Below are 56,466 nucleotides of genomic sequence, written 5' to 3'. Positions count from 1 at the left end.
TTAAGATATAACTAAAAGCAAAATCATAAGGATTTAAGTCCAAAGTGAATAATATCATACCAATGTGAACATGTATGTAGGGTATCCCTCTTGGTGCACCCTAACAATTGACATTGTGTGTGGGGAAGTGTGAATCCTGATATACAAGAAGAAACGGTGACAAGGTCAATGAAGAATCGACTCCAACCTAAACAAGTATGATAGATTTGGTGGCTTCTGACGGTTAGTCCATATATGTAAGTGGAGGTTGTCCTGGTAACAAGGAGGTTAGGAACATGTCTCATTGTCGTGAATTAATGGTGGAAAAGTTGGGGACCACCATGATCTTTTATTTGATGGGAGGATTATTGAAAGTGCAATTAAAGTCCCACATCATGTGAAAAGGAGGAGAACCGTAAGTTTATAAAGTATACATATGTTTCATTAGTATGAGACCTTTTAGAAATAACCTAAAGTAAAATCATAAGGACTTAGGTCCAAAATAGATAATATTATACCAATATGGACATATGTGTAAGGGGGGCTGAAACTCGGTAAATTGGTATTAGCTTATTGTGTCTCATTGCTGCATAATGACAGAGGAATAGTAGAAAACCTAGTCTATGCTATTGTGCCAAGAATTAGTATTGACATATACATGCTTATTTGGGAGCTAGAATGTGTTAGGCTGGTAGTGTCTTGTCGGATTGTCACAAATATGTTGCTACCATGTTTCCTATCTATTTTAAAATGGTTAAGGTACCCCTTGTTCATTATATATATATATATATATATATATGTGTGTGTGATTTATTTGTCTTTCAAAAAAAACTTTCTTGGTGCATCCTAACAAGCCTCTTCCCCATCCTCATTCTCAACAATAAATAATTACTCAATATAATTATTGGCGTGACCTAACAAATCACAAATAAAAAAAAAAGACCTCCACTTCTCATACTTGAAAAAATAGTTCCTTGACTTCTTCTCTAGATTTCTTAATTTTGTTTTGATGCTTTAGTGGTTTGCGAACATCAAGAACAATGCAAATTCTCATATATGTACGCCAAAGAATGAGAATTTGCATTGTAGTAACAACCATAGTAGTAAATCCTATAGGAAGATTATGAACTTGCATCCAAGATGGTACCTTATAGAAAATGATTTGATTTTGAACCTCATCATCCATAATGATACCAAGAATGAGAATATGTTTATCAAATGATCAGGGTCTGCCCTTTAAAACCTTTGGAATCCAATTGATGATAAAATTAAAAGAAGAGAACAAAACCTTCCTTTTTTATAGTAAAGTATTTATCAAGTTTGAGTTATGTTTGAATACACTTATAAAGTATTTATAAAAATAAAATAAAATAATGAACTTTTCTTATAAATTAAAATTAACCTGTTCACTTCAACTCTTATAAAAATTACTATCTTATTTAACTTATTTAAAGGTTGGGTTGATTTTAACTAAGAGTGATAAAAAGATCTATTTATACATGATCCATTCATTCCACCCATATAAAATTTAATCCAATCCGATAAGAGTGTGTTTAAAAAAATTGTCCAAATTATATTATTTTAATAATTAATTATTGTGATAATTGATTATAATGAGAATACATTTTTGTTTGATAAGTTTGTTGAAAAACGAGCTTGTAATATTTAATTTTATTTGTATATTAAAAAAAATCAATTTTTATGTTGTAAATTAATTTTAAGAAAAAAATTTATTAGAAGGATATTTATAGATTTCAAAATTTCAAATTTTAAAAATAATTTATTTTTAAGAAAAAAATTGTTTATAAATTTTAACAGAAGTTGTCAAACATCATGCTTATTTTATGAACAGTTTTTTTTTTCAACAAAACAATTTAATGTTAGGATTTTTTTTTTCCAAATACAAACTAAGTTAGTTTTTAAAAAATTATTAGATTTTGAAAAGTTTATATAATTAAATAGATGGACGACAATCTACCCATTTAATTCAAATCCTATGGACAATATTAATAACAGTTAAAAAGTTTTAGAATATTTTTAATATTAATTTCATGACTTACGTAAAATGGTTTAAGTTATAAAATTAACGATTTTATTTTAAAATTATATAAAATGATAAAAAACAAATAATCATTTCTTTAAAGCGAATTAAATTTTTTTTTAACTTTTAATTTTTTTTGATAAATTAGATATTATTTTGAAATAATCATAAAAAAATATTCAATTTTAAAAATAATGTTATGAATGGATTAAAAGAGTGTGAAAAATATTCAATTTTAAAAATAATGTTATGAATGGATCAAAAGAGTGTATGTGTTTGTTTGGTATCTGTGTCTGTGTTTGTTTGAGCTAATTTTTTTAATAAATTTTAAGAGAATATACTTTTTTTTATTAAAAATAATGTATTAATTTATTTACAATCCATTAAAAATTATTAAAAGAAATTCAATTTATCTATTAATAAAGAATCTTATTATAAAATGATATTTTAAATGACTTAATAAAGTGATTGAATATCGATGAAAATAGAAAGAAAAAAAATCTTTATTTCCGATATTTGAATCAACTGAATGAAAAAAAAAAAAAAAACTCATTTTAATTGCTGACCTCTATGTTATCGTCTTGGTCCTCTTGGATATACTGTCATTGGGAAGATATTTTCACACATTTTATTTGAAATTTAATTTTTATGTAAGTTGGAATAAAGGATTTTACACTATGAGATTAAAATAAACACGATTTTTGACATAAATATTAGAAAATAATCCAAATAATTGTACATGTCAATTTATTGAGTAAAAGTTCGTTATATTTATAATACGAGTGCATACACTATATTTAGTACATATATCTATACCAGTTGTTGCGAGCTTCTAAAATGCAATAAAGTTTATCTTTTTCTTTTGTGTTTGAAGTTAAAAATTGTGTATTGAAATTCCCAAGTTCCCAACTTTCATCTAAAGACATTTTTTATTTATTTAATGATTTCTATTATATTTATGCACGATTATGGTCCAAGATTCTAGATCTTTTACTCGAGTGATTTGTCTAGAAAAAGACGGTCACAACGTGTATATAATTAAGTAAATTTTAAAATGTCTAAAAGTCTCATCTTAAAGAGAGTTAAATATGTTTTTAATTTCTATAAAATTAATAAGCTTTAATTTTAGTTTTATAAAAAAAATTATTTTTATAAAATTAAAATTATTATTTTTAGTCTTTATTTTTATATGATATTTTTAACTATTTTTTATTTATTAAAAATTTAAATAATTATCCTAAGTATTATTTATAATTATTATTAATATTATATTAATATTTAATATTTTAAAAGAAAATTATAATTTTTAAAATAAATATTATTTATCCATCTTAAAATGATCATTAAGGACTAAAAATAATTGATTTAGATTTTAAAAAGATAAAAAAAAAATATTTTATAAGAATCAAAATTAAAATTTAATCATTTTACAATAACAAAAATAATATTCATAAATTTTATATAAATAAAAAGAAAAAAAACTTTTAAAAAGATCAAAATCAAAATTATCAATTTTATAAAAACTAAAAATATATTTAAACCTATTATAAATTAATTTTGAAACATTTGAATTAGAACATTATTTTACACAAGCCCATGCATGGATTGCCGGGTTATATGTATATATATTATATATAGTATGAAGTGGAAGAGTAATATTCCTATAACATTTGAAAACAAAACTGATATTCTGAAACAAAATATCTGAAAAGGGCGAACATCACTTTCCTATGGTGAATATATATAAATACATATATTTTTCTATGATACAAATTTCACCAATTACATTTGCCTTATTATGCATATTTTTCATTAGGTCTTCATTTGGAGCGACATGCTGTTTCGCGGGGTCCAGCTTGCCTCGCCAACTGCACAAAAGAAGGAACATTAGTTTAACACCACATTGCCAAACACAACAATTTTACAGTACAAACATTTTTCTATACTCTAGACACCTGAAAATAAGCTTCAAGTTTCTTTCTCAGTGCAGCATGTTCTTTTTTCAATTGTTGGAAGCTCCTCATGCATCTGCATATTCAAGCAAAAACACTACCATCATTTTTAGGAAAATTTCTCATTGGCTCAGTGAAGCAACATTTTTTTTAATGTCATGTTTTTATAGAGATCAGTTGTTATATGATTAAAATAAAATATATAAGTGAGAGTAATTTTTATTTTATAAAATTAAGTCAAAATTCATATTTTAAAATGATTAAACATATTTTACAAAATATTTTTTATAAATTTTAATCTAATTCAACCTTACAAAATTAATTTATAAGATGAAATATTAAATATATTTTGTAAATATAGAAATTTCAAAATGCATTAAGGCTTCAGTTATGTTGTGGAAGGATCATTTATTACCCTTCTGCATTTCCTGCCCTGCAATATTCCCTGAACAAATTGCACTCTGCTTTCACCTTTTTGGCTCCTATGCTGCAATCCATTATAAAAGAAACAAAAGAAAGAGTTCAAATAATTAGGATTCTCTGTTGTGATAAAGCCAACACAGTATGTACCTGATGATACTTAAAATATAATTAACTCTAACTTATTAGTATAACTATGGTTAATATTTTCTGTTGGACTATCCTAATCCTATATTTACCTTGAACTGCTTCCTTTGAACTGATGCATAAGTGTGTCCAGCTTGTTGAAATCCAGATTCCTCTCTTTGCTACAAGCACAAAAATGAATTAACTCTATTTATCAATTTTTTTTCTTCAAAAAAGAAATAGGTCTAGAAAGTACAAAGAATGGTGAAGTTAGTTAACTTACAGAGCCTGCTCTATGCTTGAGATAAGCCGTGATGAATCACGGTAGTGAAGAGTCACAATTTCCTCAACAAAGTTAGGATTTGCATCATCCTGCAACTCTTCCAGTTGTATAAATTGTTCATCCAGCAATCCCTGCAGAGAAAAATATTCCAATTCACCATAAATTGAACAGTTATGGAGCTAACAGAACATTGCATAATAAATAGTATGCATTCCATTCATGTCTGCTATAACTGCACAAATGTCATCATCAGAAAGCGTGGATTCTTTAAGTTTAGCAGAATTTTCTTTCTCTCCATTATCTGTTATTAATTCCAATGCATGAATGATGCTTCCCTCATCAGTTACTGGTGCCATGAACAAAAACACAATTTTCCTGTGTGTCTTGTGATTTAAGGTAATCAGGTTATGAAGCAATGGAATATGTAATTTGCATTAACTACCAATTGACTTGACATTTCTTCCTCTGCTAATGAATGAGATTAGTGCACAAGCTAAAAAAGAGTGAAGAATGAAAAATGAAGGAAAGAAGAGGAGTAGAAATGTGTATATGAAATGACATAAATATCTCAATTAAAAAATATGCATAACAATAAATAAGGATATTTATAGTTTTTTATGCATTAATTTTTATCTTTCTCATTCTCTTTCTCAAATTAGAAGAAAGAATGTTTGAGTTAGCCCACCATTTTTTTTTCTTTTATTGTTTTCCTGGCTATCAAATGAGAGAAAAGATTTTGATAAACTTGTATTTTTTTTTCTTCCTTTCCTCATGTTTGAGACAAAGGTGTAAGGAGTAAATTGTTGTGTGCCATATCAGTAATCAGCTTATGATCTCCAACATTTGTGGTATGTTGCAAATTGTAGGAAAATAAAGTATAAAAGTGGTAGGAGGAAGGAAGAAGAACCTGATCAAAGAGGGACTGTTTCATTGCAGCAAGCTGCCTGCGGGAATGGTTAGTGTCCATGTGAATTGTGAGAAGAGAGTGGGGTGGGAATGCATGATATGAAGGTGGGGAGAGGAAGGGTTTTATAGGAGAGAAAAGATGTCAGGTGTCTAGGATCTAAGAAGTGAGAAGCACAAGACAAAAAGCTTCAACTTTTCCTTTTCATCATTCAAGGGTGGGCCTATTCGAATGTTGCATTGCATTTGCATTTCCATGCATTCTCTTTCGGACATTTCAGTGTCATATGGAAAGCTGCACTTCGATCATAAGCACTAATGGGGAGAGTATCTTCTTGAATGGTATTTGCACATTTTAATATATCATATCACCACTTCTATATTTTCTTCTCATGGATATACACAAATTGATGGATTACGTACTTGCGCTTTTTTTAAATTATAGCTTCAAAATATCCTACTTTATCATGCTTTATACTTATTTTCTAGTTATCTAAAAACCATAAAATTTATTTTTCTAGTTAAACTTAAAAAAGGTTCACAGTAAAACCATAGTTTTAAAAATCGGACCGGTCATCGAACCGGTTAAGGTACTGGGTCAGTGGGTCAAAGGTTGAACCGGTGGGTCACTAGTTGAACCGCATGACTCGATTTTTATTTATTTTTATTAAAAAGTATTCATATTAAATATATTTTATACTTATAAATTTTAATAAATTCATATCTTATTTTTAATTTTAATTTTTCTATCTTATTTAAAATTATTTTTATTTTTATTTTGTAAAAAAATACATAAAAAATTACATGTTAAACGGTATATTAATACAAATTAAAAATATAAATAATATGTACATATATAATATGCTTGCAATTAATATCAGAAAATAATATATGTAATATTTACATAGATATTGCATTATTAAATATATAATTTAAAATTAATAATATACTATAAAAGTTATTTAAGTTGTATATATTGCAAACAAATATATTAGAACAAGTAGTCATTGTTATATTTAATAAGACTCATTGCTTTTTCATTAAGAGATTCAATTTTCATTATTATTTTTTTGATTTATGGTCCCTTAAAAAATTAAAAAAAAAACAAAAGTGGTTGAACCGGTTTGACCCACCGGTTCACCGGTTGAACCGGAAAATTGACCGGTTCAATCCGGTTTGAAACGGGTCGACTGCATAACCGATCTAACTTCAGATTCGGACCGGCTGAACCACCGGTTCCCGGTCCAACCGGTCCGACCGACCGGGTCGGTCCGGGTTTTAAAACACCGAGTAAAACTGTCCTAATACTTAGTTTTCTTCATATAAGAAACTCCCCTAAAATCTTCTTTTTTTTTTTTCATTTACAAAATCTGGAATTTAAAACAATAAACATCAATAATTAAACCTTTATCAGTTTGAATTGCGAAAAGTTATTTATTTATTTTTTTAAATGGAATCCAAGCTCAAGTGAGGAGGTTATGTGAAATACTAATTATTTAGTGAGTTATTACCTAATAAAAACTTTAGGACCATCCAGCTCACGTTGTTTAAACTTGAGGTGAGGTATTGAGTTTGGGTTCTAATATAATTGTATTAAATATTTATATTTATATGGATTTATTTAGATAAATTTTTGTAAAAAATATTTTTGAAAGAGAAAAATAAAAATAAAAAATGAGATAAATTAAAAATAGTTTATGAATAAATTAATTTGTAAAAATTTTTTCATATAATTTTTCTAAAATTTTTAATTTATGTAAAAGTTTATTTATTTTTTCTTAAAAAATTTATCTAAACAAGTTTGATTGCTCCACTTGAATAAATATCATCTATGATAAAATACATGTCTTTTTATTCCCCCAAAAAAGACAGCTTTAGGATGAAATTCAATTTTTTATAATCATAAGATAAAAGTCTTAATTATTATTTTCGTAAAACTAAAAAAATCAAATAATCTACTAAAATATTTCAAATACGAGAGTAATGATACTTATTTTAACAATTTGTTTACTAACATCGGGTCTAGATAAATTCATTTGTGGATCATTTATTATTGAGTGATCACCAAATAATAAATTTGATGTGATTAATTAATTTTTTATATATATAAATTACATGTATTTTTATTAGAGAAATAATTTTATTCAAATCAAATTAAATAATATTATTACATATAATAAATTTTAAAAATACTTAACTATATTCTAATTTAGATTCGACTAATTCATGTTTTACGACAAAACAATAAACTTTTTTTTTTCTTCATACGAGTAAAACGACAGAATAATCTGATACTCTATCAAAGTATTTAAAATTCAAGTACTTAATTTTACAATCTTGTACAGACTTTAAGATATATTCATTTAGAAAAAAAAAACTGCAGTAAGACTAGGAATTTTTTTATAATGACCGGATGAGAATTGATAAGTGATAAAAAAAACATATATATATATATATATATATATATATATATATATATATATATATTTTTAAAGATAAGAAAGATTACAAAGATGATCGTAATGAGGAAAAAAAAAAAAAATATATATATATATATATATATATATATATGAGTTAATTACTTATACACTATCAATGTAAAACTTTTTTATACTGACAATCAATCATATCTTTTAATAGTGTCATATCATCTGTTTATTTAATAAAATAAAAATAAAATAAAACATATACACTGTCAATGTAAAACTTTTTTATACAGACAATCAATCATATATTTTAATAGTATCATATCATCTGTTTATTTAAGAAAATAAAAATAAAATAAAATAATTTAAAAAATATAATTGGTTATCAGTACATGAATGATTATATATATATATATATATCGTAAAGACTTTGTAATACATTTGTTTGTGCAAGATCATTTTTTTAAATTATAAATTTAGTTTTTATGTTAACATTAATATGAAAATAAATTTTACTGTATCTTACTCAATTTGAACAAAATTATTTCCAGTAAAAAATATGTATGATTTTTTTAAGAAAAACTAAATTTCTCTATTTTTTCTCAAAAATTTTATAGTTTTTTAGTTTATTAAAAATTAACTTGTGAAAAATGACCTAATGATAAAAATTCAAGTAGTTTATATGAGATTCTAAATTCGTGGATTGTATTGTTAATATATATATATATATATTAAGATCAGAAGGTAACTTTTGTAAAAATGATTAAAATTATTGTAATGAAAATTAAATTCAAGTTCACGTACTTCTACTTAATGAAGTAATTTTTATTTAATTAATCATTGTTTGGTAGAAAAGAAATGGGTGAGAAATATGGTAGAGAGAGTAAAAATAAAAAAGTAAAAATGAGAGAAATTATTTAATAAAAAAATAGAGAGAAAAAAAATTAAAAATAATGAATCTCATTTTTTTTATTTCTCTCTCTTATATATATATATATATATATATATATATATGGAGATGACAAAAATACCCGTACCCGCAGGTATTTGCAGGTAAAATCCGCTATGAATAATAAATAGATAGGCTAATTGGGTACCTGTAGATAATGGAGACGGATAATTTTTTACCAGTTTATAAACGGGGCGGGGGCGGGTATGATGATATTCATACTCGCGGGTACCCTTTTAATAATATTTCTTAAATATCTTAATTATCCTTGTACCACATAATCCTAAAACTATACTCTCTCATCTTTGTGATATGAGACTTTCACTTACTTGTGAGATTGATGTATTTTAAGTTATTGATTATCTTGCTTTTTTATTATTATTTCAACAAAATTAACATTAAATACAAGTTCAAAATTAACATTGAAATTTTATTTTTCATATTTCAATGACATTAAATATAAACTTAAAATTATTTGTAATATTTTTTTTTTATTTCTTAAAAAATTTATAAATATCCATGGATATCCGTGAGTATTCAAGAAATTCATGAATACCGGCTTAATGAATACCCGCGTGGATATGAGATGGGTATAAAGTCAATTTTCATCTAGTAGGGCGGGAACGTGTTTATTATTACTCGCCTCCATGAGACTCCATTGACATCCCTATATATATATATTATTTCTCACCTATTTTTTTTAACAAAATAATTAAATTTCAATTTTACTTTTTACCTATTTCTCTTTATTTTTTATTTCTCTCCATTGTAATCTTTTACATATGTTTTTCCCCTTTATCAAACAGGAGTTAAGTCTAGTGCTTCCGATCAAAAGGTATAAAATAACAAAATTACATTTGAATTCTTTTAATTAGAGCCGAAAAAAGTGAGTGTACGGAACGGTGGGAGCCACGATTGAGCATCGCATAGCATTATCGTTACGTTGATAGGGAACACTACTACAGAACATTGAAATGACATACATACGTGGACGCTTTTTCAGCTCAAATCCATTGAATCCTAACTGTTTCTTCTTTTTATTATTTTACATTTCTTATGTAACAATATATTATTGTCCTTATACCCTTAATAAAATTATCTAATAGTAATAGAATAATTAAAATATTTAATATTAATATATTTACATCACTTGAATATATATATATAGTAATTCATAATAAGAAAATAAGAATCTTAGATATCAACCGTCGATAACATGACTCATTAAAGCTTTAACTTATATCCAACTAACTCAATTTTATTTTCATGTAAATATGATTATCGCAATTCAACCATCAGAAAATATATAAGGGTAAAATAGATTTTAAAAAAATTAACATATAACAAGTATATATGAAATATAACTATACTACCAACAATAATATGTAAATCACCCAACATGTACCTTATGGTTCACATCATACAACACTAAACACGACATTAATAAATTTTAAAGACAAACAACTCAAGCAAATCAAACTTACAACACAATCATGTCATGCAATCATGTAATTACTAAAACATATGAACAATACGAAATCATACCACATCATATGCATACATCTCAACTAATGCATTGTCACGTATTCACTTGTGAAGATCTCTTAAATAGGATGAACAGTCTAAGTGACTTGATTCTACTAAATCAACATGATCTTTTTTTCACCTTACACGCCTACTAGGTCAACTGCTAAGTTTTGATATTGATCTAATATACATGATTTCTCGAATGTCACCACTTAAACTAAGAAAGTTTAATACCACTATCAGGTATAACATAACTTGGGTGTGAGCTTATCATGACATTGACATGCATTAAACAAGTCCTTTATGGATTACAGTCCAACTAACTATTCTCATGATACCACACACTCTTTCATTTATTACTTAAGGGTGGTAGCCTTAGACTTCATGTTTTACTCCAACATCAATTAAGGATCTATAAGAAATTTAACAATCCACTCCAAGAGATAACACACCTACTCAAGGAGAGCTTTTCAACAATTGAGCTCTTAAGACACCACACCAATATCCACATAATGGGATATCCAACTTTCAAAAAAACTTCTCTTTTAGTCTCAAGTCAATCAACATGCCTAAATGTCTAAAAAATTCTCAATATCACACCTCAACAATTATTATCTATATGCATTATCATAGGTCAATGTATAGTAGATCTATCAACATAAATTAATTTACAATATATCAATGGATCTCAACAAATTCAACCATACAATCACCTATATATATCATGTCAATATACACAGAACAATTATCACCAATCAACATACAACATGACATAGATTCACCTAACCTATTCATATTCACTATTTAATCATACAAATAACAAGAATTTTCAAAGCAACCCATGCTCAGTGCCACACACCTCACGCACGATGCCATTGAGTCAAAGAACCCCTTGCCTTGCCCATGTCCAACATCATTCAACCCACTTCCAATGTGGATTAGTGTTGAGATTTCCGTTGACATTAGTTTCTGTCTTTGTTATAAATCAATTTTATTCTATCAACGGACTTAAACACGGCAAGTATACCGGTCGTTCAAGTAGTAAATTAAAATCGTATCCATAGGGACTAGTAGGTAAAATAAGTATTTAATGACTATTTGTGACTAAAGAATAATTCCAATTTTTCATAGATTGTCATGCAAATCAAATAAAGGTTATGACTATTGGAATTTCAAACCTATAATATACTTTGTCTGTGTGTGGAAGGGATAAAAATGGTATTGTGATTTTGTAAGATTGTGGGGTCAGATATTACCGAACTTCACACTGATGAATCTTTGTTCTCTTGTTACATTCATTGCCTAGTCAACCTATAAGTTTACTCAAACCTAATCCCTTAGAGCAAGAGCCTAGGTGCAAATAGTGAATATCAATTCCTTGAGTATCCAATACCTACACCTGCATTACGGGTTAGGGTTTAAGATTACTAATGGGCCAAGCTCCATTCCTAGATACATTTTCCACTAGGTATTTGTTTCAGAGCTAGTTTAAAAGGCTATTTTCCAATACCCAATGGACTCTATATCAAGCAAAGGAGAATCAATCCAAAACAAGCATTAAGAATAGAAACATACACAACAATGAATAAAACAACATATATATATCATTAATAAAGTGAAGATTACAAAAGAGTTTCGTTGGTTACATCTAACCCCACAAAACAATGGGTAGAACCGCTCAAAACAATGAGGGTAAAACAAAAATAGAGATGGAAGAGAGATGAAAGAACCGAAGGAAAGACCCACACACGAACGGTCCCAAGCATCGGGAATCCTTTCCACAGCTCCTAGAAGTCGCCCAAAGTGTGAATGAGGGAATGAGTCTCGAAGATTTGATCAAATACGAGCTGGGGGAGATAGGATAGGGTTTACACGGCCGACGCGTTATACTTCGCACCCGGCGCGTTATACTTCGCGCCTAAGGCAGGGTCTTCCATAGAGGTAATTACTCTCTGTCTCGAATCACGCCCGACGTGGATGTGCTTACGCCCGACGCAATGTCTTCTAGAGAGTTTTAAGTGCTCTCTATTTTGAATTATGCCCGGCTCGGATGCTCTTGTGCTCGGTGCAATGCTGAAGTGCATAGGTGATTCTCTCTGTGTTTCTCAAGCCCAGCGCGGGTAGTCTGCGCCCGGTGCAGGTACTCTTCTCCTGCTCCTTAGTTCCTTAAATTTCCAATCCTATGAGTCTTCAATCTCAACTCTCTAACTCAATACCTGCACAAAAAATGAGGTGTATCAAGGTATTGTTAGATAAATTTTGGGTTAGCTATATCTGCACAAAAATTGAATCAAAAAGAGAATAATTATATTGCAAGAGTGCATGAGGTGAGTGAAATTGTTCAATAATTCTTATCTAAACATATGTATAAATGAGACTTAACAATTAGGTAGAGGTCCCTAGGCCCTCACATCTAGTGTGGCAAGATCCTATACCTAGCCCTAAACTAGATAAAAATGAGTCTTTCTACTCACGTTTGATGCCACTCCTTTGACACTTGACACCAATCTAGGTAGAGACAATTCTCTCATCTCACGCTCAACACCATTTAAATCATGCCTGATGAGATCTTGACCCGAGATGATTCTCTTTCCCCATGCCTGACACCACTAATCTTGCACTCAATATAAGTAAGATAGAGGCCCCCTAATTGAAGCCACGTTTGGTGCCTTGAAGGTGCGCCTCACGCGACGATGAGTTTTGCACATAATAAACTCAAAATTTGCCTCAAAGCCACTTGAAAAATAAGAAAACCAAGCATGCAACAAAACAAAACAACCATATCCATCACAACCAACTCATATCCATACTCATATTCAACATGCAACACCATTACAAATCAATCATCAAGAATCACCTTCATAAGTTAAAAACACACCAAAGTTCAACAAAATACAACACCCACCTCCAATCATTCATACTGTCATACATTTAACAAAATTCAAAGCACATGCAATTACACAATCTAGAAAAATCAAGTTCTAACTTCCTTTATCTCAACTCCAGGCAAAGAGAGGAAGAAATGAAGAATAGGAAGAAGAACAAGCTCTAAGTTGTAGGAAACTCCACATAACACCATGACCTTCATTTTCAGCTATGAGCTTTGAATCACACTCAACAATGATCTTCTACGACTCTCGGGAATATGAGAAAAAGAAGAAAAAGAAGAAGAAGAAGAAGAAGAAGAAGAAGAAAGGTTTTTAGAGCTCTAGAGCTTATCTCACTACTCTCTCTCTAAAATTTTCTAAGAAATGAGCTTATGAGGCTCAAGTCTCAAAAGAAACCTTATATACTTCCTCTCTTCATGATCAATTAGATCCCCAATTAGAAAAACTCTAAGAACTATCTAAACTCACGGGAATTCCTTAATTATAAGAGTTTCTCAATATAAAACATCCAAAACACCACAACTCATAATTATTGAAAGAAAAGAACAATTAACAAAAATATGTAATATTACACCTTTTGTACTTCACAAAATTAGACAATAAAGGGTTTAAGCGGTGAGAGACGGGATAGCATAAAATATTAATTTTTGAATCTTCTTATTATTTTTATCATTTATTTTATTAAAAGGAAATAAAAAGTAGATTCATGCATCAATTTCTTTTATTAGTTTTTGGACTAAGGTCTATTTTTTAAAAGGTATAAATATTTTTTTTATTTAATTGCCATAATTTTTTTTCACATATATATATATATATATATATATATATATATATATATATATATATATATATATATATATATATATATATATATATATGAGGAGGATATAAATAATATCAATGTAACTTTTACTAATTATTATATCGTTAAATAATTTTATATTAAATGTGAATTTTGTCGATCTAACCATTGAATTATAACTTCGATATCACCTTGTATGTGTATATCAAATTTTGTTAAAACTGAACAACCATTTGAAGGTAATCAAATTGTTCATATTTTAGTATATTTTGAAATGTATATATTATGTCAATTTTGTTATATAAGAATGAGGTATTAAATCATCTTGGATTATTATAAAATTTTGTATATATGATCCAAAACTAAGGAACTTTCAAATTAATGATAAGTTTTGATTACATTTGTTATAAAATTTATTGAACGATGTAATAATTGATAAAAATTACACCGATATCATTTGAATCCATCTCTCTCTCTATATATATATATATAATTTATTTTCCCTTTTTCTTGAAAAAGAAAACAAATGTTGTACTTAAAAGTTAAATAAATTATTTGTAATTATATAAATTATTAAAAAATAAAATTTATGAAATTATAAGAATCTAATAAATATTTATTTTTTTATAAATTATTTTTTAAAGGAAAACTGCTATGAGAAATGTTATTTTATAAGACATTAAAAAACTATGCATGAGATAATTGAATATAAAAAATTATAAGATTATAAGAGTCAAGAAATTTAGACACTCTCTAATTGTTAGACACACTAATAACACAAATAAAATGAATTTGATTCAACATTAAAGTATTAATTTAAAATTTTAATTAAAATAAAATGAGTGTCCAAGAGATTTTTTTTGTCTATTTGTAGGTGTTCAAATATTTTTTTTTCTCAAAATTATAAATGTGGGTTTTCGTGTTTATTATACATTTATTATATAACTAATATATAAAAATTAGATTTTTTTTACAAATATATTACAGAATTGTCTTTTTAATATATTTTTAAAAGTGTTTAAGAATTTATTGCAGGCGCCAGTATAATCGAAACTTGAATTCCTAACACCATAACTAAAAATATATTTAAATATTTTAATTTTTATTATTTTAAACTTAAAATTTATTTTAATTTTTATCATTAAGAAATATTAGGCTAATTGTAATTTTAGTCTACAGTATCAAATTCACAATTTTATCTTTTTATTTTTAATTATACAATTTTAGTCTTATTATTAAACACTTATCAATTGGTGGCTAAAATTATAATATTAATTATGATTGAACTTTAAGTAGTCTATATAATAATTAAAATTTTATGATAATTAAATTAATTTTATCTCAAAAGATTAATAAAATGAAATGAAAATAATACAAAAAAATTAAAAATATAATATAATTTAAATATTAATAATTATGTTATCTATTTAATATTAAATCATTAATAATGTTACAATTTTAATAATCAAAATATAAATATTAAGTAAAGAGATTAAAATAGTGAATTTTATAAAATTAAAAACTAATATCGTGAAATTTAAAATGAATAGATTAAAATTATGAGTTTAATATTATAAAAAAAAATTATAATTTAGCAAAAAAAAAACTAAAACCTACTCTAAAACCACTTAAAATAACAACTTATTAATTTATAATTACTTACTAACTAACCGGGATATATTGTACAAAATATATATTCAAATAAGAGAAAATAAAAAATATTAAAAAAACTAAGTGAAAGAGTGTACTTATATTAAATTGAAGTTGGGTTTGAGTGAAGATTTTTTTAAAAACTCGAATATAAATACTTTAATATCTCATCCCATGTATTCATATCGCTACACAGCATTTGTCTCGTGTCATCATCATGTCACACCACGTTAATGCAAACTGCTAAAAAAATCTGATTGAAAAAGTAGGCTTAGGTTATGGACACGAAACAAGACAGAATAATAATAATCTTTCTAATATGAGACAGACATGTACCAAATTGGCATATACCCTCAGCTCCTCCTTCATAAAATTTGTTTCGTCACAAATTGTAAATAAAACACACTGTTTGAATTCAAGAGTTACATTAAATTTAATTTATTAAAGTAATATTTTATTTATTTTTATTAGTAAAAACTAAAATATCAATAATATGATTCAAAATTATGATTATGTAGGCTATATTCACAACAACAAAATTAACATACAACTTTACATCTCACAACTCAATCATTATTACTCATTCAACTCTTTAATCAACATACATAACTCAATCATTACTACTCATATTCAACTCTTTAATCAACATACATCTCAATAACACATCGTATGCTTAATACAACTACACAGTCAACATATAATTCAGTCAACACACATCATACAACTCATATCTTCTCAACTAAAAACTCACAACAAAATCATCACATACTACTTCATCACTACAACTCATTCATCTTATTTTCATTTAACAACTTAAATCAACAAGTAATCAACACTTCATAAACTACATCATGCGCTACATAACCCATGCCCCGTGTGACTAAGATAGAGGTCTCTAAGACCTCGTGCCTAACGTGGTAAAACACCACACCTTATCCCATCTTAGACAAAGAGTCTCTGCCTGATACTCGTCTAACGTCACTACATTGGTGCCCAAGAAAATCTAGATAGAGAGCTCTAGCTCATCGTCACCAAGTCAGAAAGCTCTTAAGGTTCTCACGCCTAGGAATGAGAATAAGTCAGACCTTAAATAAGAGCCTATGACCTGACTTCTTTAAAACTTGGCCTAACCTGACCTGTTTAATAAAAAGGTTAAGTTTAGACCTTTAAAAAAGCTTATTTATATAAAAAGATTAGGCTTAGTCTTATAGAAAAGTCTATTAGACCTGATAGACCAATCTATTTATTTATATAATATAATAAAAAATTAATATATATATATATATATATATATATTATTAAAAATATAAAAAAATAAATAATTTTATGAAACAAAAATAAATTATCAATATTTAAAACACATGAGTGTACATTAACATATATGGTTACACATAAATTGTATTACGACCTATGCATGATTGTACATTAATATACATGATTACACATAAATTGTTCTTTCAATAGAAAATGATTTAATTTTTTTTCAATATTTCTTTTAAAATTTAACTTTTAATAATATTGAGTAAACTATATTTTAAAAATAATTTTGTCGATTTTTAAAAATTAAGTTTATTGACCTAATTAACATTAATAATTTAAATATGTTTTTAAATAGGCTAATAGGTTAGGCTAGACTTTAGAAAGGTCAGGTTAGACCTATAAAAAAAGTCTATGATAAATAATAGGTCAGATTTAGGCTTTAATTTTTGTAAAACAGGCTCAACCTATATATTTAAAGCTCCTGCCCTGTTTTATTTTCATTCCTACCCACGCCCAACATTATACCAACTCGAAACAAGTCTCTCTCCTTGTATACGACGCTACCAATCCTACGCCTAGCGTGAACGAGATAGAGAACCTCAAGTTAGAATAGGGCCCAACACTTTAAAGGCATGTTTGACGCAACATCAGAATTCTGCATATGTAGAACCTGATTTTGAGTCATAAATCCAACAAGTTTCCAACACATCCAACACAAAGCAACAAGTGTATATATCACAATCAACTCAACAATGTGCTCAAATTCAACATGCAACCAAGAATTTGCAAAGAATAAATGATTTTAGGCAACAACTCAAAAACCCAATTTTCAACATGCTTCCCACTTCGAATTCATCAACATAGCCACACACAAATGAGATTTCATACTACATACAACTCAAAAATAGCTTACCAACCCTCGATTCATCCAACACACATAAATTTCCAGCTTTTCTTACCTTGAAATCGAGATGAACTAGTGAAGGAGAAGAATGGCACTTCACAACACAACTTTGAATAAACCTTCAACTCAATTCAAGGCTCCTAAGCACCCGAATTCAACAATAGAACAACTCTATTGAAAATTGAAGGAAGAAATGAGAAGATTAAGAGAAAAGAACTCACAAATAAGAGATCTTCTCTCTAGAATCCTCTCTTTAGACTTTTAAGGAAAATAAGTTTATGAGACTATGTTCAAATAGAAACCTTATATACTCTCTCTTACAGGATCGAATTAAATCTTTATCTAGAAAAAATCCTCTTGATATTATTGAACCTCTTAAAGGATCTTCAAACTCCAAATCTCTCAATATTAATTAACAACTCATTCAATAATATAAAACAATTAGAAGTAATATAACACTATCACATCTTACTTTATTACAACTTTCAAGCCTAACATACTTTACAACATAGTAAAGATTAAGAATGTATATTTTAAATTATAAAGACAAAAAAAAAACCATCAATAAAGTTAAATATAAGAACTAAAAAAATAATATAAATAATTATAAAAATTATAAAAATATTTTAACCTTATATATAAAATAAAAATATTTGAGTTATCTAAAAAAAGCATATAAATAAGCCATTTGATTGAAAAGAAAAAAAAAAAAAAAAAGAAGAAAAATTCTCTCTTTTAGTACGGCATTATATTACCATTATCGTGTAGTACTGCAAATCGTATTCCTTCTATAAGTTTTATCATTATATAGAAAAAATAGTACTACACATATTAATTAATAAGATTTGTAGAAGGAATAACTTGCGAGAAAGAAAAGTGAAGCAAACCGTTGATTCTATGAAAAGACATTACTAATATTTAAACCTGGTTCTTGTCTGATGGAGACATATTATCCCATTCTTGAACAAAAATATGAATTTAATATCAGATGTGATACAATTATAGTTACTGTAAATGTAAAGACGTGATCAAGTGTGGGAAATAGCATTATTCATCTTCGAATGAAAATATTGTCACACAATACTGTTTATCTTTCATCTCTTCTATATTAAATTTGTTTGGATAGAAATAATTGAATGAAAATAAAAAATAAAAAGTGTGACAACAAAGAGTTAATTAAATTTTCATTGTTTATTTAAAAGAGAGAAATAAAAATGAAAAAAAAAAAGTTAGTTTGTAAAACTCGTAAGAAATATTGTCTCTCGAATTAGAATGAAATAGAAGGAAAAATATCTCCTTTTTTGTTTATTTTAATAGTTTTATGCAAAAAAAGTATTAAAAAGATTACATTTTTAATTGTTGTTAAAATATTTTTTTTTATAATGTATTCATTTTTTTCACTCTTTTTTCCACCCATCCAAATAAATAAAGAAATATAATTTTTGTTTCTACCTATTCAAACATCTTATTTCTACCCTTTCTCTTTCTTTCTATCTCTCTATTCCGCTACATATTCAAACACTGCACAAGTGATAATTTTAGAAATCACAATGAAACTTCATTACTAATATTTTTAAATCAAAGTATTTTTATGATTAATTTTCGACTAGTATATTGAAAATATTTGTTAAGATTCTCGTAAGGAGGTATTTGATATACAAAATATTTTTACTATTTTAGAAATCTGAGATTGAAAATGTTTGTTTCTTAGAATTTATTATCTAAAAGATAACTTTTCTAGAAAATATAATTTTTTGGGGATGTTTATATATATATAGGTTTTTGCCAAATTGTTCACATAGGGTAGGTGAAAATCTAACACTTCTAAGTTAAAAAGATTGTTTTAAAAAAATATTAATAAGTTTGTTTAGTTGAAGGAATAACATTTATAAATAATTTCTCAAAATATTTATGAAAAACTAAACAGATTTAATTATTTTTTAAAATCATGATTCTCTGCATGAATTTTTTTCTTCTTCCCCTTAAAATATAATTTAAAGCATTTAGTTAAATATATTAATTATGGTTTTTATATCATATGAATGTGAATGTGGACACATTATTCCCTAAAATTTGTAATAGTGATATGTAGGAAATTATAACTTGTTTATATGTAACTCTAATAATTTAGTAGATAATCACATTTTTGTTTTAAGAATCAACACTAAAATATAAACTTGTAAACTTATGATTGATCAAGGTGTTGTAAACTTCTTTAATACTTGAATTTGATTTCATGAAAATACCCACATCTATAACATAACAATATATAAAGAGGTTAATTTATTTGTGTGTACAAATTTTTTTGAATTATTTTATTGTTATAACTTACTTTTAAATCACTCTCTTCCACTATTTTTTATTTATTTATTTAATTTCTATTTCCCACAAATCTCTAACCAGTCCTTTTTTCTGCACACAAATATCATTATCTCTTTTTTATTCTTGTAAATAAAAGATGCACTCTCGCCCACTATTACGCAATAATCTTAATATTTATGTAAAAAGAAAAGAAAATGTGCGAAAAAAGTCAACTGGTTTTCACTCTACACAGGATTTTTGTAAGACACGTGGCGCATTGTTTGTTGTTCCAAATGGAATATTGAAACACTGATATCCGTTGCACTTTAACCAATTAGTTGAATGTGATGGCAACGGGGAAAACAACCTCAAATTTAAGAGTGTCCAATTCAATTATTTGATTGTGTTGTCTTTGCAAGTGCATTTTTGTTGAGATCTAAAGATCATGGACAATTGCTACAAAAAGGCAATTAATTGATCAAGCAATAATGTTAGACTGTAGAGGCAAGCCTGAAGGGCTACATATTACATATATAAAGTACTCCACTTGCTATCTTTGTTCAGTGTTTATGCATGTAAAACTAGCATAAGTTGGACAGAACAAACATGGTTACTGTGGCAAGGCATGGTGCACAGAGAATAATGAAAGCAAGTGACCAAAAGAGGGAAACAAATTAAGAGAGAAAAATTCCTAATGATTGACATGAGAATTTTACCATGGTCCATCATGTCCCTCTCATCAATTTCAGGAAAGCGAAACGGTTTAAAAGGAGAAATAAGTGTTGGAGAAGAGATACTCTCTCTATTCTTTCTTTATTCCTCCGCCACACTCAAGTGAAAGGACTCATTCAACCCCTTCTCCAATAGCATATTGTTTCTTCTTGCATGTGAGTGGTCACATCTGTTCCTTCGTAAAGAGTTAAAAATCTTAATGTTTTGAGTGGTGGAAGGAAGCGGATCAGAATCTGGTTTCTTGGTCTTTTTCAAGTTTGGCAGATTGTGGCTTATTTTTTCCTTTCTCTCATTACTATCTCCTATCTCCTATCTTGATAAGGATCCCACCGTGGACAATTATCATTCCTACCTATACTTGCGTCACCAACCTAACAGGAACTAGCAGTAAGGTATTCATTTTTTTTTCCTTCATCCAATTGTAGAAATACATGTCTAAACTATTTAAAGCTCATATGAAAGTGGGGTATGATAGAAGAAAACACAGCATATGCTGATGTTAATGCTTTTACTATGATGCAGCATTCAAGGCTTGAATTAACTCATGTGAAATTGTTCTAACTTAACTATAAATTTTGAGTTTAAATCTTTGATATATAATTGTATTAAATATTCTAAAAAAACCTTTACTGATCTTATTCAACTCAAGGAGGTTTGTCTCTAGATAACCACGTATACAAATCACTAATACCAACATAACCAAATGAAATAAAAAAAAGATCATAATGTCATTTTTCTCATGTACTTAAGAAACTTTAATTTTAAATGTTGTAAACTAAACTAGAAAGTAGGCACCATAATAAAAGAATCTAACAGAAAACGTGGAAGTGGCTTCATGTCCATCTTTAAAAAACATTGATTGCATCTACTATTTGCTTCAGGCTAAAGCGGGGAAGATCCCATGAAAAAAGGGAGACGGACGCAATGCATTGGGTTGTGCCATAGAAGGAGTGTCACGTCAAAGAATAAGCTTCTGATATGGGTTGCCACGTTGAAGCATCAGCAAGTGAAGGACCTGAAAAAAGGTAATACCTATTCTTTCCTTTCCTCATAAAGAATGTTCTGACACGTATTTGGGTATGGAGAGAGGGGTTAGCTGAAGTTGCTTTCAAAGTGACTTCTCTGGCAGCATAAATTCTGCTCATCTTCTTCACAACAGAATCCATTGCTAGGGTTGAAAGCAGCTAGCATGCCACTAAAGACAACTTTTGATCTGTTCTCCAAAATTTTATCCAACATAAGATAAGACATGATCCTCGTAGTAAACTTGGAAAAGCAGGGACCAAACACACAACATCAAATGCCAACAAAGGACGATAGAGAACTGGCCAAATCAATGAAAAGAAACACTGCTTTAGGTACTCAAATGCATGCAGTTGTCAGCATGCCAATACAATCATGGCCTAATATGCTACTATGTTGTCATAAAGTTGTTATTCTTCTGCAGAAAGGAAATACAATGCTAAACAAAATTCGAGATTCAGAAACCAGAATGAATTGAATCATCCTTCGGCTAATCAAGCTTTGGAAACAAGGCTCAATAATTGATTATAATCTGCAACAACACCAAACCACTAATGATTGCTTATTGACCCTTTGGACCATTTTTTTTAACTATTTATTAAAACGAACACAGTTTTGTTAGTAAGGTAAGGTGTGATCATTTTCGAAGGATTAGGGAAAAAAGAAATATGGTATTAGGAAAATAGTAAAACATAATTGATATGCACAATTGTTGAAAAGAGATAATTAATGTTTAGAGCTTGTAGCTTGTAAGAGCTAAGATGTGAGTTATCCACGGAATCTCTTCTCTTACTTGTGATAGTGTTGTTTCTCCTTGATGATAGGATTGCCAGATGATTGGGATCGATACATATAAAGACAATTCGAAAGTCAAATCCGTAAAATTCATAGCATAACAACAAGGTAAAAGTATGCATAGTGAAGTGGAGTTGTTAATATAATTGAGGTTAATGGCAGTCTCCCCCTCTCCCAATTTTTTTTAATTAAATTTATATATATAGACTTTTATATTTTTGTATAAAATATATAATCTTTAAATATTACTATTTAGTTCGATTTTTATTTTTATTTTTTATAAAAAATTCTATGCAATTACTAGCAAATGTTAAAAAGAGAATACGATCGAAATGAAAACCTGAAAGGAAAAGTATTTTGGACTGACATATTGGGCCTATGACATACTTGGTCTAAATTTAATAAGGGTGATGATATATACACCTCTTATTTTTTATAAATACATCTTTAATTTCTTTTTTTAAAATAAAATTCTTAAAATATTCTTCTAACTAAATATGATTATGTTGATGGAAATATTAATTTTAACATTCCGGAAAGTATTTTCTGGAATAGTAAAATTATTATTCCGGAAAGCATTTTCTAGAAGTGCGTTTCTTATATAATTCTAAAAAGTTCTTTTTGGAACATTAAATTTAGTATTCCGGAAAAATATTTTCTAGAATTATGTAACAAGCACACTTCCGGAAAATACTTTCTAGAATAAAAAATTTACTATTCCTAAATATACTTTTTGGAACAAAAGCTTTATTATTCCGGAAAACACTTTCCGGAACAAATAGTGAGAAGAATTACTTGGAGGAAAAAATGCATATGGTTTGACACCTTTTTTTTCGATACTGAACCCGCTTACAACTTATAACAAAACTTATAACAAAACTAAAAAGGGAAGAGGATAATGTAAAAATTGAAAGGGAAGAAGGGGAGGTATGGAGGTGTGGAGAAAAAAGTAAAGAAGAAGAAACGGGGTGCACAAAGAAGAAAGAAGAACGGTGAGAAGGGAAGTATGAATCTGAAAAATTATAAGTTAGAAAAATATTGAGGATAATTTAGGAATTTATTATTTTCTAACTTATAATTTTTCAGATTCACACATCCATTCTCACCGTTCTTCTTTCTTCTTTGTGCATCCTGTTTCTTCTTCTTTACTTTTTTCTCCACACCTCCATACCTCCCCTTCTTCCTTTTTCAATTTCTGCATTATCCTCTTCCCTTTTTAGTTTTGTTATAAGTTGTAAGTGGGTTCAATATTGAAGGGAAATGTGTCAAACCATATGCATTTTTTCCTCCAAGTAATTTATCTCACTATTTCTTCCGGAAAGTATTTTCCGAAATAATAAAGCTTTTGTTCTGGAAAGTATATTTAGGAATAGTAAATTTTTTATTTTGGAAAGTATTTTTCGGAAGTGTTCTTGTTACATAATTCCGAAAAATATTTTCCGGAATACTAAATTTAATGTTCCGGAAAGAACTTTCCGAAATTATATAAGAAACACACTTCTAGAAAATGCTTTCCGGAACAATAATTTTACTATTCTAGATAATACTTTCCGAAATACTAAAATTAACGTTTCCATCAACATAATCATATTTAGTAATTAGAAGGATATTTGATGGAGATCACTAGGAAAAGTGAAAGATTAACTTCTCCTAAAATTCTCTCTAACTCGGATCTTCTTCAAAGGAGACTTGGAACTGCACTTCAAGCACTTGGGAAGGATGAATCACGGATTGGAATAGGCCTAAGCCTTGGATGGAAGTATCCAAGCTCAAGCATCAATGGAGTGCTCACTTCAAAGAGAAGGAAGAAAGGTGAAATCCTAAGGTTTGAAGGAGAACTCTCAAGGTGACTTTGAAAGGGGGAAACTCGGCCAAAGGCTCTCAAATTTCATTCAATATTCAAAGTGAGTACAATAAGGTGAAGGAGGGAACATATAGCTTCCGAAAATTAGGTGAACACTTGGCGCCACATGAATGGCCACCATGTTGGCGCCAAGTTTTGAATTCAAATTTGAATTTGAATTCAAAACTTGTCACACATGTGTATGACCGGTCCCATGGGTGCTTGGTGCATTTGGCTTTGATTTAGTGTGCATTTAGGGTTGAATTTAAGTCACACATGTTCAGCCAAGGTGGCATAATCCATGTGACTCAAAATGCAACTTAAATGCATGCTAAATTAAACCTAATTTTGCCTAATCCTCTTAAACTAATATTCCTCCTTAAATCCTACTCTAATGACCCAAATACAATGGTCCAACAAATACAATGGAAAAGAAAAAATTACAAGAATGAAAATGAGCCCAATATTGGGTACCAAAAGCCCAAAGGCCCATGAAGCCCAAAACTAGGCCCAACTAGCCTATAACCTAAAATGCTACTCTATATGGTCCAAAATACAAGACCAAAATATATGATACCTATACTAACATGATGTATACAAAACATATGAAAATAGCTATAACAAACTATGGCCCATGAAAAGTTCAACTTGGGCCTTCCCAGGCCCATAAGGCCCATTGGGCCCTGACTGGCCCAAACCTTCATGTCTAGCCAACTCCTCTTGGTTCTTTGAGTATGTCACCTCTTGCACTTCAAAGCATGATTCCATCAATATTTTAGGAATTTTATTTATAAAAAAAAGATTGGAGGTGTATTTATAAAAAATAGGAGGTGTATATATCATCACCCATTTAATAAAGCCGAATATGTTGGCCCACATATAAACAGCGTAAATAGTCCAATCCAGACCTAAGTGGAGAATATTTTGAGCACAACACGTCAATCAATACATGGGCGTAGCATCAATGAATATTGTTCAGACCAAACCAATGCGTCCAAACGAAAAGCGTCAATTTAACACGTTGAAAGTGATTGGACATGGGCATAAAGCCCAGTAATAAAAAATCCAACTGCATAGGCCTTCTTTGGCCCAACTTCAAGGAAATTATTTTCTACACTCAGAAGCGTGCTACACGGGAGAACAAGTTCTCTTCAGCACATTAGATATGGTGATGCTTTCTTGAGGAGTATGTAGCACATGATAAGGTGCACAAAATCTTAATTATTTAATGAAATAATAAACGGAAGAGATAAAGGATACGAGACATGCATAATTATATACATTTATCTCGAATAAGATTACCTTTTAAAGATGATACATATGATCCATGCGAAAAAAAAAAAATAGTATACATTTTTTTTTGGGACACACAAGCATCATTTATGCTCGTGGATGCTTTCAAATACTTCATTTTCTAATTTTAAATACTGTCACATGCATATTATATCCAAATACAGAATATTTCAAGCTATACTCAAGCCATCTACTCCTGCTACCAAGTACCAACCACCTAAACTTCTATCCCACCAAATACAATAACTTACAAGAACACAAAAGGGACCCCAAAAAAAGTAGTATGGTATAAACCCAAAAATTGAAAAATGCACTATTATTACTTCACCGGTAGCATCTATAGGCAGGAGTATACATAGAGCCCTCAGCAAACTTGACCAAATCTTTTGGTTGAGGAAGGCGAGTGGCCAAACCTGAGCAAGAATGTGAATTCAATTTCATTATTGTTCTAAAATTATTTACAATATTTCAAGGAGGAAAAAGTATTAGAAAAATGAAATATAAACTCAGTTAGTTGATCAGGGTGTGTGAGTGTTACAAAAATCCTTGATACCGTGGTTGATTCTCATGAATAGAAAAAGGGCTTTAGGTATTTAAAAGGAAAACTAAGGCTCACCAAGCTCATAGGACTTAGCAGCCACATTGGCAGCTATGTGTGCTGAAATCTTTCTGATGTTAGTAAATGGAGGGTATATGAGCCCTTTGTCATAGTCCTCCTGGCTCACCTGTGAAGCCAATGCCTCAGCTGTTCCAAGAAATAGGATTTGTCATTTAAGTTAGAAGATTGTCCCAAGCTTAGTATATGAGGAAATGTTTGAATCTTTCTAATGCACTTACAAGCTGCCAGAAGCAGATCATCATGCACTCGAATGGTTCCAGACATTATTAAACCAAGACCAAATCCAGGGAAAATGTATGCATTGTTAGCCTGATTAAAAAAGAACACATTCAAATTTAAATTCATTCGTATGATATGACAAATTTTTAAAATGTCTAAAAACTTTGTCAAGACCTGGCCAGGCACAAACACTTTTCCATCAAATTCAACTGGGGCAAATGGACTCCCACTAGCAAAAATGGCACGCCCCTATAGAAATGGAAATAGTCACTACTCATCCATGTCAATTTCCAACCAAATAATAGCAATCTAATTATACATATAGCTAGGTGATATTGTGATTATTATAATAGGAAGACAGTATAACTTTTTTTCACATTAGTACATTACCTCGCTCCAAGTATATGCTTCCTCCGCAGTGCATTCAGACTGTGATGTTGGGTTGGAAAGAGCAAGAATAATAGGTTTCTACAAACATTACAAACGATAGATAGATTAGCTCCGGTGGACTTCAAAAGGCATAGCAAGTAGATTGGAATATTACCTCATTATTGGAAGCCATGGCTTCAACGACATCTTTAGTAAAAGTTCTCCCTTGCCCTGATGTTCCAATTAACACTGTTGGCTTAATTTGCTGAGAAGAAAACATTGAAATGTGAGAAATTTGAAGCTACTGTTCTCTCTGGATGGGTGAGTGAGAGACACAGATCATACATTAATAGCATCTACAAGTTCCGTAACAGGTTCATGTTCATGAGCCCAAGGCTTCTTAAAATGTTGAAGTGATTCTTTACGGGAACTCACAATCAAACCCTGAAAAAGTAGGAACGAATAAAAGATTAATACAACGGAAAGCAAACAATTGCTTTCTACAGGAAGGAGCTAAATTGGATTTGGTACAACCTTTGAGTCCACCAACCAAATGTTCTTGCGCACTTCATCCAATGGGGTATTTGTCTGCAAAAACAATAGTTAGATTCTGGATAAATCTAAATCATTCATGCAATGCTGACATCATAAATCCAAGTATCTGACCCGTTTTGATGTTTCAAGTGCTATGAGTTCTGCTATTCCTGTGCCAGCCTGACAACCACAAACCATGCAATTCAAGTGAACAATTCGAAGTGATCTGATAATGTTCAATACTCTTTTTTTTCTTTCCCACCATTTTAATCTGATGTTGAATGATTAAACTTTCCTATCACTAAGAAACCATGAAGAAGGAAAAATGATCCCAAAATGTAGGGATGTTCACGGTTCAGTTTTTAGAAAAAATTAAACCAAACTTAACTGAACCCGACCATTATATAAAAACAATTCAGTAAACCATTTTTTATTAAGTGGATCGGTCAAATTTTAAAAATGGTTTGATTTTTTGTCCAAATAAATGAGTGCGGTTTGGTTATCCACTTTATACATATATATTTTTTAAAGAACCAAACCACTTTATATAAGTAATTTGGTTAACCGAACTGTATTTACATAATGGTTCGGTTCAAATTTTTTCTTAATTAAAACAGTTAGACTTTTATAATTCAGTTTAGTTTTGTATTGGTTCCATTTTTTCACACTCCTGCCAAAATGGTATTAAGTATTAACTTACCTCTCCAGCACCTAGGAATAAGAACCTGTGATCAGTCAAGTTTCCGCCAACCAATTTTAGAGCTGCAATTAGTCCTGCAAGGACCACTGATGCTGTTCCCTGCAACAAAGTGGATAGATTATAACAGATGATTATCAAATACCAAAGTATCCAAATTCATTATTTAACAAGGAAATTCTTACCTGAATATCATCATTAAAGACAAGGTGTGTTGATCTATATTTTTCAAGTAGATCAAAAGCATTGTGGTTTGCAAAGTCTTCAAACTAAAATATGGCAAAACAGAATCAGAAAATAGGAAAATTGAAATTACAAGTGTTGCACTTCCTGTCTGATAAAGCAAGAAATGATATCTTTGCATATACTGCTTAGTACCTGAACGAGGATTTTTTCACCATAATTTTGCTTGACTGCAGTCATAAATTCATTCAGAAGTTCAGCATATTCCTGGAACCGAAAACGTTGAAGGAAATTTACTATTATGGTATATTAGATGACAAGTTAAAAATGAGGCCAAGTAAAGAAAACAAATTACGAACCAACCTGACCAGTTACTCGTCTATGCTTGAGCCCTATATACAATTCATCATTCAACAACTTCTCATTGTTTGTACCCACATCGATGGTAATAGGCAAGCACTGAAACAGTTTGATATTATAATAACACGATTGTAATAAGAAGTGCAAGCCAAGCCACATATTAAAATGAAGTAACAGATTACAAGAAGTTTGTGACAGCATGCATAGTAGACTGAAAATACTTACAGAAGAAGGCCGAACTCCACCAAGTGCTGTATATAAAGAAAGTTTTCCTACTGGTATTCCCATTCCCTGATAATACAACATTAGTTACCGAAGGAGAAATTACCATATTAGATAATATAATACAAACATCATAAATTTTTATATGTGAACAAGTATGATAAAATTACCTGACAGCCAAGATCCCCAAGACCCAGAATTCGCTCTCCATCAGTTACAACAATGACTTGAATGTTCTTCTCAGGCCAATTCCCCAGCACTTCAAGAATCCTCCCTCTTTAAACCCCATCCAAGAGAAAATGGAATAATTACTTTTAGACAAATAATAGATACAACACATTCATCTAAAAGGTTAGAAGGACAGAGAATTCTAGGAGGATAAAGGTGCAACTGAACTCGAACTTACTTTTCCTTCAAACTTATATAAAGACCCTGAGGATGCATGAAGATGCTCCCATATTTCTGGCAAGCTTCACCAACAGTTGGAGTATACACAACAGGAAGTAACTCCTCAACATGATCAAGTAGAAGCTTGTAAAACAGCCTTTCATTTCTCTCCTGCAACACATCAAATAACAAACGGAAAGCAATACTCCATTATAATCCAATCCAAAAATTTGCAAATCAAATCACATAGAATGTTCTCCAAAGATACGATATTATAGTAATTAGTAAGGATATAACTATACAGACCAAACGAATAATTTCACCAATTTTTATAAATGTATTATTTTCTAATAACAAGTAAGGCGACTGCCAACTTAAACTAAAATGGACTAAAGAGCAACAGACTGAAAGCAAAATTCATTATATAACTCTCCTAGAAAGTAAGAAAAGGAATTGTTGACAAGGCCACCTGAAGATCCATCATTGCCATGTACTTGTGCAATGGAACTTCATACTGGCGTATATGTTGGATCAGTTTCTTCACCTGAACAAATGAATCACAAATAACCATCACAGTCATACACAAGCGAACCACTTGCAACATTTTTCCTTTCTTTCTAAAAAGAATAGCTACAGGTTAGACATGATTAACCTGAGTTTCTTGAGAAATAACTATTGGAGGAAGAAGGCCAGACAAGTAATGAGCATCCCTCTCTTTTTCAGTGAAGGCCAACCCTTTGTTAAAGCGTGGATCTCTCAACAAAGTATACCCACTAAAAAGCAAAAAATAAAAAATAAAAAATCCATTTACTCATTCATTCATTCAACAACCACAAACATGAACAAGAAGATGGAAGATAATCCATAAAGAAGACAATTTCCATTTTTAATTCTTCAAGCCACAATGCTTCTATGTTCCTACATTAACCATGTTTATATTACTTCACCGATATGTATTACTATAACTGATAACTATCTGTGAAGTATGCACAGTATCGAGATTGGATAAAATTTCACAATATTTTTAAAGGCCTGAATAATTCACTGATGAGTATCTGAGAGTATGGCAATATTTTTAAAGGCTTTGATAACTCACAGATAAGTATCTGAGAGTATCAGTATAGTATCGGATATTGATACATGAAGTAAATTGAAGTGTAGGCGTTTCATAGCTTACCTAGCAACAGAGACACTCCATGGAGTGACAAGCCGATCCTCCGAGGCCTTATCCTCGCCGTACACGTCGCGAACGCCGCCGCCGCAGGAGGTGGCGTTGTCATCGACGTCAGCCACCGTGGAACCACCGTTTATCTCTTTCTCCATCAAAACGCCACTGGTTGGAGCACAACACACCACCTTGGAAGGAGCAGAACACCTATTCCTCTGTGAAGCAGAACAGGAAGACCACCCACCTATGCGTGACTCGCACTGTGCACAAAGTTGACACGAAAATGGGAAGAGGAGAAAATTATATGAATGCCCAGGTAAACAAAAAACTCATCTCAACGAAATCAGGAAAAAAAAATCGTTTTCTTTTTGTTGGTGTTATACCGAATTGAAAGCAAAGAAGGAACAGAGGAGTTAGTGTATATGTGTGTGTGGAATGTGGATTGGAAATGTTATAGTTTACGACGAAGGAGCATGCATTGGAGGAGAACATGGTGGCAAAACAAATGTGTGTGAGAGAGAGAATTGCGGTGTGAATGAGAGGGAGAGAGACAAAGAGAGAGTCTTCAGGGGAGACAGAGGAAGCTATCCTCACTTTTCTTTCTTTCTCTCTTTCCCTCTTCCCCTGTTTTTCAAATAGATGGAGGCAGGGGACGTGACAAGGAAAGTGGACCATGAATGATACTACCTATATACTTTTTTTTTCCCAGGATAAACACCGTTTCTAATTATGTTATTAAATGATTTTTTACGACTGAATTTAATTTAAACAATGTCAAACTTCTTTAAGAACGGTGGATATACACTTTACTTATCAGTAAAAACAAAAAAAAACAAAAATACAAGAAAACAAGAATCAAACACTCATAATCACTAATGTGCATTTAGCAGTGAAAATTTTGAATTTAATTTTAATGTTGTCATTATAATTTTATAAATAAAAAAGCATGATTTATCATATATGTATATATAATATCTATTAACATCTTACTATTACCTTATACTATTAATTAATTATAAATTATATTATTTGTGATTTTGTAAAAGTTGAATATTTCTATTACACAACTTTTTATTGAGTGACTTTGTGAAAACTCTTTATACTATAAGTACATCAACTATTTTTTTATATTTTATATTATAATCTAAACCACTTAATAGAATTGGGTTTAAGTAATTTATACAAAATTTTGGATTCGAATCATGTTATCACATTTTTAAAAAATTGTAATCTAATTATATTTTTGTTATAAGTGTGAAGATATATTGAGTTTTATAATAGTTATTTTAAAAATTATATTTAAAATAATTGTTAATTTATTAGCAATATTAAAAAAATTTGCACTAACAATGTAAAAATTTCGAACTCTCATTAAATTTATTCTCTAATTTTTATATAATAAAAATAACATAATATTTGAACTTAAATTATTTAAAACGAAATGGTACATTATGAAAAATAAAATATAATTATAAATGTTCTTACCGGAGATCTGTCGTAGAGATGATCCGCTGGGTAAGATCGGCGAGCCTCCTTCGCTGGTACGTTGGTTGCTCCAAGATGGGGGTGGTACCTGCAAAAGAGACTCCGATGCTAAAGTTAGTCTTTGTGGATGTATGAGTCTCGTATAAGTAATGCACGTACTTGAGTATGAATTAGGGTTTTGTTGGGCCTTGGGCCTGAGATCAGTTATGACCTATTTGAATGCCGAGCTGACATCATATAGCGCGTGTCCGAGGTCACTTTGCGCTGAGATGCCGAGTTCAAGCTCGGCATGGCGGTACGGATAGTACACTAGCCCCCCGAGCTCCGAAGACCATGGGTCGAGGAGTTAAGACCGAGCTCATCAGAGAGCAGTGACCCTTCGTGTACGCCTTCCTGTCAAGACGCCATGTGTCATAAATGTCACTTCGTGTTCCGAAACGCATGTGCGGCGTGTTGATGGGGGTGACGGTTATGCAATGATGGTTTCGCCTCATCTTAATGAGCTTCATTAAATGTGTCATCAGGTGCTCTCTCTCTCCAACACGTGTCGTGGCCGTTTGAATTTTGGGAAGCCCTTTTCTCTCTCTCTCGTGCCTCTTCCTTTTTTCACTTTACTCTTTCTCCGTGACTTCTTGCGTACACTGCTTTCCTCGCTTCTGTTCATTTCCCACCTTCGTCTTCTCTGTTTCCGTCGCCGTTTCCGGCAACTGGGTTCTCCTCCTTCCTTATCGCTCTTTCATTTGTCAAAGGGGTACCAGGTACTTCGATTTCCCTGTTCTCTCTTTCTTCTCCAATCTTTCCCTCTTCGAGTCTTTTTGTTTTCTTGATGGCTAGAGAGAGTGGTGCCGCATCTTCTGCGCCTGCCAAGGGTAAGGCGCGCGGCAAAGCGGTGGCTACCGGAACGGCCGCTGATGAAGATTTTCGCAAGTGAACCAAGTTTCGAAGTAGTATTTAAAGATCGTCCTCAGGGATTTGCGTGTTTAGTAATTCTCGCTCAAATGATTTAAAAGAGAATGAGTTTAAAAATTCAATTGAATGAAAACAGATTCAAACAACACAATAAAGCAAACGTAGTAAAGACAGTGATTAAGAAACAAGGATTGGCTCAGAGCACTTGCTAACTCATAGATCTTCTTAAAATAAATGCAATTCTAATTTCATTAAGCTCAAAACATGATTCCTCAATGTTTTGAGTCTAACACTTCGCATTAAGAACAATAACTTGAACAATGTGACTAACCAAATCAAGTCTATTCCTAGAACAAGAAGTGATTAGGTGCAAGATTCAGTTCGGGTTTTCGAAAGCGTTTTCCAACTGGATTCAAAAGCCAAAATTCATACAACGGTTGATCAAGCCAAAATAAGCGTTAAACGAAGAATCCATACACAAATAATGAGATCAAAATGCATATATTTAAGAAGAATAGGAGTTAGTAGTTACATCTAACCAATCCTTAAGAAGTTTAGCCACCCATGGCCATTACAGAATCAAAGAGTGAAAAGAAGAAATTACAAAGCAAAGGATGAAGAAATGGAGTTGATCTTCGTTCCCAAAGGATCCAGCTTCCAAGTCTCTGTTCTTCCTTCGTTCTTCCTTCTTCACAAGCTTTTCCCCTGTTTTTCTCTGTTAAATTTGTGCTCTGTATTATGTATCCAGGTTCTCCTCCTTTTTCCCTTTTATATCAACTCTAAAACTAGGCAAAAAGTGAAATTTTTAACTCCACCGCTGCAGCTGTAGAACCACAGCTATGGCTGTGGAGAATCCTTCAAGGTGAAGTAACTTCTGGCGCTGCAGCTATAGCTCTGCAGCCATGGCTGTGGAGACTCCTTCATTATTAAGCAACTTCCTGAGCTGTAGTTGTGGAACCACAGCCATGGCTGTGAGTCTCTGTGGCTTACCTTGATTTCCCAAGCCTCAACGCTCAAGCCTTGGACCCTGCAGCTGTAACTTCAAGTCTCTGGAACCAAAAATGATCACTCCAGATTTCCACAGCTATAGCTGCAGAACTACAGCTATAGCTGCAAGTCTCTGGACCTCTAAATCCTTCCCAGACTTCCACAGCTCGAGCTCCAGATCCACAGCTATGGCTGTGGATCTCTGCCTAGCCAAAAGATCCTGCACAAAATGAAAAAATTCATTAAGATTGCTACTACTCCTCTACTCTTATAGTATGACTTAATTCTATAAATTAAAGGGGTGAAATACATATATATTATCTACAATTATATATAAAGATTGCCAAAAGTTGAGTGCAAAACATACAAAAAAGGACACTCAACAGCTTCCGCCGAAAAGAAAAAGGTAGAGAACCCACCTAAGGATCTCGTCCCCGGTGTTCCTAGCTACGACTGGGTCAGGCGTGACGTGGGGGAGTGCCAGAGTGTGTTCAGGTCGTTCATGGAGATTAATGCGATTCGAAAGTCGCATAGGATCTGTGATTCTTCCGTCTCCAAGTTCATCCGGCTCGAGCCTTGTCGGCCCGATGAGCGTGTCTATATGAGGGGTCCTTCTGACCCTTCTTTCTTTTATGTATACCAGTGTTTCTTTAGGGATTTAGGTGTCTGTCTTCCTTTCACTCAATTTGAGTGTGACTTTTTGAATTTTATCAACTCGGCGCCTTGCCAGTTGCACCCCAATAGCTGGGGGTTTTGTTGGGCCTTTTAGGTCCTGTGTTCGGCCTTGGGGATAGAGGTGTCTCTACCCGTTTTCCTTCATTTTTACCAGTTGAAAATGGGTGTTCCTCCTTATGGCTTGATGTCCCTGAATGGGAGTAAGGTTGGGGGTCTTTTTTCCCTTTACTCCTAGTCATATAAAAATTTTAAACAAGAGTTCTTCCGGGTGGCGCTTGTGGATGTCAACCCGTTAGAGGATGGGGCATTTTATTTTGGTGGGTTGCCGAAGTTTCCCTTCTACTGGCGGCCAGTCCCGGCTAGGTTTCACGGAGTGGGGGAGTTGCAATTGTCGGCCTCGGATGCCACCGCCATTGCAAACCTTGAAGCGCTCCCTCATCCTAGATTGCAAGCTTGTCCTGTTGCTTGCCAACTCGGCATACAAGGAGAGGGGCTTAGAGAGTGAGTATCTCGTCTTTCTTTTTAGGGTTTGTAGGAGTTTTTGTTACTGATGTATCTAATTTCTTGTGTTCGCATGCATAATGGGCAGGAACAAATGGCGTGAGTTGAAGCACCGCTACAACGTCGCCGAGATTGAGGTTCCAGAGCCTCAAGAGGAGGACGTGGCCCCCCTGAAGACGCACAGGAAAAGAAAGAGGGGAGAGAAGGAGGTCGGGGGGACCTCTCCCCCTCGAGAGGCTGAGGTGGTTACTTCCAAGGTCGTTGACGCTGACACGGTCGACCTCACGGGGAGTCCGCCGCCGGAGAGGGCTCCCTAAGTGGCTGCCGAGGAGGTTGCTCCGGCTGCCGACCAGGTAGTCCAGGCCACCGAGGTTGGTGCCATGCTTTGTGGCTTTTCTTTTATATTTGCACTTCTTGGTTTTCTAACTTAAGAATGTCTTTTGCAGGCTAGGGACGCTACCGAGGTCCTAGTGGCTTCGAGCTCGGAGGTACCATGGGGTGGGTGTCCCCATTGTTGAGCAAGGGGTGCCTGCCTCTGCCTCCGCCGATAATCGTGGAAAGGGACCGAGCTCCGAGGTCCCGACTCCCACTCCTGCAAGCTCGGCGCCGCCGCTCGTCGAAGGAGCACCCTAGAAGCCAGTACCTCGCCCAACGCTTTGTAAGGGGTTCCTCCCAGGTGCAGTTGGACCATGTGAGCGCTTCAGAGGACATAGACTCTTTATGGAGTGCGAGGGTAACTGCGGAGAAGTTCTTCTTCAGGAGTTCGCTGAGCACGACTGATCAAGCCATGATCGAGTCGGCCGGGCCGGTGGGAGGTCTCGATTTTGCTAAAGTCTTCCTGCAGAGGATGATGGCCATTGTGGATCATTGAAAACACAAGTGGGTCAAGCAGCAGGAGGACTTGGTGAAGCTGAAAGGGCGAGTCCAGCCCTTGAAGGAAGAAAACAGGGCATTGGCAGCTGCTCTCGGCGACGCCAAGATGCAGAATGAGGTCGAGCTTCGGGCTACCCGGAAGGAGCTAGAGAGGGTCCAGAAGTCCTTGGAGATTGCTCTGAGGTCTAATGAGACCTATGCTGCTCAGGTTCGTGAGTTGCAGGAACTCGCCAGCTCTTCCCGGGCTCGGGCGCGCGCCTTGGAGGACGAGGTCACCTCGCAGAAGGCTGAATTGGTAGCAGCGGCCGAGAAGCGTCTTTGCGACGAGGTCCTTCTCAGTGGGAAAGAAGAGGAGGTTGCCGCTTTGAAGGTGGACCTCGTGAAGCTAGAGGAGGCGAAGGAGGGGCTGGAGAAGAAACTTGAGAAAACTGAGCGGGCTGTCGTGTTTGAGCACAAGAGGGGATTCCTCAAGGCAGCTCGCCAGGCGAGGCTTCTCGCACCGGGGTTCGACCTCTCCGCCATGCATGTGGAGAAGGAGGTCCACTTTGGGAAGCTGGTGAAGGAGGACGACCTCGAGGACAACTCAAGTGAAAACGCCTCCGCCTAGGCCGCCTTTGCAATATCTTGGTTTAGTTTTCATTTTCTTTGAATTCGTGTATTGAACTCGTGAAATTGTTGTATATATATCATTTTTTCTTTCGAGATTTCGATAGTTCTTCTATTTTTGAACTTATGTGTTTTGTGCTTGTGCGTTTTGCGCTTTGCTGGGGCTCAAACTTGGCCTGATGTGAATAATTTGACCGTTAGCTTAGAATGAAATAAATCGTGCCAAGATTCAAACTCGACCTCGGCGTAAAGCAAAATAAATTGTACTAAGGCTCGAACTCGACCTTGGCTTTAGAGTGAAATAGATTGTGCCAAGGTTCGAACTTGACCTCGGCTTAGAGTGGAACAAGTCCTACTAAGGTTCGAACTCGACCTCCACTTTACGTAAGGTAACTCGGTCTAAGGTTTGAACTCGACCTTTAGCTTAGAATGAAATAAATCGTACCAAGGTTCGGACTCGACCTCGGTGTAAAGTAGAGTAAATTGTACCAAGGTTCGAACTTTACCTCGGCTTAGAGTGGAACAAGTCTTACTAAGGTTCGAACTCGACCTCGATTTTACGTAAGGTAACTCGGTCTAAGGTTCGAACTCAACCTTTAGCTTAGAATGAAATAAATCGTACCAAGGTTCGGACTCGACCTCGGCGTAAAGCAGAGTAAATTGTACCAAGGTTCAAACTCGATCTCGGCTTAAGAGTAATATGGATTACATCAAGGTTCGAACTCGACCTCTGGTTTAAGCGAAACGTATTAAGGTTTGAACTCGACCTTGTCTAAGGGCGAGATATGTTGGTGTAAACGTATTGTGCTAAGGTTCGGATTCGACCTCGGATTCAGCATAAACCATCTCATGGTAAAATAATGCAAAATTGAGAAAATATGAATGGAAAGGAATGAGTTACTTTATTGATTGTATATATGTGCCTCGTTAAAAACCCTCTCAGCCAAAACCTATTTTTCTGTTTTTTGGGACAAGAAGCTGAGGCGGGAAAAAAGTGCACAACTCATTCTTACAAGTTCAGCTGAAATAGAATTTTAGATGTGTGGCGTTCCAAGTTCGTGGAATGACTTTGCCACTGAGTTCCTCTAGCCTGTATGCCCCATTTTCTAAGTCTTCTACTACTCGGAATGGGCCACCCCAGTTGGGTGCGAGCTTTCCGTCTGATGCGTCTTTCCGTGCTTCGCCTAACATTCGCCATACCAGGTCGCCAACTCGGAAGGAGCGAGGTCGTACTCGCGTATTGTATCTTCTGGAAGCTCGGAGCTTGCAGGCTTCTTCATAGATTTGAGCTTCATCTTTGAGCTCGTCAATTAAGTCAAGGTCAGCTACTAACTCTTGAGCGTTCTGCTCGCTGTTGAAGACCTGGCGTCAGTGAGATGTCTCTCCGATTTCCACTGGAATCATTGCGTCAGCTCCGTAAGTCAGCCTGTAAGGCGTTTCTTGCGTTGTTGACTGGGGGTGCAATGATACGCCCATAGGATGCTGGGAAGCTCGTCGGCCCATTGTCCTTTGGCGTTTACTAGCTGTTTCTTGAGTTCTCGGAGTATCACCTTGTTTGTAGCTTCAGCTTGACCATTGGTTTGTGGATGTTCTACTGAGGTCGAGAGGTATTTGACTCCGAGTTCCCGGAGGAAGTCCTCGAAGCTCTACAGAATGAATTGTCGGTCGTTATCAGTAACAAGGGAATGGGGGATTCTGAACCTGCATACGATGTTCTTCCAGGTGAACTTCTGCACGTTTTCAGTGGTGATCTTGGCTAGTAGGCATGCTTCGATCCACTTGGTGAAGTAGTCAATTGCCACCAGGAGGAATTTGAGCTAACCTTTTGCAGGGGGAACGGTCCTAGGATGTCCATTCCCCACTGGGTGAAAGGCCATGGCGACATCATCTAGTGGAGGGCTTCGGGTGGCTGTCTATGTGTATTGCTGAACTGCTGGCACTCTTCGCACTTTTGCACGTAGGCATGGCAATCCGACTTTAGAGTGGGCCAGTAGTATCCAGCTCGGAGTACCCTGGTCGCCATCGAGCGTGCCCCAGAATGCATGCCACATATACCTCGGTGGATCTCCTCGATGACATATGCGGCTTGAGGTGCAGTTAGACATTTGAGCAAAGGGGTGGAGAGGCCGCGTTTGAACAGCTCGTCTCCGACAATTACAAACTTGGCTGACTTGACTCTCACATTCCGAGCTTCATCCTTGTCCTCGGGCAAGATTCCTTCTTTCAAGTAATTCCAAATGTCTGTCATCCATCCTTGCTCTCCTCCGTCGCTGGTGTTGACGACCTTGTCATCCAAACTGGGTGAATGTAAGGTCTCTTGTATGATAGTCTAGTGTTGCCCGAGACGCTTTGTGCTGGCAAGCTTGGATAGGAGGTCGGCTCTTGCGTTTTGCTCGCGGGGTACATGGTGGATTGTGAACTCGTCGAAAGAGGAGATTTGTTGGGTGGCTAGATGAAAATACCTCTGCAGTAGGGTGTCTTTGGTCTGATACATTCCACTGAGTTGTTCCACCATGAGCTTTGAGTCGCTGTTGCAACTCACCCTTCGCGCTCCGAGATCGTGGGCTAACCTTAGCCCTGCTAGAAGAGCTTCGTACTCTGCTTGGTTGTTCGTCACTTTGATACCTGCACCGCCACCCTTAGAGTTGGAGGACCCATCAACATACAAAGTCCATACCTGTGGCTCCTTGACCGAGGTTGGCGTAAGTTCGGCCACGAAGTCGGCTAAGCACTGAGCTTTCAAAGCACCGCGGCTTTCGTACTGGATGCCAAACTCAGACAATTTGACCGACCATGCTATCATCCGCCTGGCGAGCTCTAGCTTTCGCAGGATTTGCTTGATTGGGTAGTCGGTCTTGACTACCACCTGGTGACTCTCGAAGTAAGGTCGGAGACACCGAGCTGCGGTAACAAGTACCAGTGCCAGCTTTTCAATCGTCTAGTATCGTTTCTCAGCGTCCTGTTGGACTCGGCTGATGAAGTAGACCGATGTCTGCATTTTTTGGTGCTCTTGTACGATAACCGCGCTGATCGCGCCTTCTGCTAGTGCCAGCTTTTCAATCGTCTAGTATCGTTTCTCAGCGTCCTGTTGGACTCGGCTGATGAAGTAGACCGATGTCTGCATTTTTTGGTGCTCTTGTACGATAACCGCGCTGATCGCGCCTTCTACTACTGCCAGATATAATAGGAGGTCGACCTGGTGGTCCGGCCTCTGAAGGATTAGCGGGGTTGTGAGGAAGGTTTTGAAGCTTCGGAAAGCTTCCTCGCATTGTTCCGTCCACTCGAATTTTTTTGGCTTTTGTAGCGGGGTGAAGATTGGGCCTGCCTTCTTCGCTAACCTGGGGATAAACCGGGAGAGGGAGACCAACCTTCCAACGAGACGCTGGACGTCCTTCACAGTCTGGGGGCTTTGCATCTGAATGATGGCTTTGCATTTCTCCGGGTTGGCTTCAATCCCCCTGCTAGTGATCATGAAGCCAAGGAACTTACCCCCCTGGATGCCGAAGACGCACTTCTCTGGATTGAGACACATGTTGTGCTTCCTGATCTGGCTGAACACCTCGGCCAGGTCGGCAGCATGAGCTTCGGCTGAGGTGGTCTTGACCACCATGTCGTCGACGTAGACCTCCATGTTTCGTCCGATCTGCTGGTGGAAAACTTTGTCCATCAACCGCTGGTAGGTGGCCCCTGTGTTTTTGAGGCCGAAGGGCATCACTCTGTAGCAGTAATTGGCGTGATCGGTGATGAATGACATATGCACCTCGTCTGGTGGGTACATCATGATCTGGTTGTACCCGGAGTAAGCATCAAGGAAACTGAGAAGGGCGTGTCCAGATGCTCCATCAACCAGCCTGTCGATGCTCAGCAAGGGGTATGAGTCCTTGGGGCATGCTTTGTTTAGGTTGGTGTAGTCGACGCACATGCGCCACTTCCCCGAGCTCTTCTTTACCAGAACCACATTTGTCAGCCATGTGATGTACCTGACCTCACGGATGAAGCCGGTGTTTAGCAGCTTTTGCGCCTCAGTGATGATGGCCTCCCGCCTTTCACCACCGACCTTCCGCTTCCTCTGAGCGACGGGCTTTGCCTCCTTGTGAATTGCTAACCTGTGACAAATGAAGTTAGCGTCTATACCTGGCATGTCGGCACTGGATCATGCAAAGAGGTCGGCGTTCTTGAGGATTTCAGCTTCGAGTTGTTGCCGTAACTCTGAGCTCAACTGCCTGCTAATTTTTGTGCACTGTCCAGGGAGTTTCCCGATCTGGAGGTCATCGAGCTCGTCGATGGGACTCGGTCATTCATCATGGGAGTCGGACCTCGGGTCGAGGCCAGTGATATCCACGTGGGTGATGTGAGCCACTGTGGGGGATCACTCTTGCAACTCGTCGGATGAAGAAACCTTCAGGCTCTCGGCATAGCATTGCCGAGCCGTCTTCTGGTTTGCCTTGACAGAGATGATCTTGCCGTCATTCCCTGGGAACTTCATGGTGAGATGTGGGGTGGACACCACCGCTCCGAGTTGGTTCAACGTCGGCCTCTTAATGATTATGTTGTAGGAGGTGTTGGCTTCCACGAGGAGGTATCAGACCATAATCCGCCTTGTGTCCGGAGAGGTCCCGAAAGTTGTCAATAGGTCCACGTACCCTCGAGTATGTACTCGCTCTCCTACAAAACCGACTAGGGGCTTTGTGTGAGGTTGGATGAGGGAGTGAGAGATATCTAACCTGAGGAATGTTGGCCAATACAGGACGTCAGCCGAGCTCCCTTGGTCAATCAATGTCTTGTGGACCTCCCAATTGGCGACCTCCACGGCGATGACCATTGGGTCATCCTGGTTGGGACTGACACCAACGTAGTCGTCGTTAGTGAAGGTGATCGGAGGCGAGCTTTGATGCGAGGCCGAGGTGGCGGAGTGGACATTGTTGATGCTGCGCAAATGTCGTTTCTGCGCCGAGTTACTAGAGCCTCCCCCTGCGAAGCCACCTGCAATTGTGTTGATTATTCCCCGTAGGGGAGCTGACCCTGTTTCCTGGCTTACCTCGGCTTGCACTACTCCACCGGCATTTTGCTGAGAGTCAGAGGGTTGGTCCATGCGAGCTCCCGAACCCCGACCTCTGCCTCATCCTCGTCCACCGTAGCCTCCTTTGTGACCCTGCTGTCGTTGGACATATTGGCCGAGGTGACTTGCCTGAATGAGTTCTTCGATACGGTCTCAGAGTGTGCGACACTCTTCAGTGGTGTGACCGTGATTTCTGTGGTATCTGCAGTGCTTGGACTTGTCCACACAATTGGGAGTGTGACCTGGTGGTGGCAGTGTGAGCAGGTTGCTATTACTGGCCTCCTCCAAGATGTGTACTCGGGGCGTATTCAGGGGAGTGTAGGAGTCGTATCTCCCCCCTGCTTGCCTTGGCGGTTCTCTTGAACTGGCTGTCATTGGTGACCTTCAACTTGTCTTTGTGACCGTTGTCAGGCTTCGCTTGTGATTTTCCGCGAACCTGGTCACGGAAGGCGGAGTGTTCTTCCATTTGGATGTACCCAGCAGCACGGGCGCGGAGCTCGTCCATGTCGCGAGGAGCTTCACGACATAGGCTGTCGATGAACGGTCCGGGCTTGAGTGCCATGAGCATGGCGTGCAGGGCAACTTCAGGATTCAGGTTCTGAATCTTAACCGAGATGTTGGCAAAACGTTCCATGAACGCCCTCAGCGGTTCATCGTCGCCCTGCCTAAGATTGGCCAAGGCGGCGGAGGTGACGTGGTGAGGTCAACTCGTGGCATACTGTGCCGTGAATCGCCTAACCAGGGTGTCGAAGCTGTCGATTGATTTAGCAGGTAACTGGGTGTACCAGTTTAATGCAGCCCCCTTGAGTGAGGTCGGGAAAACCCTACACAAAACAGCATCGTCGTTAGTGTAAAGGTTTACCTGTGTGACATATAGGTCGACGTGCTCGTCTGGGTCCGTCGTACCGTCGTAGCGGTCGATGTGGAGGGGCTTCTATCCAAAGGGCAAAGGTGTCTCCATGATACCGTCCACCTGGGCTGGAGCAATGCTGACTTCATGAACCGACCTGTTTGTCGGTGCGTGCGATCGGTGTGTAGCAGGTCGGGGGGTCGGTGCCCTAGGTGCTATTGGTGGTTACTCGGTTGAGGGGGTTGATCAGAGGAGCACCGAGTGAGTTGAGCGCGAACACGCTCATTCTCAGCACGCAGCGCCGCTAGGTCAGCTTCGTTAGCGGTACGCATTGCTGCTAGGTCAGTTTCGTGCTTGGCACGCATGCTTTGTAGAACGCCAGTGTGTTGCTACCGCATCTGCTCGACCTGTTCGATCAGTCGTCTCAATGCTGCTTTGTTGTCCATGCTAGTTGTGTGATCTAGGTCGTCAGTTGTGCGTCTGCTATGGCTTCTGGTGAAAACCATAAGCGTGGCCGATAAGAGTTGTCTTGATCGGCCCCACGGTGGGCGCCAAATGTTCTTACCGGAGATCTGTCGTAGAGATGATCCGCTGGGTAAGATCGGCGAGCCTCCTTCGCTGGTACGTTGGTTGCTCCAAGATGGGGGTGGTACCTGCAAAAGAGACTCCGATGCTAAAGTTAGTCTTTGTGGATGTATGAGTCTCGTATAAGTAATGCACGTACCTGAGTATGAATTAGGGTTTTGTTGGACCTTGGGCCTGAAATCAGTTATGACCTATTTGAATGCCAAGCTGACGTCGTATAGCGCGTGTCCGAGGTCACTTTGCGCTGAGATGCCGAGTTCGAGCTCGGCATGGTGGTACGGATAGTACAATAAATATTACAAGAATGATAAGTTGATACTTAAAAAAAATATTTGACTTCTAGAGTGAGATATATCGGATAATGTAAGTATAATATATAATATAAAGTGATAAGAAATAAAGGTAAAATATAATAATAAGTGTTAACCAAATTGTTTAAAATAAAGATGTATATCAATCGTTACTTTAATTATTAATTGTTTAAAATAAAGATGTATCTCTATGCTGATGCTAGTATTGAGTAAATCCAGTAATACCATTTGACTACATTATTTAATAGAGCATTGTTGGTCTCAATTATTTAGTAAAACTCATTTAAGAAAAATTGAAAAAGTTAATTAGAGAATGTTGCAATAAGAAAACAAGAATATAATTTCCTTGATAAAAAGTAAATGTAAAAGAATAAGTTTTTATTTATAACAATTAATATTGTTGCAAGAATTGACCATAAGAAACACCTAATTGCTTTTAGGTAGCAAACCAAACTAATAATAGCACATTTGACATGATTTACACTTGCTAAACAACGCTCTGCTAGCAAAACTATCGTGGTCATCTATTAAGCATACAAAAGATGTTGCACAAATCTTGAGCGTTGACTCCAGCCTCAGTTATTTACATACACAAGTCATTTAAACTGCTACAACTCGTCATAACATAACTTGCATTTCCAACATTGTAGCTCTTTTATCTTGTTTGGAAGTTTAGTACTTTGATGCAGAAGGAAAATACAAAGGCAAAGAAGACAGTGAAAGCTACCAAAACTGCAGCAACTGGACCCATGAAGTCTGGTTTAAACCCGTAGTGGTCTTCAATATATCCTTTGAGAGTGAAATTTTGAGTACTCCCAGGCACATAAAGAGGGTCATCTATATCTCTATATTGAGAGACAATTAATCCATACACTGTCCATGCCACTGGACAAATCCAATAGTACCATACCCACCATTTAGGAATTTTCTGAAAAGCCAAAGTTGGTAGAAAGTTGTATTAGTAAAGATCATGCAAGATATTCTCTTATATGATTATGTGTTTAAAATTTCAATATAATAACCAAACTTGAATGGAACTCACCGGTCTTGGGATAAAGAATCCAGAGAAGAGATTAAAGAGTCCATAGAAAGCTGCTGCAAAGATTGATGCTACTTGGTGGTTTGGTGTGATAGAAACAGTCATCATTCCATAATATGTGAAGTACAGGAAAGAGAAGAAGCTGACAAAGAAGAACCAAAAGAACTTTTCCACTTTCCATTCAAAGCTCACCATAGCATACACTAGTAGTGAGTAGTATACAGTTTGGAAAAACACATATGGTATTTCAGCAAATACCTGCAATTGGAAGTGCATTGGTATGAGGATAACGTAACAAGGCAATGACATCATAACAAGCAACAAATACTACAAAACATTGTTCGTTGAAGTAAATTAGTCGACTAACCTGTGCGATGGCATAAGGCAAAGGAGCATACATTCCAGCAGCTCTTTCTCGATAAAACACTGTTCTTTCTACAGCTACAATTGGTTGAACAGTTTGGCAGTTGTTAATTCCAACAAAAATGACAGCAGCATACATTGCTCCTATAACCATTATCAGGTCGGTTGAGCTCTCCCTAAACAAGAATAACAAGAAAAAAAAATTAGTTGAAGTCTAAAACTAATGGTTGAATACTAGGGTTAAATTTAGAGTCTGTCTGAATATAAGTTTAAAAGCACTTCTAAGAACTTTTTTATTGGACATAGAAAAGCTCTCAAAAGTACTTATAGCTTATATTCAAAAAGGCTCTTGATGAAGTAAGTAACTCACTTATGTTTGCCAACTTTCCAAAATACTGTCCCTATCATGAGAGCACAAGCCAAGGTGAAAAAATATCTAACAAGATTATAATCTGGACTCCTCCAATATGTTAGCCACTGCTTCCAAAAACATGATTTGAATTGTCCCAATGTGGATTGAGAGTACTTGGTGGGGAAATACAAATCAGTAGCTCCAGGTGGGGGTGTGCTTAACTCCTTAACAAGAGCTTTGTTTCGCCTGTTCAATAAGCATATGTGTTAGATCAAACCAACAAAATAATGCAAACGCATTTGACAATGTAGGCATTCTAATTGTTTGTTGACTTACTGAAACAAAGATGATGACTTGTAGTATTCAGCAAAGTCCATTCCAAGCCTAACTTCAGCTGCTACAGAACTCACTTCAAGCATCCATGTAGCTGGGTTGTACATCTCTTTAATTTTTGGGACCCCTGGAATTGACTGCGACCAAGGACATGGGATGAAACTAGATGTTAAACCCTATGTTAAAGTGCATGATCAAATAAACATAACCAGCTAGTTGTAAACTTGCAATACCTCAAAGTATTCTATAATCTTGTGGGAATTCCGTCCTAATGGTCCTGAGTAAATCACTTGCCCTCCTCTTTTCATCAACAAAAGCTGTCACAAAAACAATATTTCATTAATCACCAAAGAGGATATAAGATACAAAGAAAAGAAAGACATAAATGGTTTACAAGTTGGTTGGTACCTCATCAAAGGCTTCAAAGATATCAATGCTAGGTTGGTGAATTGTGCAGACAACTGTTCTTCCAGTGTCCACAGTGTTTCTCACAGTTCTCATAACAATAGCTGCTGCTCTTGCATCTAGACCTGAAGTGGGTTCATCCATGAAAATGATTGAAGGATTAGCAACAAGCTCAACCGCGATGGTTAGCCTCTTTCTTTGTTCGGTTGACAACCCTGTAATTCCTGGAAGCCCTACTATAGCATCCTTGAGACTATCTAGCTCTACCAAATCCATCACTTGGTCCACAAATTGCTGATAAGATAAAGAAAATGATATTTTTATTTCACCCTTCTATGAACACTTGTTAAGAGAATAATCAAAAGATGTAGTAGTGCTGAGTACTTACTATTTTTTCCTCCTTGGTAACTTCTTTTGGCAACCGAAGGAAGGCAGAGTAAAGCAAAGATTCTCGAATAGTAACTTGGGGTGAATGAATATCAGTTTGTTCACAATAACCAGAAACTCTTGCAAAGGTTTCTTGGTTCTTGGGGAACCCAGAGATTCTAATATCTCCTTCAATGTAACCACCGGTCTTTCTTCCTGCCAAAACATCCATTAAAGTTGTCTTTCCAGCTCCACTAACTCCCATTAGTGCAGTTAGGACTCCAGGCCTAAAGGAACTAGTTACTCCCCTAAGCAGTTGTAGCCTATCTTCTGTCACTCCTTGTTCTTTCATTTCCTGTGAAAGTTATCAGAGTTAGAACTTCCTTTATAAGTACACCATGGATTGTTAATTAAGGCCTATTTGGATAAGCTTCTTCAAAAACACTTCTAGGAGAGAAAAATAGGAAGAAAAATCAAAATAAGTTTCTCCATAAGTTAAAACTAGCTTAAGCATAAGTTAACAATAAGATTTTGGAAAATTAAATAGGAGAAATTTTTTACAAAATAGCTTATAAGCTAATTTTAGCTTTTGGAGAAGTTTATGTCATTTTTCCTTTCTATTTTTTCTCCTAAAAGTACTTATGAAGAAGTTTACCCAAACAAAACCTTAATGGTGTAGATTATGAAATTATACTAAACAAATACTTACTGCAGGCATGTCAACGTAGTAATTAACAGTGTCAAATGACATTGCAAGTGGTTGAAAAGGTAGAATCATTCCTCTTTTAGGGGCAACTCCAGTAGCTGAATCATGTGCTGAGTCAGCTTTTCTTAATCCAGTGGAATTAGCTTGGCTACTCATTCGCTGCATTGCCACTTCTCCTGAAATGATTCAAGTAGCACCAACCACATTACATCAATATGAACATACTATTAGCCAAACCATCAAATATTATTAATGGTGTATGCTTTAACACTTACTTGCATTATTTCCATCAGCAGTAGATAATGATCGAAGCATTGAATCTCCATTGGACTGTGGGGGCCTTACAAGTCTAGGTTCTTCATTGTTATCTCCTCCAGTCTCCATTTCACTTGCATCTTCCTCAGAAATAATTGCTTGTTTCTTTCCAAGAGCTAGTGCACCAAATAGCAAACACAGATGTTTATTAAGATATAGAAAGTGAAAAAAGTAACTCATTTGAAAGATTGATCAAAATGTGAGCTCTTACGGTTCAGGTACATAAGCGCAAGGGTGAAGAGAATGTTGTACAAAATTGTGAAACCAAGAAGAGCAGCAGCTCCTATCCAATACCATCCTTTATTAGCATAAACATCAAAGTTCCTTAGTACTGATAGACCTAATGTGGTAGTTTTATCAGAAGAAGTCTGCAATCAAATGCATGTTCATGTTAGAAACTAACAAGTCTCTTCTTAGTAAATCATATTCATTTCATTTTTCTAATTAAAAACTTCAGCTATTTACCTGTGGATGCATCCACCTTGGAGCAAACATTTCATTCACAGACAAGGCATTAAAAGCATATGTCAATGGTGACACCCAATAAGCCCACACCCACCAGTCAGGAATTTCACCTATAGCCATTAAGCATTTGTGTGAGCACATTCTTTAACAAATGTAAGTATGTAGTCAGATTTCTAACACACTTGCTTAAAGAGTTTAGATTTTCACTCACGTTTGGGAAGAATGAAACCTCCAAGAAGAAAAACAAGAAGTAGCATGAGGGCTCCACCAGTGTTGGCTATAATCATTGTCCTACACACTCCAGAAATGACCCTAAACATCCCAGCTGCCATTTGTTGGATGAGAAACACTAACAATAGTTGCTTGAAGAACCTAAAAATTGGAAAAGGCAAACAAATGCTCACTTAGTAATTATAAATACATCACATCATATCATAATATTATTCATTATGAGTCTGTTTGTACATGTTTAGAAGTGCTCTTGAGAGCTTTTCTATATATATATATATATATATATATATATATATATATATATATATATATATATATAACTCTTTATTTTGAAGAGAGAAACTCTTATATCAATAGATAAACTCTCAAAAATTGCAAATGTACATGCAAGAGCAGCAAGACAAGAACAAAAATGAAAAGAAAAAGGATTTGAGTTTACCTGCTGGCTTCAGGAGCAAATCCTATGGTGTAGTAGGTAACAATCACCCAAACAAGAGACTCAAACACAGAAATGGGGATACGCAACAAGAAATTAGGGAGGGTGTAAGTCCAAGCAGGGTGGAAAAGATGGTCTCTATGCTTGTAAAACACAGGAAGCCTTCCAATTGTGAGTGCTAGCTCAGCAAAACCATTAAACATGTTCATGATCATAGAGAACAAAATTGCACCAATGTAAAGTGAAGCATCATCTTCATTATTTCGGTGCATTTCAGTCCTCAAGAACACTGTTGCGGCTATGATGGCAATGATGCATATTTGTACTGTCTTGAATATGTAGACGAAAGAGTTCCTCTTGATCAGTAACCACTCCTTGTCCCAACATGCTTTGAAAAGGTCCATTGTGGGCACAGACCTTTTACTATATACAAGAGCTGCTTTATGTGCACTTGACTTGTCAAATGGGACAGATAACTCGTTCTCAAGCCTTATTCCAACATGGAATCGCTTGAACTTGTTTGCAAACTCTGTCACTGTAACATAACGGTATGGTCTGTTTTTGTCTGCCCAATATTGCTCTTGGTCCTTCCTTGAAGTAACCTGTTCAAAATGTCAAAGTAACATTGTAATTTCTCTCACTCTTTCTTTTCTTAAAATTATATCAACTTATTCTAGAAAATTATACTCATTTTTGTTTTGAGAAGATAATATAACCATTAAGAAGTTTCACTATCAGTCTATCAGAATTATCACGTATGAGAAATTTGTTAATTTTTACACAACATGATTTTTATTTAGTTGAATATTTAAAAAAATCACTTAAAATAATCTCCTTTTCTTTTTTTAAGTTAACATGTTTCATACTTTTCAAACCAAATAAGTTTCCATAATTGGAATGTGCCATAAGTTATGTGGTGTTTGGTAAGTTACAAGACATAGGTAAGTTATGTGATGTTTGATAAGGTATATGAAGGACTGAAGGTGTATGATAAATAAGGTGGTGTTACGATGATCACACACCTCTTGTAAGAAATCAGCGGTTCCCTTTCTTTCAGGACAACGGAAACCACAGGACTCAAAGAATTCGACAATGTGCTCACGTGGACCTTGGTACACAATTTGACCCTCTGATATGAGGATGATGTCATCAAAGAGATTGAATGTCTCAGGAGCAGGTTGGAGAAGGGACATTAAGATAGTTCCTTCAGTAAGGTGCACAATCTGCTGCAAGCACTTCACTATCTGAAATGTTGTGGAACTATCAAGACCCGTTGATATTTCATCCATGAATAGTGTCTTTGTGGGCCCAACAATCATCTCTCCTGTATAGAATCAAAATCATTTCACTGTAAGAAATCATTATAATTTGGATAGTAAAGCATTTGATCATTGGATTGTCATAATCTAAATTAGGCATATATAGCTCGATACACAAACTATGAAAGACAAGAAAAAGTATTGTAGAATCTGAATGGATTATTTAAAATTTAAAAAAGTAAATAAAAAGTTTAATTTTAATAAACTAGTAACTAATCAAAATTATTTAAAGTAATTATTATAAAAATACATAAGGTTTTAATTATATAATAACTCCTGATTAAATAAGTATTTAAAAGATAAAAATCATAAAAAGAAGTCCTTTAAGAATTTTCAAAGACAAACTACGTTGGCAGGTGAAGGAGAAGGACCAAGTCAAACAAAAAACTGTTTGGTTGGCAAAAGACAAAAGTACATGTGGACCACGTTCTCTTAATCCTAAAATATTATCTGGATGAGTATATCTATATAATATATATACAAGTTGTCCCAATACATGATTAAATTAAGCTTTCCTTAGTTAGTGTTGGACTTGGAAATATGAGAACAGATACAGATAACCTTAGATGTTCTAATAATTTGGAGCCAAGTGATCTAGGATATTTTGTTTTGGACATTTTAGTCCTTCTAACCTGTGGTAACACGCTTCTTTTGGCCACCGGATACACCTCTGTGCATTTCATCACCCACTATGGTATCCTTGCAAATATCAAGCCCCAATATCTGTTTCACACAACATGGAACAAGAATGATTAATTAGAATTAGAACATTAAACAAACCGTTAAGCACAGTAACTTAGCAATAATTATGTTATAAAATAAAATATTTAAAGTAACTATGAGGGCAGATAGGGTAGTCCATATACAGCACTAACTTGGCCAAAAATATGTTGACATCAGTCAACATTGCGGGGGTAGGTGAGTTGAATTTTTTTACTCGGAAAAGCTTAATCTATATTGTGTGGGGCATATACGTGGAAAACATTTGAGAACATATCTTACTAACTCTGCCTCATTTTTCTCCGCCAAACAGAAACGTTGAAAAGAGAAATTACTTACTTTGAGCGTGTAGTCGGTAATGAGACTGCTTTCTGTTCCTTCCATTGCTGTGGCCTACAATGTAACAAACTAGTCAGAACACTTCCGTGAATTAATAAAAAATGAGACAATTATGGACTATTAGTTAGTTCATTCAGTATTATATATATAATATTAAAAAATTAATTGGGAATTTTATGAAAAATACCTTCATGAAAAGGTCAACATCTGCCTCTGGAAATATACCAGCTTCCTTTTCCCTTCTGGCAAGCTCAGTCAATAGATCTATAATGACAATATTTTAGACCAAAATAAAATTTTTAATGAACTACTTAAAGGGGAAAAATAAAAAGAAAAATGGGTTAAAGAGAAAATGTTGATTCAATTACCATATCGAGTTCCAACCCCCTGGCATCTAGCGGAGAAATCCAGCGTTTCTTTTACAGTCATTTCTCCAACATGAACATCGTTTTGGCTAATGTATGCTGAAGTCTTTCTTGGCGCAAACTCATTAAGTTTATGTCCATTGTAAGTGATTTCTCCTTTCACCTGTTTCATCAAAACCAATCATTTATAATTAACACTTATCCATCATGATTATTATTATTATTATTATTATTCATCATTCATGATTATTATGTATGAAGAATAATCATCTAAGTAAAATGATGGGGGTTGGAGTGTACCCTCAATTCGGGGTCCAATTTTCCTGCCAATGCCAACAAAAGGGTCGTTTTCCCTGAAGATGGGGGGCCTAATAGAAGGGCCATCCTGTGAAGAAAAATAAAACAAAAAACTATATAAGGTCCCCTAGGCTGCAAAATCTTTTTCTTAATATTATTCCAATGATCATATTACGCAATATTGATAACAACTTGGTTATGGTACCTTGATGGTTTAACAATGCCAGAGGCATTCTTAAGAATTGTGAGCTTTGTCCTCTTAGCAGTACTAATCCCACATATGCCAAGAGCTGATTCAACAATGTTCATTGCAACGTTTGGAAGGGTTGGCAGAGCTCTGCTGCCAACGTAGGAATCTGCCTCAACAGTCAAATTTTGGAACCTCACTTCTACTGTTGGAAGTCTAATCCCAACCCTGGAATTGGTAAAAACAAAAAAGAAATAAATACCATTTGGTTAATAACTTAAACAAAAATGTGCACTTACTAATTGTAATTAACATTACTCCAAAGTCCAAACAATTCAATCATGTAACAACATTAATTTGTCTACCGAATAAGTTAGTTCTAAAAGCTGATTTCACCTTCATCAGCAGCAATTTCATCCATAGTATGGTATTGACAAAAAGAGTAATATATTAGGTATGCTTTTAATTTGATGTCTACTGACAATGTTAAGTTTGAAATATGACGCTTGATTTTTAAAGGTTAAAGAAAACACAGCTTTAAAACAAATCTTAATTAATAGACAATTAAAGTTTAAACTACATCTGCAATAATATCTATGCGTAGTAGATCTGGTCCCTTCTACTGCCTAAAATGAAATTGTTCTTCAACTCGATGTTGTCTTAATCAAGTGACAATGACATTCATTATTCAACATGATAATATAGTTGGATAAAAAGAAAGAAGGCACAAAGTATAAGTTATCTAAATAGGTTCTTGAATCTTGATTCAAAAGATTGAGACCAGAAACTTATTTAATCTGTTTATAGTTAGTCATGAAAAAAACTTTCCAATTCTGTTTGAAGCCTGAAATCTGATTTAGTGAGTGGGGTAGGTAGGTGAGGAAATGGGAACAGCACATGTTAAAGACTAGACTCACTTGTCAATTCTGTTTCTGAACTTTTTGAGGAACTTTTCATTATCTTCTTCAGCAACCTTGAAAATTTTGTCAATGATTTGTTGCCTATCATTCACATCTAGCTTCCTAACATCAATTTCCTTGTGCACTCCAGGTTGTTCACCTTCACCAAAGGTTTGGATGATACTTGTCCGTAGCCTATCATAGGTTGGTAGTTTCTCTATGGCAGCCCATTTGAGAGCCTCCTCATCCTCATCAACATGAGAAGTCCTTCTAGAATACCTCCCACTTGCAAACACTTCTTCCATTTTCCAACTTGACCTGCTTAAGCTCCTGCTTATGCTTCTGGTGAAATTCCCATCCATCTTGCCTCCCCTTGTTCTGAAATAGAATCAAAGTTGAAACATGATATTACTCTTCTCATAACAAATAAAGGGTGCTTCACAAATTCCAAATCAAGCATTCAAGGAAACCAAAAACCATTTCTTTTAACGGATTGTCATAAACAAAACAAAACACCATCCTCTTTTTTAGTCCTGCCACAGTTTCTTCCAACCCACTAAACTAAAGATTAATCTCGGTTGAGATATTGTAACTATTGCTAGTCTGACAAGTTTTTGCACAGGTGGGAATCGGACACCATTTTTTGTTCTTCTATATCTCAAATGTAAACCAACTAAACAAAAAACATGAAAGAGTATATACTTACATGACAAAACAAGGAGTAAAAGAATCCTCTACTCAACTAAAGGAGGTTGGAAACTTCAGTTTTTTACTTGTATGAAGACTCTTCTCCCCTTGTTTGTTTTGTTTTTCGTTTTGTATTCTCACTTCATGAGAGTGATGAAGAGTTATTGGCTAACTGACCTGAACTGAGTTTGAGTTCTAAATGAAAAAGAACATATATAGGTGCATGTGTTACAACTGTTATCTCAATATATATGTGTGTGGGACAGAGTGGCTATCAAGTAGTGGAGGAATTGTCGTAACTCTTAAACCTATATTCCAATGAGAAAAATAATGAGCACCCTTTTGTGATATAATAATAAAAAAACACGTTCCTTGGGTTGAATGCAATCACTGTAACAAAGTCCATTCAAACATGACCAGCGTTTCCGCTTTCGCACCAGCTTCCTACAACAAATGCGTTGTTTTGAAATACACAGAATATATTAATCCTTTATTTTCTTATTAAAAAAATTGTGGCCTTTTCTCTCTCTTTTAAAATTCACCAACGAACAATTATGCCATGTGACTCAACTTGGAATACGGGAAACTTTTAATATTTTGACAGTAAAAAATATTAAAATAGTTTCCTGCAGCCTGCTAAAAAATGCTAGTAATCATATTACTTAGCAGTGAGAAAAAATATTTGGAAATTAATATTTAATTGCCGGGAAACTATTTGTTTATTATAGTATGTATTTACTATTTGTTACATGAGTTAAACTTAAGCCTTTTAAATTTAATTAAAATGTCATATTTCAAAATTAGAGAACATAGCAATAGATTAATCTTTAAATTTTCGTTAGGCATGAGTAATAAAATGGAAAGTTATTCCTTCTTTCGGACTATTCCACAGCCAAATAAATTATAAGACATAATTAAAAACTCGGTAAATAGAATGAATAAATCATATTTGTGGCATTTTTGTTTCTTAAAAATCTGTGCAAAGATTTGGTCAAAATTGTAAGTATGAATACTATATAGCCTAACAAAAAAGAAATGTATGAATAGTACATATGAAGAAATAGGCGTGAATAGTTCAATGGATGAAATTGAGTAATTGACATGTAAAGTGTGTTTAGGAGAAAATAATTGATCATGAATTCCTGATTTTCACGGATTTGACTAGGTTGTATGTGGCATAGTTGCATTAGCCGGTGAAAGAGAACAAAAAGTCTTCTCTGGCAACTAAAATGAAAGGTGACGACGACTCGTACTATCTTCCACCCACCAATCCATTTACCCACTGTATATATAAATATCTTTTACTCCTCTTCTCTTGGAGATCTTGGATTTCCTTATTAAAATTACATAAGTAATCCTACAGAGTAGAAACACTCCATATTATTTTTAAAATATTTCTTTCATATGCTTCCTTGCTAATTTGATTATGTCCTAGTATATTAGACATAATGATCAGTTTCTTTAAACTTAAAAAAAATGTTTATAAAAAATATATTATACAAGTTCTTTTTTTTAAGTACATAGAATTTGCTTTTAAAAAAATAGAAAACTACTTATTTTATTAAAAAAAATTAAAACAAATAAAATCAATATGTAACATCTTCTTAATTAGTTGTTTTGGAATAGAAAAATTATTAGAAAAAATAAATTTACATTTTTATTATTTAGAGGTGTATTGAATTGAAACTTTTTTTAAAAAATTGTCATAAAAAAATCTTGTGATATTCAATAACTATTATAAATAAGTATTGTGTCTTAAATTTAACCATGTTTTCTCCACAAAATTTATGTTTACTGCATAGTCAACAGGCTACTTTTGTAGTGATTATTCATTCTTCAATTAAAAAAAAAGTGAGATTTTATATTCATTTAATAAGAAATTGAAAGATTAGTAGTTAAAAAAATTGTATTAGTTTTACTTATTTTTTATCCAAACTCAAACTTTACCATTATTGTTGTTATCATATTCATTTAGTTATAATTTTTAATATTTGTTAAAAATCTATGAAGTCCTTTCAAATTTTATAAAATCACAAAGTCTTTTTAAAATTTATAAATTCTTATGATATAAACCCATTAATATCGAAAATACACAATTTTTATTATAAAAATATAAAATTATAAGTTATTACATTGTTATATAATCTCTTAAAATGTACAAGACTTTTTTATGTCAAAATCGTTATTCGAATCATTGTCAACATAATGAAAAATATACTAAAACATATGTAACACTGTGTGTTTTAGGAGTTTTAATTTAATTATATGTGATATATTATTAGAATGTTGTTCTTTTGTTATTGATGTTATATTTTTAGAGTTATGAGAGTTTAGGAATTTTGATAGTTAAATTGTCTCTAAGATAGTTGAATTAGAGTTAGGTTAGTGCAGCTTAAGGATATGGTATATAAGATTTTTTTTAAGATGTGAATCTCGTAGGTTTATATTTTAAGAAAAACTAGAGAGAAGATTTTTGAAGTCCATAGAACTCTCCTTTTTCTTTTGAATTCTTCCTTCAAGCCTCCATTGTAGTTGATCCAATTGCTTGAGATTTTAGCTCCCGAAGTTGGATTCTCGAAGTCAAAACTGTGTGGGAGTTTTCTTCTTCCCCTCTTCTATTTTGGATATACTAGAGTTAAGTGAAGTTTATTGATTGAATATTGTTTGATTGTAGGTAGTTGTTGTTTACTGCCTGAAAATCATCAATTATGTTAAGATTAATTGAAATCATGAGGAATGGTAAAGTGTAATTGTTGAAGTGATTTTTGGTGAAAATGGTGATTGTTGGATTAAGATGGATGCTTATGTTATGTTTTATGTTGAAATGGTGGTATATGTGCTATATGTGGGGTAGTAGGCATGGCAATCTAACCCGCTCCCGTGGGTACCCGCCCGAACCTGCCTCGATTTGGATGGGGAAAACCCATGTTTATCGGGTTCGGGTTC

At 34.4% G+C, this 56,466-nt stretch overlaps 4 protein-coding genes across 5 annotated transcripts; all 4 read right to left on the bottom strand.

The window, feature by feature from the left end:
* Positions 1-3,678: 3,678 nt before the first annotated feature.
* On the bottom strand, positions 3,679-5,850 carry LOC109806790 (histidine-containing phosphotransfer protein 4). The gene is made up of 6 exons (XM_020369287.3): positions 5,709-5,850; positions 4,802-4,932; positions 4,632-4,700; positions 4,388-4,459; positions 3,976-4,048; positions 3,679-3,888 (listed from the first exon to the last, which is right to left on the bottom strand). Exons 1-6 carry the CDS (start codon positions 5,766-5,768, stop codon positions 3,841-3,843), a joined length of 453 nt encoding a protein of 150 aa, XP_020224876.1. The 5' UTR covers positions 5,769-5,850; the 3' UTR covers positions 3,679-3,840.
* An 18,978-nt stretch (positions 5,851-24,828) lies between these two features.
* On the bottom strand, positions 24,829-32,360 carry LOC109809804 (NADP-dependent malic enzyme 4, chloroplastic). 2 transcript variants are annotated; one of them, XM_020373205.3, is made up of 20 exons: positions 32,341-32,360; positions 30,865-31,115; positions 30,340-30,460; positions 30,157-30,231; positions 29,707-29,858; positions 29,471-29,576; positions 29,304-29,369; positions 29,082-29,177; positions 28,914-28,985; positions 28,721-28,804; positions 28,539-28,637; positions 27,971-28,018; positions 27,839-27,892; positions 27,650-27,748; positions 27,480-27,569; positions 27,326-27,403; positions 27,110-27,184; positions 26,935-27,025; positions 26,714-26,842; positions 24,829-26,510 (listed from the first exon to the last, which is right to left on the bottom strand). In XM_020373205.3, the coding sequence occupies exons 2-20, from the start codon at positions 31,008-31,010 to the stop codon at positions 26,422-26,424; spliced, it is 1,770 nt and encodes a 589-aa protein (XP_020228794.1). In that variant the 5' UTR covers positions 31,011-31,115; positions 32,341-32,360; the 3' UTR covers positions 24,829-26,421. The 2 variants fall into 2 exon arrangements, with proteins under 2 accessions (XP_020228794.1, XP_029129525.1); XM_029273692.2 differs by lacking the exon at positions 32,341-32,360 and adding an exon at positions 31,239-31,492.
* A 6,860-nt stretch (positions 32,361-39,220) lies between these two features.
* LOC145957699 (uncharacterized) lies at positions 39,221-39,694 on the bottom strand. The gene has a single exon (XM_083074115.1). The coding sequence runs from the start codon at positions 39,692-39,694 to the stop codon at positions 39,221-39,223; it is 474 nt and encodes a 157-aa protein (XP_082930241.1).
* A 4,359-nt stretch (positions 39,695-44,053) lies between these two features.
* On the bottom strand, positions 44,054-53,778 carry LOC109808608 (ABC transporter G family member 36). Its single transcript, XM_020371663.3, has 23 exons — positions 53,540-53,778; positions 52,852-53,211; positions 51,953-52,162; positions 51,751-51,835; positions 51,454-51,613; positions 51,273-51,349; positions 51,086-51,139; positions 50,659-50,749; positions 49,730-50,031; positions 48,711-49,309; positions 48,252-48,412; positions 48,041-48,150; positions 47,787-47,943; positions 47,536-47,691; positions 47,264-47,436; positions 46,577-46,909; positions 46,192-46,482; positions 46,017-46,100; positions 45,787-45,920; positions 45,469-45,696; positions 45,103-45,274; positions 44,739-44,993; positions 44,054-44,624 (listed from the first exon to the last, which is right to left on the bottom strand). Exons 2-23 carry the CDS (start codon positions 53,193-53,195, stop codon positions 44,352-44,354), a joined length of 4,449 nt encoding a protein of 1,482 aa, XP_020227252.2. The 5' UTR covers positions 53,196-53,211; positions 53,540-53,778; the 3' UTR covers positions 44,054-44,351.
* Positions 53,779-56,466: the final 2,688 nt, after the last annotated feature.

This window comes from Cajanus cajan, chromosome 5 (genome assembly GCF_000230855.2).
Source record: "Cajanus cajan strain Asha chromosome 5, NIPB_CcT2T_4, whole genome shotgun sequence".
NCBI classification, from domain to species: domain Eukaryota; kingdom Viridiplantae; phylum Streptophyta; class Magnoliopsida; order Fabales; family Fabaceae; genus Cajanus; species Cajanus cajan.
This window is presented reverse-complemented; position numbering and strand designations above follow the sequence as displayed.

Excerpts from the sequence above, each read along its gene's own strand:
- LOC145957699 (XM_083074115.1), bottom strand. The coding sequence starts at position 39,694 with ATGATAGCATGGTCGGTCAAATTGTCTGAGTTTGGCATCCAGTACGAA.
- LOC109809804 (XM_020373205.3), bottom strand. The coding sequence starts at position 31,010 with ATGGAGAAAGAGATAAACGGTGGTTCCACGGTGGCTGACGTCGATGAC. Across the intron at positions 27,404-27,479 it reads CCATGGCTTCCAATAATGAG|AAACCTATTATTCTTGCTCT; the intron begins GTAATATTCCAA and ends TAATGTTTGTAG. Across the intron at positions 27,026-27,109 it reads AAGTGTTTGTGCCTGGCCAG|GCTAACAATGCATACATTTT; the intron begins GTCTTGACAAAG and ends TTTTTTAATCAG.
- LOC109806790 (XM_020369287.3), bottom strand. The coding sequence starts at position 5,768 with ATGGACACTAACCATTCCCGCAGGCAGCTTGCTGCAATGAAACAGTCC. Across the intron at positions 4,701-4,801 it reads TCAAGCATAGAGCAGGCTCT|CAAAGAGAGGAATCTGGATT; the intron begins GTAAGTTAACTA and ends TTGTGCTTGTAG. Across the intron at positions 3,889-3,975 it reads AACTTGAAGCTTATTTTCAG|TTGGCGAGGCAAGCTGGACC; the intron begins GTGTCTAGAGTA and ends TCTTTTGTGCAG.
- LOC109808608 (XM_020371663.3), bottom strand. The coding sequence starts at position 53,195 with ATGGATGGGAATTTCACCAGAAGCATAAGCAGGAGCTTAAGCAGGTCA. Across the intron at positions 47,944-48,040 it reads CAAGGTGGATGCATCCACAG|ACTTCTTCTGATAAAACTAC; the intron begins GTAAATAGCTGA and ends ATTTGATTGCAG. Across the intron at positions 45,275-45,468 it reads TGGAAAGTTGGCAAACATAA|GGAGAGCTCAACCGACCTGA; the intron begins GTGAGTTACTTA and ends ATTCTTGTTTAG.